Below are 71112 nucleotides of genomic sequence, written 5' to 3'. Positions count from 1 at the left end.
TTTTATTTTTATTTTATTTTAACTATAAGAAAGCAGTAAAGGATAATTGACTTGGAGGAGGAAACCTCCCCCAAGCTAGCTCTTGGTTTAGGGTCTAATGAGAAGGACCTTTCTCCATACCTGGTTAAGTTGAGGTCGACTCGTCCATACCTAGAGAAGTAGTGGTGGACAACGACGTCTTCTTCTTGCGCCACACTTTTTTGGTCTTCTTAGGTGTTGTAGGCGGTGCGGGAGAGAGATCTTGGGATGGTTGTCTGTAGGTCTCCCATTTTGACTCCGTTGGTGATTCGCGAATTTCTCCTTCCTCCCAGTCTGGTGCTGGAGGAGACTCACGGATCTCCCCTTCCTCCCATTCTGGATCGGTTGGAGGCTCATGAATTTCCCAATCTTCCCAAGCTGGTTCTGTTGGAGGCTCATGGACCTCCCAATTTTCCTAGCCGGGTTCAACATATAGCCCATCTCTCTTGTCATCCTCATGAATCAGGAACAGTTCTTGTTTCTTGTTTTGGAACCTTAATTTCACGTTCTTTCCCATGATGTAGAGGCTAATTCTTCCGTTTCCGACATCAATGATGGCTTTGGCGTCTCTCAAAAATGGCCGTCCAAGAATCAGAGATATACCCAGATCACCTTCCATATCAAGGACCACAAAATCCGTGATGATGAAAGTATTCTTCACTTCCACCAGAAGATTGTGAACAATACCCTCCAGGTATCGTATGGTAGAGTCAGTCAGTTGAACGCACATCATGGTAGTTGGTCTTTTACTGCCCCAAACGTTAACACACCATTTATTCTCTCTTTTCCTCTCCCTCACGAGCCCTCCCTCTCCCCTAAGCCCTAGACTCCAAAATCTTCCGTTTTAATTTGGTTCCAAGGCTAAAGGAGCTTCTGTCTGCGTGGAGAATCATCTTTCCCACTTGCTCCACCTTGGGGTGGCTTCATTTTCAAGTTTTCCTGCAAGAAAAGCTTGCTCAAGGTACTAAAAGCTAGGCTGGCCCGATCGATCGTTCTATGGTGTTTTAGGTGTTTTTCTTTTGGTCAATCTTCTCCATACGAGTCACTCGACTAGGGTCTAGAAGGGTTTCAGTTTTGGTGGGTTAGTTTTTCCTCGGTAAGAATTTCAGTTTTGGGGTTTAAAGCTGTAAGAAACCTGGAAACTCCGGGTCTTAACCTGGATACTCCGGGAAATCCGGAGATTCCGGACAGAAATCTGGATATTCCGGGTTTTGTCAGGACTATTGGGTGTAAGGTTGGGTAAATTCGTAGTGTTTATACTTGAGTATTATTAAGTTGATGTTGCATATCATATTTGCATACTCATGTCATATGCATACATGTAGAAACTGCAACCGGCGAAGTGGTGTGTGAGGCGATTGTGGAGCCACAAGCACAGGCGGAGCATGTTCAGGAGGCGAGCTAGGAGAACTTGGCCCAAGGCCCAGCTGATCCTAATATTGACCAACAGCCCGAAGGCAAGCCCCGGTGCATAACCCCTAATTTAAATTATGCAATGTATCTAATTAAGTAATTGTGCATTAAGTTCATTTGAGTTGAATGAAAACCTAGATGCACAATCCCTAGGTTTCATAAGTTTTATACTAGTATGTGTAGGTTGATAGCCTTGCCATGCTAAATAGGACTCGGTAGAAGTCGAGTAATCTCCTGTTACTCACGAGATTTAGGATGTCTCTATAATTTGAGTATATGGAATATTGGACTATGAAGGAAAGAAAGGGAAGTGGAGGCCGGGCGGGGAATGTTAACCCCGTCTGTGTTGATTAAGGACCGTTCGTTGTTGGCCCTGCTGATCGAGTTTGAACAGTACTAACCACATGCCGGGAGTAGGAGGTAGTCGAAACCGGTAAGCCTAGTACTGCCTCACTTCGAAAGTACAAAACTTCTACCTATCCCTTAGGGCAATCGAGTGGCCGCAGAGAATTGGGATGTATATGTTTACTTTTGGTGGTCTCTCGTAGGGCTCGGCTGACTATATGCAGGTGGGGCGGTTCTGTAGTTCGAGGCGGGGAGGGGAATGGTTGGTTCGTATAGTCCGACGGGGCAATTACGGGCCGTGTTGGTTAGGTCCAAGTTGCAAGGTTAAATCGGATCGATTCACCGTCAGTCGCTCTCAGACAGGAGCACCTCGATCACCGTGTCACATCGTAGTAAGAAAATGGAAGGAAAAGGGATGGTTAATATTGTTGTATCTCATCAATTGTTTTTCCACACTAGTTGTTGTAGATATGCAAACCATAGAGAAATAGTTACTCACTATTAATTTGGCTAAAATATTGAAAATAAGGATTTACTCTTAGATGCTTTTTGGCAAATAAAACCACCAGCCAAAAGCCTTGCATGTCTAGTTAAGGGCTAAATATACCCATAGTCGGGTAAGTCTTGCTGAGTATTAGTTGCTCAGGGTATTTTTGAAACATGATTCCAGGACCTGTATACGTAGACTTCTGTCCATGCTGTGTCAAGTTTGTTCATCAGGACGCGGATGGGTGGAACGTCGAGGACCCAGATGTCTAGCCTTGTTGATCTTTGAATTGCACATTCGTGAGCTGAATGTGCAATTCTTTGTCGCACTTATGTATCATAGTTGGCAGCTTTTATGTTTATCAAAATTTTGTATAAATGGCAGACAGACTTGTATAATATCTATGTATTCGAGCATGTTTTGTAAAAACTAATGTACTATACTATGTATTGTAAGAGTGGTTTCAAGTATTGTCATATTGTGCCATATGTGCCCACCTTCGCATTGGACTACCAGTGTTGTTTCGATCGGCTGTGGGTTGCGAAAGAACTGTCAAATTAAACCATTAAGCTAATGTGTCTGATGTGTTCAAATGATGGCCTTTACACTTAATTTAGAGTTTTAATTTGGCGATTCTGTCACAGCTGGTATCAGAGCCGAAACACTCTGGAGGTGGTGCGAGTATGACTAATTTTAAAGTTTTCAAAATTAAAAATGAATTTTTAACTTAGGAGGAAGATTGTTTCAGTTGTACGAAGGAATTATCGATAGTAGCCCTATATAGTACCTGGTTATGTTATAATAGGTGGCCCTATAAATATATCTCCTGACCTCCAGCATGTTATCTTCTGTTGAAAAACTTATCTTCTTGCTAACTATATTGGTCATGATGTTCTTATGAGTGCGAACATGAGGGGTTTGGATATATGAATTGTCATTTTCTGAAGGTACGCTAATAAACGATTGCGTGAGTTAGGACGAGTACAAAACGACTAGCTATATATTAGGGAGAGTGCGTATGTGCACCACTACAAGACCGCGTATATTGCCCTATATTGGATTGGCAGATTTTGTTGGAAGGGACGTAGGACGATCATGCATTATGTCATGCATCATTGTGAAACTGCATTCTAGAACGTGACTTAGGTTTGTTAACCAATGAGGAAGCGAGGGTTGTAAAATTTCATCCTGTGACGCATGTACACCCGGAGATTCCGGTTAAAAATCTGGAGTTTTCGGAAAGACCCGGACATTCCGGTTGAAACCCCGGAGTCTCCGGATTTGGAAGCCCAGACATTCCGGGATTGGGGCCAATTTAATTCAGTACTCTACATTCTGCATGGTTCCATGAGTTGAATATTAGTTGTTATCATGATTATTTTTTGTAAACGGGATACTACGACTAATTCAATCATGGTCAATTGCAGAATGGCAGACAACGGTTCAGAGGACCAGCCGCCGCCGCCTCCCGACTTGGTTCAGGCAATTGCAGCCATGCTGACTGGGCGTGATGAGCAGACGGCACTCCTCCGCCAACTCGTGCAGCAAGGCGCTGGGCAGCAGCAAGGAAATAACAATCACCACCAGCCGCCTGTTCATGGGTACCAGGAGTTCTTGGGTACTCAGCCACCGCTTTTCCATTAGGCAGATGAACCACTGGAGCCTGATAGCTGGCTCAAGACTATTGAGTCCAAGTTCACTTTGTACCCGTACCATGACAATGACAAGGCGTCATTTGTAGCCTAGCAACTTAGAGGTCCTGCACGCACGTGGTGGGATAATCATGTGGCTATGTTTCCTGTTGGCACTCGTTTTTCTTGGGAGGAGTTCAAAGCGGCTTTTAGGGCACATCATATCCCTGCAGGGGTTATTCCAAGGAAGCTTACTGAGTTTCTGGCCCTGAAACAGGGCAATAACAATGTGATGCAGTATGCCCAAGCCTTTAATACCCTATCATAGTATGCAGGGTATCACGTGGATACAGATGAGAAGAAGCAGGCTTGTTTCAGGCAAGGGCTTAATAGTAAGCTCCAGGATCGCTTGGCCATGTTCCAGTTTAACACTTTTAGTGAGCTAATCAATGGGGCTATCACTCAAGAGGACGCCCACCTAGCTCACAAGGCGGAAAAGAAAAGAAAGGCACCAGTAGTTGGGTCCTCTAGCAATGCCCCATAGATGTTTCGTCTTGTGCAGTCTTGGCCACAGCGAGCCCCCTATCAGCATCAACCTGTGTATAGGCCACTACAGCAGCAGTGAGGATATAGGCCACCTCAGTACACACAGCCACAGGGAGCAGCCAGACCTCCTGTTCCTCCACAAAATGTGCAGAAAGTACCACAACAGGGGGTGCACCCAAATTTATTTCCGCGCTACAACTGTGGGCAAATTGGTCATTTTGCACGTGACTGCCAGATGCCACCGAAGCAAGGCCAAAATTCCAACCAGCAGAATCAGAAGCCGAAAGTGGCTCATTTCAAGCCAAGACAGGTCCGCTACACCACACTTGAAAGTATTCCAGAGGTAGCTCAAGTAATGGCGGGTACGTTTTCAATAAATGATCACCCGGTTACGGTGTTATTTGATTCGGGTGCATCTCACGCCTTCGTTAGTAAGGAGTGTGCAATTAGACTTGGGTTGGAGGTGGAAAACATGCCAAGGCCGTATAGTATTCATCACCGGGGGACAATTAGTTACTAATCAAATTGTCAGGCAAGTGCCCCTCCAGTTACAAGGGAAGCATTTTACCACTCATCTTATAATGTTATCGACTTAGAAAGTAGATATTATACTTGGCATGAATTGGATGAAAATACATAGAGTTCTCTTGGACACTCTCTTACATTTGGTGCACATCAAATCTCCCATTCATTGTTCTATGACCTTGACTCTAATAGACCATGTATCACTGACACATACAGTGAATCACACCGAGGGTAAAAATTTGGTCAATATACCCGTGGTGTGTGAATATCCGGATATTTTTCCGGATGATTTACCAGGCATGCCACCGGACCGTAATGTGGAGTTTTCCATTGAATTGCAACCGGGAACGGCACCAATTTCTCGAAGACCTTATCGGATGCCACCCAATGAACTAGCAGAGTTAAAGAAGCAATTGCAGGAATTGCTTGATAACGGGTATATCCGTCCTAGCACTTCACCTTGGGGTTGTCCGGCACTCTTTGTTAAAAAGAAAGATCAAACCCTCAGTATGTGTGTGGACTATAGGCTTACAATCAAAAATAAGTACCCACTTCCCCGGATTGATATCCTATTTGATCAGTTAGTTGGGGCTAAGGTATTTTCAAAAATTGATCTGCGCTCGGGTTATCATCAAAGAAAAATCCAAGCCGAAGATATTCCCAAGACGGTTTTTTCCACCAGATATGGACATTATGAGTATATGGACATTTTATGTATCTTATGAACTCGGTGTTTATGCCGGAGTTGGATAAGTTCGTCGTAGGTTTCATTGACGACATTCTTGTATATTCCAAAAACGAAGAAGATCATGCCAAGCATCTCCGCATTGTTCTCCAACGACTTAGAGAGCACAAGTTGTACGCCAAATTCAATAAGTGTGAATTTTGGCTCAAGAAGGTTCAATTTCTTCGGCATGTCATATCTGAGGATGGCATTTCTGTTGATCCTGGTAAAGTCCAGGATGTCTTGAATTGGAAAGCCCCCACATCTGTTCCAGAAATTCGGAGTTTTCTTGGGCTAGCAGGATATTACTGGCGTTTTGTTTCGGAATTCTCAAAAATTACTAAGCCCATGACTGAATTGCTCAAGAAAGGAGTGAAGTTTATATGGGATAACAACTGTGAACAGGCTTTTCAAACTTTGCGAAAGCTTTTGACATCTACCCCTGTGTTGGCCCAACCTTATATTACTTGACCCTTTTAGGTATATTGTGATGCATCAGATACAGGTTTAGGTTGTGTCCTCATGCAAGACCGTCGAGTGATTGCATATGCCTCCAGAGCACTAAGACAACATGAGGAGAATTATGCCACTCGTGATTTGGAACTAGCAGCAGTGGTGCATGCCTTGAAGATCTGGTGTCATTATCTTTTGGGCAATCCTGTTCACATATACACGGACCACAAGAGTCTTGAGTTGAATCTACGCCAGAGGTAGTGGATGGAATTAACTAAGGATTATGACCTGGAAGTTTATTATCATCCAGTTAAAGCTAATGTGGTTGCAGACGCTTTGAGTAGAAAGGCGAATTGCAACTGCATCTCAGCCACGGTGAAGCATCAAACTCTATGCCAAGAAATGGAAAAGTTGAATTTGGAAATTGTAGCTAAGGGTACTCTTGCCAATATTACCCTCACACCTACACTTTGGGATCAAATTATCGCTGCTCAAAAGGATGATGTTGGTATGGGTAAAATTAGGCAAAGTCTTGGCGAAAATGATCCTAAGGTTGTATGTTTTCATCAAGATAGTGAGGGAGTACTTTGGTTCAAAGATCGGTTAGTGGTGCCTAAAAATTTGGAACTTCGGAAACAAATTCTTGATGAGGCTCATCTCTCTCGGTATTCTATCCACCCGGGTAGCAATAAAATGTATCAAGATCTGAAACAACAGTTTTGGTGGACGAGGATGGAAGTGAAATGTTCAGTTCACTAATTGTGCTAAACAAAGACTGATGGTGGACTATGAATTGTACAGGTCATTTATAAGAATAATGTTCATCATAATGATGTACAAAGACTGGAGTGTGCGTAATAACTGATGTACGTATTAATTTCTTCATCTCGTGCTACTCGTGTGTGCATGCGTGCGTGTTTTTCCTTCTAACTCGCAAACATGTACAACTAGGCCTTTGCCTCCTATGTTTGTGTCCAAACAGTTGGCATGCTTCATTCTACATTGAAACGCATACTTGTATTGTATGATCGCTGGTTGTTTTCTTCATCTCTGTACCATAATCAACAACCGTAGTGCGTTTTACCATGCCATCTCAGAAAAGGAAAATGCAGTAGCCATCGTATTGTCACCATTTTTTTCAGACCAAGAGCAACTCCTCTCTATGGATTGATTTAGAATACAATCTTTCACCTTGGGAATGAAAGAGCAAAACAAGGCCTGAACTAACTCCCATGTGATTTTGCTCGCCGCAAAAATATAATGCCCATTGTCTTCTGCTAGTAAAATGTTGCAGCTTCCCTACTACTTCCCCTGTCATCATGAACAAAAAACATGCCCATTGCAGGATGACACAGCGATCGGGCTCAGGCCGGCGGCAGAGTCCAATCGAATTGACCAAGCAGAGGATCTCGGATGCTCCACCCAAAGATGTTCACATTCGAATTGACAAGCAGAGGATCTCATGAGACGAGGCAGGCCTCTGCAGGAGCAGAATAACCAAACCCACTCGTTTTCCCCTGCCTGGCCATTTCACCTGACTTTTACCTTTTACCGGTGTATTCAATCACCACAACCACATCGCGGCAGAACCGCTGTTGAGCTTGTTCCGTTGTTGTTTAAGCAGCAGATAAGGTAGTGATTGCTGCTGTGAGTGACTTGCTTCCCTGAAACCTTTTTGTTTTCATCTGAAGTCGTTCTGTCGCTGATGAAACTGCAACCAATTCCTATCGATTATTATAGAGACGCGGATTATGTGTATTTCTTAAAATTCTATATGCTGGCTGGAAATCCAACGCATATATACCACAGCCTTGAAAACGCGTTCTTAGAAATGTCGACATAGCTAACCGGCTTTTTAGCCGAGTTTTCCTCTTCTTGCTAGTGGTACGTTGTTGCCTTCTGGATTATTCTACCGCTAGCTGTCAGGTTAGTTCTTAATTGAGTTCCTCGCAAACTTCGACACCGACAGTCACATGCATGCTTGATGCTTCACTGCGTCGAGGTGTCCTCACATGTGCTTCCACATGTCCTCACATGCTTCACTCGCGAACTTCCATCGAGGTGTCCTCACATGTGCTTCCACATGTCCTCACATGCTTCACTCGCGAACTTCCATCGAGGTGTCCTCACATGTGCTTCCACATGTCCTCACATGCTTCACTCGCAAACTTCCATCGAGGTGTCCTCACATGTGCCCTGCTCTCTCTCATTTATTACTAGACCCTTGTTTAAATGCATAAACTTTTGACTGTAAAACACTATAGTATTTTTTTATTTGGTAAACTGTAAAACACTATAGTATTTTTTTATTTGGTAATTATTGTCCGGCCATGGGTTATCTAGGCTCAAAAGATTCATCTCGTAAATTATAAATAAACTGTGTAATTAGTTATTTTATTTAGCTATATTTAATATTTCATATATGCGTTCAAAGATTACAATGTGATGAATAATCTTATAAAGTTTTGGAATTTTGAAGCCATCTAAACAAGGGCTATGTCGGTACTCTACTCCCTAGGTCAACTGGACAAGTTGCAAGGTGGTGGATTCTTCAGGCAATGAACCTCAACTGACACGATTCCCTCAGGTCCCAATGTGATGATGACATTATGACAAGATATGGATTTCATATTTATATCGTACCACATCTGATCAATCTAATTTAAATCATTTGACATAATAAATAATTACTCCGATCCAAACCTAAAAATAATATTTTTCCAAGAATTACTGGATTGCTTTTGTACTGCAGCCAAAGCGTGAAAGAGTTCTTGTATTAGACTCCTTGAATTGGTCAAAGAGTAGATACAAAGAATTTACAAACATCGTAGGATTGTGAGTGCACTTATTATCTTTCATATGTACATCATGCTTAATTCTCCATAAGTATACATATATAAACTAATTTCCTATTTCTTTCTTATTACAATAGGGCTTACCAGTTCTACGTTGCCAAAGGAGGGGCTCATCCCACCGACAGAACTTCTTGTGCCACAAGCAGCCTTTAAATTTCGTGTAATGTGGGTACTATATATGTGAGCATATGAGGGTGAAGAGAGATTTACACATGCGTAAGTATTTATATTTATCAAATGTATTCCATGTCTTAATCGCAAACTATTTTGATAGATTAAAATTGGCGGGAATCCAAATTTTAAAAAATAGTGAGAAACAGAATCGTATGGTGAATTTTTTGGCAGGCTAGGAACTCATTTCTTGAGGCGGGCCACCCCCGCACCCGCTCCTGGACATGCATTTTAAGGGGTGGGTCAACCCACCCATCAGTGGAAATGGGTTAACATTTTTAGGGGTGGGCGTGTTATCCACCTTAAAAATAACATTTAAAAATGCAAGAACTAGGAGCGGGAATCGCACCCGCCACTAAAAATATATTTTTACCCGCTCCTAAAACCGTTTTCCTAGTTGTGGGTGGCTCCATTTCACACTCCATTTTAACATTGGGAGAAGTCTAAATTACACCCTCCAACTATCACAGAAGTCTGATTTTCAACCTTCAACTATAAAACCGTATAACGTAGACCATCAAATTGTTTAAACCGGGCTAATTTGGCCCTTGGGGTGATTTCCAAGTTAGTTTTGTATTTTTTAAAAAAAATACAAAATTCTAATTAGATTTAAAAAATGAAAACTAATTCATTTTGAATCAAAAAATATGAAACTAGTACCAAATTTTTTCTATAAATGTAACCTATTTGTTATTGCTCTATTGGAATCTTAGTTATTTAACAACAATAGACATAATTACAAGCAACTAAATATTGTGAAAATAAAAAATTAGATCTGAATAACTGAAAAGTATCGGACCAATACATAGGTTACATTTTCAGAAAAAAATTTATACCCATTTTGTACTTTTTTATTTAAAATGAATTACTTATAAATTTTTTAGTTAAAATTTGAATAGTTTTAATTCTCACAAAATAGAAAACCACTTTCAAAACCACATAAAGGGCCAAATTTGCCCGGTTTCAACAGGTGGATGGTCTTTGTTATCCAATTTTGTAGTTAAAGGTTGAAAATCAGACTTTTGTGATAGTTTAAGGGTGTAAAGTGGACTTCTCCCTTTAAGTTTCAAAGAGAATAAGATAAAGGTTGCATTAAGAATCACAAGTTCAACTTTTTAAAAGGTAACTTGGCTAACTTGGAATTCCTCATAATTCCATATCAGAAGAAAAGCATCACCCATGGAATAATTTGTGGAGCTCACATGTTACCGACATCAATACTGCTATTTTGTTTGATCACACATTTAATTTCTAGATTTCTCGAGGCCAGGAGGTGGCTTCTTCGCGCGTTGACTCACATGCTTTAAAAAAAGTCACAGTAAACCTGCAATACGCTAGCGCTCTGCAAATAAAAAAAGTCCTCTGCAGCCTTGTTAGAGCCATAGAGGAATCACATGACATGCCATTATGACTGCCAGCTAAATTTGCTTCTCTATTGCAAGTCGCATGTAATGCGGACATCGTCGTATTCCGTATAAACAATATTGTCCTGCAGATCGCATGATTTATCAAAACGGAAATTGAAAGGGAAGCTGCTAAGTCTAACAAAATACAAGCTATGAGCTAGCCTTTCAAGCCATGAAGCGACCACATGGTTGGCCCAACAGCTCCCATGTGAACATGTATAGCAAAACGTTGTGGCCTTCATGATGAGGATTTGAATAATAAAGTTTAATTTTAGGACTTCATCAAGTAGGTCAAGTCTTCATGAAAAATGTCAGCTGCTTCATTTTGCAGCTAATGGGCTCCTCTTTTTAAAACCATGGTTACCTTCTGGATGAGCACTAAGCATTAGCAGCGTCAGCTCCATCCACACAGCTAGCAGACTCGAGAGGAGGGCCATGGAGGCGACGGCGCTGAGCGTGGGCAAGTCCGTGCTGAGCGCAGCACTTGGCTATGCCAAATCGGCCCTTGCCGAGGAGGTGGCCTTGACGTGTCCTTTTACATGCACCCGGAGCTTGATTGAATGCTCGAGCAGAAGATGCTCAGAGTGAACACGAGCACTGCCGAATGATCATGAATTTGTGATGGAATGAACAAGGCAATCGAGGCAGGACCAAACCTGCTCCATTTTGCCTTATATGAGTCGTAAATCGCGAGACGAATGTAATGAGCCTGCTAGAAGTGAGAATTGTGGAATGAAAAGATTGATTCTCATTGATGAGTTGTGTACAATATATACCCATCGAACAGACATCATGACCTCTTGGAGACACCCCTTCGGGGTGACCCCTTGGAGGCACTCTTTCGAGGTGGTTGGATTCCCTTGTTGTTTACATATAAGGACTTCATAATTGATCACCAATGTAACTGCTTGTTTCATAACAGAGCCTACTTAATTCATTATTTGCAACAATGGCATATATAGTACCAGTTGAAACATATTACTCGAGTAGCATATATAGTACAAGTACCTAGGCGATGAACTTGCATTCTTCGCTGAGGCCTCACGTGACTACTCCCCCGCTCTGTTCGCATCTCCGACAAGCTTTTATAAGAAACTGACAATTTGCTCGGCCTTGCAGCCGAGCTCCTGTTTTTAACCCATGGTTGGGCTCTGGACCGGCACCAAGCAATAGCACAATAGCAGCTCCTTCCACCCACACAGCACATCGGAGAGGAGAGCCATGGAGGCGACAGCGCTGAGCGTGGGCAAGTCCGTGCTGGATGGAGCGCTCGGCTATGCCAAATCCGCTGTCGCGGAGGAGGTGGCCTTGCAGCTCGGCATCCAGCGCGATCATGCTTTCATCAGGGAGGAGCTCGAGATGATGCAGGCTTTCCTAAGGGCCGCGCATGGCGAGCGAGACGACCACGAGGTGCTCATGACCTGGGTGAAGCAAGTCCGTGACGTGGCCTACGACGCCGAGGACTGCCTCCAAGATTTTTCCGTACATCTCCACAAGCCATCTTGGTGGCGCCTTCGCACGTTGCGGGAGCGGCGCCGCATCGCCAAGCAGATGAAGGAGCTGAGAGCCAGAGTTGAGGACGTGAGCCAGAGGAACCTTCGCTACCAGCTCATCAAGAGTGCCGGCTCCAAGCCTGAAACTGCCGCTGAGCTGTCCGGCATTACAGCTGCAGCGATATTCGGCATCGATGAAGCGCGGCGTGCTGCGAAGCATGACAAACCAAAAGCAGATCTTGTTGACCTGATCAACCAGGAGGGTGAGGATCTTAGAGTCATCTCTGTGTGGGGAACCAGTGGTGACCTTGGGCAGGCATCCATCATCAGGGAAGCCTACGAGAACCCAGATATCAAGAACAAATTTCCATGCCAGGCATGGGTAAGGGTCTTGCATCCGTTCAATCCGAATGACTTCATCCAGAGCTTAGTGAAGCAGTTTAGATCAGCTGTGGGGGTGTCAACTCTGCTGGAGGCCGAGAAGGCAGGGCAAGAGTTGGCCGAGGAGTTCACTGGATACGTAAACGAGAAGAGTTACCTGATTGTGCTTAGTGACCTGTCCACCTTTGAAGACTGGAATGGGATTAGAGCATGTCTCCCGAACCACAAGAAAGGGAGCCGAATCATAGTTTGCAGTTCACAAGTTGAAGTTGCAAGCCTATGTGCAGGGCAAGAAAGCCAAGCAATGGAGCTCAAGCAATTGTCCACTGATCAGACCATTTATGCTTTCCATGAGGTACAATTCTTCCTTCGATCAGAAATCGTCTAATTAAGTAACTAGTGCTAACTCTTTTTATTCTTTCATTATTACGATCTCAGCTTGTTGGATCTACTATTTTTTTTATGCCACATCTTTATAGGCACACCAAACAATGTATTGATTCACATTTCTAAGGACTACTCACTGTAGAGGATATTTTACCATAATTTAAAGTGAATGTGTGAACCGTACATTTACGTAGATCTAGATGTCTACTATTATATATTACATTTTAGGAAGTAATAGGATATATATATATATATATATATATATATATATATATATATATAATTTGGAAAACAGAAAAATTAGGCAAAATCTCTTGCAATTAGCCATAGCGTGATGGATCCCTAACCTAAAACGTGATCCCCAAACGGATTTTTTTAACGTGATAGATCCCATAGCAAACAATAGGTGCATAACGTGAGCTATATGTGCATATATACCTTTCTCTTGGCCGGAAACAAATTAAATGTAAAGGCCGATCTGGCAGTTTGGGTGCGTGTGCCCTTAGCATCACCAGTCTACCCTGCAGTGCCTCAAAGTCACATATTGGCTTTGGGAATGTTCCGCAGCAGCATTATCTTTTCCTTCTATAAATCCATTTTATTTTTCTTTTATGGATAAATTTGTGTGTTTTTCTACCTGAACTTATTACTATATATAGTCCGATTTTGGTCCCTCATCTAACTAGACATCTTACACATGCCAACTAACGAAACCGTACGAATTACCACCCAGCCGAAACAACCCTGGTTTCGGACCACGTCAGCCATCCAGCACGGCACTACTTGCCTTCAAAGGCCATCTCCCCGGCCCTCTCTCTCTCTCTCTCTCCACAAGCACACACCCGTTCCTCGTCGCCCCAGCCTCAGCGATTGATGGACGCAGGCCGGGCCCTGGCGAAGAGGTGCTGGCAGTGGTCGCGCACGCGAGGCTGGAGACCACGCTGCGAGAGCGCGCTTGGGACCCCGATGCACGCATCGCAGACTTCTTCGATACCGCGGCGGGGCCGGAACTGGGAGCGTGATGGTGGTGATGCCAGCCTCCAATATAATTATATTCTTGTTCTTATCTAAGTATTCGAGCCTTTTTAATACTCAAGCATCAACATTTGTCTGCAATGAATTATAGTTTTACGATAAAGACAGTTTATTTTCTAGAGAAAATATTATTTAATATCGAGATTACAATATTGTCATTGATTGTATGCTTATGTTTAGGGTCCTCAGTGTCCACAAAAGTTATCGATGCCAACATCTAGCTCAAATGCAGCCTCAACAAGTACAAATGAGATACTAGGAAATCAACCCGATGGAGGCGATCAGAGCAAGGTGGACACAAAAAGCCTTACTCGCCGTAAAACTATGGCAAGTGCTTTTGAGGAATCTCAACTTATTGGGCGAGAGAAAGAAAAGTCTGAGCTGGTCACACTTATTTGCAACCAATCTACTCAAGACATTTTAGTGATCTCAGTGTGGGGAATGGGTGGTCTTGGGAAAACTAGCCTAGTCAAAGATGTTTATGAAAGCCAGAAGTTGATTGCTATGTTTGAGAAGTGTGCTTGTATCACGGTGATGCGCCCTTTTATTCTCAAGGAGTTTCTTAGGAGCTTAATTGTACAGCTAAGTGTGCAGTCTTCCTCTGAAAAAAGGGAGCAATGGATTTTGGGCACGGAACAAGAAACACTGTAGCAATGATGGGAGTCGAAGCATTAATTAAAGAGTTAGCTAGGCTCCTTAAGGGGAAGAAGTGCTTGATTGTTCTTGATGATGTGTCATATAGGGCAGAATGGGACCACATAATACAGAGCTTCCCTAAATTGGATACGTCATTCTGCATTTTAGTGACCACAAGGGAAGAGAGTATAGCAAAACATTGTTCAAAGAAAGAAGAAAACATATACAAGCTCAAAGTTCTTAAATACAAGGATGCACAAGACCTCTTTGCAAGAAAGGTACTGTTACACTATAATCCTATAATTTGTGTGGAACTTTCATTATAGCATATATATATATAAGGACAACATAACTTGCAGGTCTATGCTTGGATAGCCGTAAAGCTAATATAGTTGTATCATAGACATTTTAATAAATAAGTAAAGACTACACACATACCATTCATAAGTATTTTCTAATCAAACAACTTAAATTCTACTGATTTCAGGTATTTAAAGAGGCCAAAGATTTGGGTAAACATCCTGAATTAATCGAAGAGGCCAAAATGATCTTGAAGAAGTGCAATGGACTTCCCCTTGCAATAGTCACCATTGGTGGCTTCTTGGCAAACCAACCAAAAGTAGCAGTTGAGTGGAGGAAATTGAATGAGCATATTAGTGCTGAATTGGAAATGAACCCGGAGCTTGAGGCCATAAAAACAATTCTTGGTAAAAGTTATGATGGTCTACCATATCATCTCAAATCTTGTTTCCTGTATATGTCCATCTTTCCTGAAGATCACAAGGTTAGTCGAAGACGTTTGATACGACGGTGGAGTGCAGAAGGTTACTCTAGGGAGATTCGAGATAAGTCCCCAGAAGAAGTAGCTGACCAGTACTTCATGGAACTAATAGAGAGGAGCATGATCCTACCATCTCAACTATCAGTTAATAGTCGAAAAGGAATCGACTCTTGCCAGGTCCATGATCTCATGCGTGAGATTAGCATATCAAAGTCAATTGAAGAAAATCTTGTTTTTAGAATGGAGGAAGGTTGCAGCTCAAACACCCAAGGCATAGTTCGCCACCTTGTCATAAGCACCAACTGGGAGGGAGATAAGAGTGAGTTTGAGAGCTCAGTTGATCTTTCCCGCATACGCTCGTTAACGGTGTTTGGGAAATGGAGGCCATTTTTCATTTCTGAGAAGATGAGGTTCTTGCGGGTGCTGGACTTGGAAGGCACGTCAAGTCTATTTGATCATCACCTTGAGAATATAGGGAGGCTCCGTCACCTTAGATACCTTTCTCTAAGAGGATGTCAACGTATTTTTCACTTGCCAGATTCGATAGGTAATCTTACTCAACTGCAGACATTAGATCTTGCATTTACACGGATATGGAAACTTCCAAAGACCATCACCAAACTTAGGAAGCTACAGTATCTTCGTGTTGCGGGCATTGGACAACATGAGATGGACCTACTCGAAGATTTGAGTGAAGATCTACCAAAAGTATTCAAGAACAAGTCATGCATTCTTACTGTATCTTTGCTGGTATGTTGTGTGGCTTGTTGTGGACCTCAAACTCTTAAAGGTAAAGACGGTTTGGATTTGGATCTGGACATGAAGAAGCGTGACATCTGCATGTGTTTTTGCTGCACGGTGTTCCCTTTATTGATGAGTGGAGAGGTTCCAACCCACATGCCAAGAGGGATCGGGAAACTAAAATCCCTGCGCACATTGGGTCTTGTGAATATTGCTGTCAACAGGACAATCTTACGGGACTTAAAAATGCTTGCCCATTTGCGCAAGTTAGCTGTGACCGGCATCAGCAAGGTAAATGGTCAGGAGTTCTGTTCTGTTGTTGCGAATCTCAGCTGCCTGGAATCTTTGCTAGTGCAGTCACTTGGGATGCCAGGTTTGCATGGCTGTTTGGATGGCTTGACCTCCCCTCCAAACAACCTCCAGAGCCTCAAGCTGTACGGCAATCTGGTCGAATTGCCAGGATGGGTCGGGGGGCTGCACAATCTTGTGAAGTTGACACTAAGGAGCTCTAGGATACTGGAGCACGAAACCGCACTCCAAGTCCTTGGGAAGCTACCGAACCTGGTCAGCTTACTTCTGTGGGCGAAGTCGTTTCAAGGTGAAGACCTCCGGCTCATTTTCCATCCAGAAGCATTCCCAAGTCTGATGGTGCTGGAACTGAATGACATAGACGGTCTCAAATCAGTGGAGTTTGAAGACAGGGCGATGCTTCAGCTTGAGCGGTTGGATTTTTGTGGTAGTGTTGAAGAAACCAACACAGGGCTGTTTTCTGGATTACCATTTCTCCCAAGCCTCAAGGAATTTATGATGGACAACAAGACTTACAAGGACGACTTCATGGTAGACCTGCAGGCCCAGCTTGCTAGGAATCCAAGTGGACCCACTTTGAAGAGGTGGTGAGGTGTTGCGGAGTCAGTCATCATTGATCGTGCCAGGTCATTTGCTTTTGCTGCATCCTTGTTACCCTTCTGTGGTGAACATTTGATGTGTGTGCTAATCTCCATCCCTACTGCCCCTGTATTTTCCAAGAATGCATATAGTTAAGATATGTTAGTAACTCAGTATCCTGCCTATGGCGTCTCTGTGTAATCAGTTTTACTTGATGCTTCGTTGTGTATTGTACTTCCATCGAGGCGTCCTCAGTCCTCACATGCGCCTTGCTCTCTCATCTATGCACGCATTTGACTTGACGTCGGTATTCTACTCCCTAAGTCTACTGGCGAAATTGCAAGGTGTCAGGTGCCCGTACGATTGATTATTCGTCAGGAAACGCAATGAACCTGAACTGAGACGATTCGCTCAGGTCCCAATGCCATCAACACGCAGGCATTTCGCACTCCATTTTAACTTTGAAGGAGGACAAGATCGAGGTTGCATTAAGGAGCACAGGTTCAACTTTTATATGGCAGCTTCTTCGCTAATCCTTGCCAGACTGCAGACGTCAAATTTATTGAGAATTCCATAGTTCCAGATCTGAAGAAAAACACCTCAACGAGGAATCACATGGCATGCCATTATGACTGCCACCTAAATAAGCTTTTCTATTGCAATTTGCATGTAATTCTCTAATAATATCGCAATATATAAATACGGATCACTGATTGGTTGCCAAACTTGTAACCAACATAAACATGCGTGCATGATTTATCAAAACGAAATTAAAAGGGAAGCTGCTATTGCTAAGTCTAACAAAATGTAAGCTATGAGCTAGCCTTGGAGCCATCAGAGGGAGCAATTAAAATGGCCGGCTCGGATGACTCCTTGATTGTGGAGCTATCACATGGGGTACTTGGATTTGTGAGCTCACGTGCTTTGCACAAGTTGGCCAGGCCACCAATAACCATCAACCCCCACGCTACAAGCTAGAAAGTTTCCGTTAAGAAACTTGCAGTTTGTCTCTATCTTATTGTGTTGGGGCTGCTCGTTCGGCCCGCCAAAAAATGATGGGGTATCGACTCCAGGAAGAACGTGCAGGAGGAGCTTGTCAAGAATCCCAAAAAAAAAAAAACTGTTTTGAAGGGAGGCTGTGCCGAGCTACGGTAGACAGTATTCCTTTTCTGCTTCCCTGTTTCCCTCCCTTTTGTATACTGACGATTTGCTGTAATCTAAACTTCCATTCGTAGTGCCCTGTTTCGTTCTAGTCCATTTAAGTTATTCTGCTGTCTGTGCGACCATTGCAAGTTCTTGTGATATGACACACTGCCATTCTGCAGTGCCATATCGATGTACAAATACAATATGTTTACTTCAATCAATTGTTCTAATACCGAAAAGACTCTTACTGTATGGATTTTTCTGTGTGAGAGATTAGTTTTCCGAAGTCCCAAACTGAGGTTCTTTGAACGAGTTTAAAGACCACAGTGGACCTTAAGCAGAGGACGGTGTGCGGTCGTGCGTTGGAGACGGGCAGGGAGCGCAAGCAGAGGTGGGGGTTGCACGGGCGCGGACTGGACGGAGCGGAGCAGCGGCTGGCTGTTGGGATCGTGGCTGTGCTGTGCTCCTCTGCTCCGGATTGCTCTGCTTCTTGCGCTCCTGTTCCATTCTGGTTCAAGGCGCCTGACGGAAATCCGACAATAACCCCGCGCGCGTGCCGTGAACATCAACACCGTCGCGCAACCCTGTTCTGTCCAACTGCATCGCCTCTCGGCCCCACCATGCCCTGAAATTGCAAAGCAGAGCTCCAATGGCGCCCTCTGCCTCTTCTCTTGCGTCTCTCTTCTTTTCTGAAACTGCGAGAAGGCACAGGCCAGACACTAGGCTTGGTTTTTTTCTGGGGAAAAGAAAAATAATGCACACAGCACACTTGGCTCGTGGTCCGTGGAGCCTTGCAGGTCCGGTCTGGAACTTGATGAAGCTTTTAATCCCTCAAGAAGCCAAAGCTGCGATCTGGATCTTGTTTAGCTAATTTCCACCTTTGTTTTTACCGAGTGGCACGTGGTGGGCACCGTGATCGGACGTTTCATCTCACGTGCAGTTCCTCGTTGCATGTGAGGTCCCGTTGAAGACGGGTGACACGATGATGCTATTAGCACTGAAAAAGCCCAATTGGTCACCCCGAACTTTTTTTTAGTTGCCCAAATAACAAGGATTAGAAAACTCTAAAAAAAATATATAAGGGTTAGGCGGTTTCGTCGTCCTTACGGGAGCTGTTGGGCCATCTGTAATCATTTGTTTTTCTCTTAATGAAATACGTGCTCAGGTATGTTCGCGAAAAAAGAATCTGTAATCACCCGTCCGTTAGGAGGAAAGAAGAACCCAGACGGACGCTTGATGCTATTGAAATTACATTTGTTTTTAGGGACTTGGATACCAGCTCAGTGGTCAAGTCTTCAAAAGTACTCCCTCCATTTTAAAAAGTCATTCCGAAAATTTTGGAGTATATATATTATCGCTTCAGTTTTTAACTAATGATTGGCATCTCGTTCAGAACCTAGCGTTGGCAGTACCTGCTCCATCGAGTTGAATACCGTTATCAGCACTTGCAGTCAGCCTTGCAAGGTTCTTCAATTTAATTCACACAGTTGACGAGTCACCGCCACCGTGTGTACAGTGCATTTTGCCTCTAGTCCAGCCATAGAAAGTGTACCATAATTGTAGTCTACTGGCCAAAATACTAGTATTTTTTTGGACTTGGTCACATCTGTAAGGAACATGACGTGAGGTCATTGTTTGTGATTTTGGTGATTGTGTGACAACATAATCAATGGGACTAACAAGTTTATGAGATCACATTTATAGGATTTTTAGGTCCCATAGATAAAATCAATTGTGACCAATTTGCCGTAGAGATGTGTCCAATTCACCGTCGAAACACTCAAACCATAGTGAAAAAAATATTTTGAGGTGTCCAAATGATCGCCGCGACGAGTTGGACAAGTGGATGAAGAAACAGTTGGTCTAACCGATAGTCATCAGATAAATCGACGCACATGCATCGGTACATTGGACAGAGCGCATGAAGACCAAGTCAAGAAATCTCAGTAGCACCGGTTGAACCGACGGTCAAGAAATAGGCGTCGATGCATTCACCGTACCGTTGTCCAGAGAGTATATCAAGCGGCCAGAAACCAGGTCTTCAGCACCAGTTAAACCGGTGGTGCATCGGAGCAAGGCGTCGGTGCAATGACGTCAGCGCTGCAGGAAAGTCAAGTCAGATCTCTTCAGCACCAGTTAAACCGATGATGCTGAGTCAGCAGCAGACAGCGCGTCAGAAGCGCAACAGCGAGCTTCAGTTTGTGAGAAACCGGTTAAACAGACGCCCCCCCACATCAGTTGAACCGATGGTACTCGCAGAAATGCCTCAACGGCTACAAACGGCTACTTCAAGTTTGTGGGCTACATATATGTCTTTTCCCCGGCCATTTTGGAGTTGCTGGAGTTCCAAAACATCATACCCACACCCAAGAACATCCCCAAACCATCCAAGTGCATATTGATCAAATTCTTAGATTTAGCACAAGCTTTGTGAGTGTTAGTGCTAGAATTAGCTATTGAGAGAGTGAGAGAGAAAGGTGTTGAGCCTTGTGAGCTGGTTCTTGAGTGAACCAAATTATATCTCAGTGTGCCGGCCATCCTTGGAGCCTTGGTGGCTCGCCGGCTAGTCTTCAACCCACCGATTTGATGTGGAGCGGCGTCGGCGAACATTGTGCGGGGGACGTGGGGACCCCACCCTTCTTGGTGAAGCTCTTTAGTGGAAATCGGAATCAAGGTGACCGTGGTGACTCAGTGTCCCTGGAAGAGACTTGATTGCCGAGAAGCAATACTCTTTGTGAGTGCTTTAACAACATGGAAGTAGGTGCGCCTTTGTGGCTAAACGAACCACGAGATAAATTCTCGTGTCAAAGAGTTTGCTTACTCTAATCCCTCCTTTAAGCTTGCTCATTTACTTATTGCAGTTTTTGTATGCCTTTACTTTCATAGAATAGTATCTTGATAGGATTGTCTATATGTTGCTAAACTCTTTTTGGGATGGGAGTTTCACACTAGAAGAACCATAGTTGCACATATAGATAGTTGCAATAGTTTAATTGTATGTGCAAACTAGTTAGAGCCTTAGGTTAAGTTTTTAAGTTGCCTAATTCACCCCTCTGTTGACAGCCAAATTTGGCAAGTTAGAGGCCGACCGGTCTGCCTAGTTTTAGTCCGAGTAGGAGTTATTTTTATTTGTGGAAACTTTGTATAATCCGACTTGGAGAAGGGGTACGACTTCTCCGGCCTATAAATATAAAGGCTAAGGCCGATTGAGGTATTCCCAATCGAATCAATACAAAATACATCTACTTTTTGTTCCTCTCAAACCCTAGCTTTTCCAAACCCTAATTTTGTTCTTTTTGCGTCTCGACGGCGTTCGAAGGCGTTCTGAGTAGCCTACCGACCTCAGAGCAACCCTAGCTGCGCGAGCTCTGACGAGGTCCCTCCCAAGCTCGCGTTTCTAGGTCATCGCAGTTCTCTGCTCCACACCGTCAGACTGGTCTGTGGAACCGGTCAGACCGGTTCGCAAGGGTTCTGCTGGTTCAGATCGTTTTGACGATCTCCTGCGTGTTCTAGCGCATTCGGGTGTGTTGGCGCGATTCTGTGTCAACACCCTCCCCTCTTAGACTAGAGTATCCGATCACTTTCAACATCATTCGGCCAAGTCAAGTCTTCGATACAAAAGTGGCTACTTGCTTGTCCTGATATTGAGATCCTCTTCTTTAACTTTTTTTAAGGTCGGCTTCTGCACATGTACCCCACGCAGCATTAGCCGTTCCACTTCCACCACCATTGCAAATTTGCAAAACCACCACAACAGGAGAGGGTGAGTAATGGAGGCGGCGGTGGCGAGCGTCGGCAAGGCGGTCCTCAACGGCCTGCTAAGCGGGGCCAAGGCCGCCATCGCCGAGGAGTCTGCGTTGACGCAGGTTGCAAAGCGTGATATGGTTTTCCTTGCAGACGAGCTGGAAGAGATGCAGTCTACCCTGAGGGATGCGGAAGAGGAGGAGAACTATCGCAAGGTACCTAGGAGCAGGGTGAGGCAACTCCGCAGCCTTGCTCACGATGTGGAGGATTGCCTCCAAGAATACAGTGTTCATTGGGAGAAACCATCTGGGTGGCGCCTCACACGCACCATGCTAGAGCGGCACCGTATTACGGCGGAGATGAAGGGGCTCAGAGCCAGGGTGGAGGACATGAACCAGAGAAACTTGCAGTACCAACTCATCCACAGCGCCGGCTTCAAGCCTACCACCACCACTGAGCAGTCTAATATTGCAGCGGCACCAATATTCGGCATCTACGAAGCAAGGGATACTGTGAAAGTGGATCTCAATCAACTCATCGACAAGGAGGACAAGAAGCTTCGAGTGATTGCAATATGGGGAACGAGTGGCTTTCTTGGGCAGATGTCCATCATCAGGGCAGCATACGAGAACCCATATATCCAAAGGAAATTCTCGTGCCGGGCATGGGTTAGGGTGACGCAGCCTTTCAATCCAAAAGGATTTCTACAGAGTTTGGTGAAACAGTTCCAGTCAGCCACAGGGATTGATGCTTTGTTGGATGGAGACAAGACATGGCAAGAGTTGGTCCATGAGTTCAATGGGTATGTTAATGAGAAGAGCTACCTGGTTGTGCTTAATGGGCTATCCACCATTGAAGAGTGGGATGAGATTAAAAAATCCTTCCCAAACAATATGAAAGGGAGCCGGATCATAGTGTGCACATCAGAAGTTGAAATTGCTAGCTTGTGTGCAGGGCAAGATAGTGTTGTGTCAGAGCTCAAGCAGCTATCTGCTGGTCATACTATTTATGCTTTCTACCAAAAGGTAATGTTCATTTCTTCAGAAATCATATATAACAAGTGACATAAAATATTGCTTCATGTACTACGTCTTTATGCCACGTTTTAGTAGACAGTTGCAATAAACGTATCATTTTTTGGGAACAATGTTGATGAATATCTATCTTGCTTATGTAGGAACCTTTGAACATATAGGACATGTAGTAAGAGCATTGAAAAGAAATGGGTGCTCTTAGTCTAAGAAGGGGAGGGGGTGAATTAGGCAACATAAAACCTAAACCTATGGCTCCAACTAAATTGCACAAAACTTAAATAGAACAAGTTATCTAGATGTGCAACTAAGCTTTAACTAGTGTGAAATTCTCATCCCAAAAGAATTTTGTAACCTATAGCCGATCCTAGCAAGATACTACACTAAGAATATAAAGACACACAAATTGCAAATATAAAATACGGAAACATAAAGGGGGGATGAGAGAAAGAGAACTCTTGACACAAGAATGTGTTCCGTGGTATTGGTAGGTAATAAGCTACCCCAAGTCCACGTTGTTGAAGCACGCAATCAAGAGTATCACTTCTCAGCCACCAAATCTCTTCAGGGAAACCTTGACTTGCCACAAAAGCTAGGCCACCAGGGCTCACACCAAGTTCCCGATCACCTTGATCCTGCTTTCCACTAAGGAGCTTCTCCATGAAGGATGGGGGTCTTCAGGTCCCAAGCACAAAGCCATCAACGCCACTCCACACCAAGCCAGAGGGTCGATGACTTGCCGGCGAGCCTTCAAACCTTCAAGGGGCCGGCGCACCAAGTACAAGTATGGTTCATCAAGAACCAATCCATAAGGTAGCACACATTTGTCTCACACTCTCTCAAGAATTAATCCTAGCACTAACACACATAGTTTGTGCTAATGCCTCTAGACAGTGGCGGATCCAGCGTCGGAGCAGGGGGCTGGACCCCTCCCTACCCCTATGCATCCCATGAAGCCCCTCCCCCCAACATTCTTTAGCCATGAATGAAGTAGAGGAAGAGGAGGAGGAGGAAGAAGAAGAAAAAGAGGGGAGGGAGGAAGAAGGAGAAATAAGCCCCCCCCCCCACCCCAATGTTCAATTCTTGGATCCGCCACTACTTATATGATCACTAAGCTCACGGGTGGCTTGAAGATGTTCTCCAGTGTGTATGGGGTTCCTCACGACTCCAATAATCTCAAATGATCTGGGGTGAGGCATATATATAGGCCACCAATTCATAATAGTCGTTGCTAACCGTTGGGCCAAAACTGCACGTAGCGTTGGTTCAACCGGTCGCGCACAGTCAAAAACTAGTCGTTGGACCGTCTAACAGCTGCTGATGCTGATGTGGATGTACCGATGCTTGCACTGACATGGCGTCGGTTTCACCGGTCACTATAGGTTTGCCTCATATATAGTTGTTGCACTTCGTCTTCTTCTGCTGACATCATTTCACCAACGCCTTGTGTCGACACACCGTTGGTTCAACCGGTGTTGAAGACTTTGCTCTTGGCCGCTTGACATGCTCTCTGGAAAATGGTAAGACCATTGCACCGACGACTCTGAGTCCAAGCGTTGGTTTAACCGGTCGCCGTGGATCTTCTTTACTTGACTCGGCATTGGTCCTACCAATGCATCGACCCAGTCAATTTTGATATTGTCGGTTTAACCTACAACCATGGGACCTAAAAATTCTGCAAAATTAAGCTCATAAACTTGTTAGTCCCATTAATTATGTTGCCACACAATCATCAAAATCACGAACTATGGCTTAATGGGGCTATTCCTTACAAGCATCTCTAACCCATTACTAGAAAAACCTTCATTTGTACCGGGCGGGAACCACCGGTTTGTACCGGTCGCCCGCCCGGTACCGCCTGGCCAGTACTAAGTGCGCCGTCACTTAGTACTGGTCAGGCCGCCCGGTACTAAAGTGCATGACACGTAGGCGCAACAGGTCAAGCCATTTAGTATTGGTCGGTGATACCGACCGGTACTAAATGTCTTTTTTTTTCTTTTCTATTTTTTCATTTTTTGGGTTTCAACTAATTCGTATACATTTGTGTATTCATATTCGTGTACGTCTACATATTCATATTCTTGTACATATGCGTATTCATATATATTCATATCTAGCATACAAGATAATACATTTATTATAATTACATACACTAAGTCGTCATGCACATAATATATTTACAAGTCGTCATGCACATAAGTTTTGTTCGACAAATTTGTACAAGATACTAAGTGTCAGCCGCCTCATCATCGCTGATGTCTTTATTCGGATCCACTAGACCCACACTTATCTTAGGATCCGCATAAAATTCTCCATTTGGGTTTATGACCTCATCTAGGAGGAATCCACAGATTGATTCTTGAATTGCTTTGATTCTTTCCAGTTGGATGTGCTCCTCCACCATATTAGTAATCTGTCAAGTGCAAACACCAATATTTTCAATTAATACCTAGATGGAACTAAATGCAAGTAATTGTTAGTAATGTTGTTCTACATATATTGATTTCATGTTGTGTCATCGAGCTGCAGTAGCAAAAATCCAACATGTACTCACATACGTAGTAGCCACATAGGTTGTTTCCTTGTTGCTGTCTCATACACTATATATACATATATAAAGATGGGTTATGAAATATTTATGTTGATTAAAGAAATGACAGTAGATGTGTGATATGCATTCGTACCGGAAAGTTAGTGTTGAATTGTAGATCGCATGGTGTTGACGCGATTCCTATATGTTTTTTGAGGAAGCGAGCCCATGCCCTTTGGATGATGTTTATGAGGTCTTGGTAATAATATGTTGGCTTCCTCAAGGAGTCGTACACCCGAACTCGGCATTTATCGATCTCGATAATAAGAAGGATCCAGTGGAATATGTTTCATACACATATATGTATAAGAAATGTTTGATATATATATATATATACACACACACATATATATACAATCAAGTTAAGAAAAAAGATAAAGAACTCACTCGAAGTTGTACGGAAACAGAATGTATTGACATGTATTCTGCTTATGCAAGGCCCTGAGTATATTGTTCTCGGTTTGATTAGGTCATTTCCTGACACTCTCCTCATGTATATTACATGGGTCAATGAAGCCGACGTGATAGTACCCTTTTTTTTGGCATTCTTGCACCTTTATCCTACACGATTAAAAAAGAAGGGAGAGGATGAGAAGACACATAATTAGTAGAGTTAGAGTACTATATACAAATGGTAGGAAGTACACTTACATACAAAATACATTGAGGAGAGACTTGTCTAAGGCGTCTTGATGGTACAGATCATATAGATTTTCAAATTCAATTCATATGTCATCCATCCCCCGATGGAAATGCCTATCTTGTACTCGAGCACGGAACATTACATCCATCATTGCACTTGCTTTCAGGTACCATGCATGCAACTCACGCATCCTAGTTGGTAGCCGCGGAATCAACTCTTCCCACATAAGAGGTTCCCCAATACAAATGGTTTTTTGTTTGCCCCTGGGTGAACCTCGATTTCTGCCCTTTGGAGCTGAGCTTTTGTGAGGCCGCTTTCCAGTACAAATTGAGCAGTAGCTGCATTATTTTCGAAAAGAACTTTCAGCGGGGTTATCGATTGCTTGGACTGTTGTCTGAGCTGGGGAACTTAGTTGCGCCGACAGTTACTTTTCTTCTCCCAGTACTTTGTGATCTGGCGGTCGTAGTCCAATAGGGGTGCCTTGTATTTCAGTTGGAGTAAAGATCTGATGTATTTCTTATCTTCCTCTGACCATTGATGCACCGGTGGAGGCTTTTTTGGCGCGAAATAATCTCTGACATGCTTGCGCACACTTTCGTCCAATTCCTCCTTAGTCATTTCGTATGCTAACTTCGGTGTTGGAGGCTTTTCTTTCATCTTCAGGGGGTTCCTCTTCTTAGGAGGCGGCGGGACTCTCTTATTCGCCTTCAGAGGCGGTGACAGTGGGACCCAAGCCTTCACACTCTCCTTCTTCGCCTTCGGAGGCGGTGACGGTGGGACCCAAGGCCCTGAGCTGGCACTTGAGTCCCTTGCATCATCGGGAGCCGGACTAGGACTCTTTTCTGCTGCCGGTGCTGATCTTGGAGTCAGACTGGGACACCTTTGTGGTGCCGGTGGTGATCTCGGAGCCGGACTGGGACTCCTTTGTGGTGCCGGTGGTGAACTCGGAGCCGGAGTGGGACTCCTTTCTGGTGCCGGAGTAGGAGTCCTTTCTGGAGCCGGAGTGGGACCTCTTTGAGCTACCGGTAAATTTGTGGGCTCAGAGCCGGGAGTTGGTGTATCGGCGAAATGTAATCTGGGCCTTTTCGATGACGCAAATCGTATGTACCGCTTGTTCCAACAGATCCATGTGTGGACAGCATGTCCGAGTTCCTCTTCTCCATCGCCACCAGGGATCTCGAGGTCGAGGTCTTCCCATCCTGGCTCGACTCGATCGACCATGACCCTAGCATATCCTTCCGAAATCGGCATGCCATGAATTGTCCCACCTTGGACAGGCACTTCATGCCATGCGCGACCAGTTTGATATTTTTCCTCTACTGATACAGAAGCTCGCAGGGGGTCCTCACGGTGATGTCATCCACCGGGTAATGTTCTGGCTCGTCCGCAACCACTGTGAGTTGACCTCCGGCTGGGTGCTCCTTGGAAGCAACGCTGCTACGGCGTTGCGAGCAGGGGCTGCTCTCCAAATTAGTGGCTGATCTGGCTTCTTGTTGGTGTGGCTGGCTGCTAGCTGCCATTACACCTTCAATCGATGCTATCCTTTGTTCCAGGGCATGCATCTTATCTTCCTGTTCAGCTTTCTTTTTGGATCGGCTTCGATAGGTCTCAATGCCAGCACTGAAGCCATGCTTCCATGGAACTACATCCATACCTCGCACACATCCAGTGTGTTCCGGTGTCCTGAGAGCGTACGTCAGCTCATCTTTCTCTCTGTCCGGCTTGAAACAGCCTTCGAACACGGCCTTAAGTGCCTCATCAAGCCTGTTGGCCGCTTCTCTTATGGCGTCGCTGGTGATAAGCGAGCCATCTTCCGGGTTTAGGGAGCCTCCATAAGCGTAGAAGAAATGCTTTGCTCGATGCGCCAGTCGAAAGTCGCCAGTATGATTCCCCTTGCAGTGAGGTCGCCTTCCATTTTCTGCCATTTCGGGATCGCCGTCGCATACCCTCTTTGGCTTGTGCTGTCCTTTTCTCACTGGTCTCGGACAATTTGTACTGCATGAATGCATCCCAAAAAGGATGTTGCTTCTTGAAGTTTTTCTCGAAGTCTAGCACGCGGCCCTTCTTTATGTAGTCTTTGTTCAAGTTCTTCTTGAACGTCTGGAAAGAAATAGCCATCTTCTTCATGACCCAATCCTTAAAGATTTCTTCTTTGTCCTCTGGGAAACTGAAGCGTTGTTTGACATCTGCCCATAGCATTTCCTTATCTGTTTCAGGGACGATGTCAGCATCATTATCAGTGCTTTTAGTTTTCTTCCAGAGCTTAAAGCTAATGGGGATGTTCTCCCTGACATAACATCCACACTGATTCACCACAGTCGTCTTAACCCCCTTGGGAGACTTGGGTTCCCCATCCGGGTGCAACGAGGTGATTATGGTACGCCCCTCCATCTTTTTCTTCGAGCCTCGTTTACTTTTCGAGCTCTTCGATCTGGAAGCCTGAAATTAGTACTAGATCGAAAGTTAACCGGTACAAACGTGCGTGATGAAATCTTATTATTCTATTTTTTCCGAAGGGACTGGATCCTGTGTATTAAAAGAACCAGGCTCTTACAACCAACACCCTGGAGGAAGAATAAATTACAAAGAAGTCCACAGCTATCATCCTCCAGGAATGTAAACTTACGTACAAGACCCTAAGGAAATCAAATTTGAAACTAAGATCCTCAGGTCTTGACGCAGAACCACCCAAGATGTCGACAGGGACCTCCAGCTTGTAGCTGCAAACCATCTCCCCTCTGGCGTCCATCGGCCGTCGCCATCGAGATCCTGGAAGAGAAAAGAACCGGTAGCACCAACTAAATGGATGCTCCGGACTGAATCCGCAGTCGCTGACAAAGTCACCAACCCAGAAAACAGCCCCATCAAAGGGGAAACCACTCCACCCTCTGCCTGAGCAAAGGAGAACACACAGCTTCCCAGCCGCCAGTATGGCTTGCCGAACTGCTTCATCGTGCGCCAGACCAACGATCCCCCATCTTCCACCTCCATCCGGACCAAGAAACCAACTCCACGCATTGGAAGACCGCAAGAAATCCGCGAGACGTGAACATCGGCCGTCAAGCTTCAAGATCCGGCCACCACTTCCCCATGGCCATCGAAGACCCAAAGCACGACCTCAACAGATTCGGCGAGAGCACCAGGAAACCAGAAAGCAAAGCAAAATCCACTCTGCCTCCACCAATAGTGGAAGGAAAAGGAGCCTCACCCAATTCATCGGAGCCACTTTCGATCGACCAAAGCCAAACAAAGGCATCACCAACAAACGGGCGGCAAACCAAAAGAGGAGTCCCACTGACCTCCAGGAACACCGTCAGAGCAGCACCCCTATCGCTGCCACTCCCGGATCCGCAGCACCGCCGTCGCCGACGACGAGCTGAGACATTATTCTTTGCATCCGCCAGAGCAGCGCCGTCGCCGCCACTCCCGAAAAACAAAGTGCCGCCGCCGAAACCGACGACGCGCACCCTAACTATGCCTAGATCTAAACCTATCCAGACTAGTATGCACACCGGTGGTCCAGGATCGGTGTTTGCTTTTATCACTAATTATTCTTATAACTTGTTGGCAGGGTGCAAACTATAGTGACATAATAGTAGGATACGCTCATAGTAGTAGGATACGCGTGCATGCATACACAGAAGTTCTCATATACTCGTGTTTCCAGCGCAAACATTATTAATTTAAAGTTTATTGTGATATATGTATTGACAAATATTTTTACTTGTTTTCAGGATTATAACTCAATAATGAAAGGCCACCTTACTCGGATCGAAACTGTGGTCATTCGGAGTACGTCTCTTATCAGTCGAGAGAATGAAACGTCGGACTTGGTCAAACTTATTTCAGATCCAAATAATCAAGGACTTCAGGTGATCTCAGTGTGGGGGATGGGAGGTGTTGGAAAAACTACTCTAGTCAAAGATGTTTACCAAAGCCCAGGCCTCATTAACATGTTTGATAAGCATGCTTATGTTACAGTAACGCGTCCCTTCAATCCAATGGAGCTCCTTAGGAGCTTAATTATGCAACTAAAGGAAGGAATTTATTTTGGGGTTGCCAGTAGACAACTAGCAATTATGGGATCTCATGAATTGAGGGAAGAGTTGGATATGCTTGTAGGAGGAAAGAGCTGCCTAATTGTCCTTGATGATTTGTCATCTACTGCAGAGTGGGACATGCTAATGAGTATAGTTCCTATAATTCAAAATAATAGCCGAATCATAATCACCACGCGCCACAAGTATATTGCAAGGCATTGTTCCCAGAAAGAAGAATACGTGTACGGACTCGGTGGTTTACAAGACTCTGATGCCCTTGTTCTCTTCACACTGAAGGTAATGAACTATACATTGGTTGTCTGTTTTATTCATCAACCGAAATTTCTTTAAATGATGTGGCATTCCGAAAACCACGAAATGAAACTCCCATTGAAATAACCACTTTAGACTTTTTCTTAATTAAGCTAGGAAAAAGATTGCATTGTAAGAACTTATTTTTTTTGGGAAAAGGGATGTAAGAACTTAAGAACTTAAATATGTACCGAACAGCCAAGTACAATCATCCTGAACTGTTTCCACTCAGGCGGGTGAGCAGTCAATGGCGGTAAAACGTTTTTATACCGTCAGGTTTTTTGAAATAGTTTTTAGTCAATTGTCGATACAATTGTCTATACAAATTGATTTAGAAGGAGATTTCGGAGGCTCCTTTAGGTTATTTAATTTAATAATGACAATGGTTTTTAATTTATAAGGTATTTTTAAGTTTGTTTCGTGATTTTTATAATGGCATACGTGGGTAATTCAAATGCATATATAGTAGGTTATTATATGTCCTTTTTTGTAATAGCTTGGGTGGTTAATTTATTACCAAATTTGACCCAATGGCTACCATTATGATTAAATATCAAGCCTATCAAATTGAGGACAAATAATTTTAATTGGGAACTTTTAGTTTTATTTTTTTTCATCTAGCGTGTCTCATGAGGATTAACATATATGCTCCAAAAGAAGTCTCTAATCAAGAATAACAAAATATGCACTGAATTTTGTACCTTCAAAGGTTTAATTGAAGAGTAAATTATGTACTATTACTAAAGAACACCTATCACTGGTTCATAATAATAAGAGAAAAAGTCATTTTGCCCCGATAAATTTGTCACCGAATCTGGATAACCTCCCCTAACTCAAAAATAGGATAACTACGCTCTACAACTTTAAAGTACCAGACAAATTACCCACATTGACCATTTCAATGTGGTTTGTAGATATGGGGCAGTGGGACTGTTCACACATGGAATATTTTAGAATAAGAAATAACACATGGTATGTACATTATCCTATTGTAACTACCCGATCAGGAGTAGAACTAGTTGAATAGAAGGTAACTACCCGATAGACATTGGGAAGGACTCCTTGTGTAGTATTCGGCTAAAATTTTCATGAATCATGTCCCCACACTATATAAGGACGGGCAGGGACCCCCTCAAAATATAACCTCATATAGCAATACAAACAACCAACAGGACGTATGGTATTACGCTCTTGGCGGTCCGAACATGTCTAAAGCTTTTTGTTTTTTTCACCATCGGTTTCAGGCCTCGGCGAAACCCTACCTACAAACTTACAACTTTAGGGTATCCCTAGATAGGCTTAGCGGCTAAATACCAACAACTGACGCGCCATGTAGGGGGCTTCAACAAAGGTCATCTGGCAAACTCGATGGCAGATTCCGGCGATTTTAGCTATCTAGAATCTTTTTAGGGCTTGATTTTTCACCCCGCCGAGTTCTGCCCACTACCTACTGCTTTGGCTGACAAGTGGGGTCCATTTCTTGGCTACACTACAACAGATTCAATGTACTCCTTTTGGGTACTTCGAAGAAGATGGGCCTGGATATCGCCAAAATGCTCACCCCGATGAAGTCTCCATTCAATGGGATAGTTTCAGGGAACTCGCGTCGGTGATACCTCTTGGCATAGTAGTACTGCCAGACACCTTGGGGACGCGAGTCAACTATAGGACCGAGTACATCAATTTTGAAGTTACAGACTTCGAAACTTCCTACTATACTATCCTAGGACGCTGAAACAAATCGGGTGCTCGTAACATAAAAAGAGCAGGGTGAATTAGGCAATTTAAAATCTTAATCTAAATCTCCAACTAGTTTGCACATAAATTAAACTAAAATATACTATCTAGATGTGCAACTATTGTTCTTCTAGTGTGAAAACCCTCATCCGAAAGAGTTATGCAACCTATAGCCAATCCTATTAAGATACTACTCTAGGAAAGTAAAAGCACACAAGTTGCAAGTATGAAATGCGGAAACGTAAAAGAGGGGATGATAGGAAGCAAACTCTCGACACGAAAATTTATCCCGTGGTATCGGTAAGCACTAAGCTACTCCTAGTCCACGTTGTCGAAGCACTCTATCGAGAGTATTGCTTCTCGGCCACCAAGTCTCTTCCGGGACTCTTCTTGCTTCTTCACGACAAGGCTTGCAAGTCACCACGGTCACCTTGGCCCTGTTTTCCACTAAGGAACTTCTCCATGAAGGATCGTCCCGTGCACAAAGATGTCAACGCCGCTCCACACCAAGACGGAGGGTCGTAGACGTTGCCGGCGAGCTACCAAGACTCCAAGGGGCCGGCACACTGGGTACAAATATTGGTTCACTCTAGAACCACAGCACAAGGTAGCAACACCTTGCTCTCTCACTCACTTAAGGGCTAACCTAGCACTAACACTCTCAAGGGTGTGCTAAGGATTTGATAACTAAGCACTTGGGTTAGCTTGGAGGTGTTCTTCAATGTGTATAGGGTCTCCCTGAACTCCACCAACTTAAAAATGGTCGGGGTGAGGCGCTTATATAGGCCACCAACTTGAAGTAGTTGTTTGTAGCCGTTATCCACTTTTTTGCATAGGGCATCAGAATTTCCGATGGGGCATCGAAACTTTCGGTCAGTCTAAAGTAAAATAGTAATTGTTGTAGTTCTAAAAAAGTAATGTGCTTGCGTCATTGCTCCGACGCATTACTCCGGTGAGGCATCGGAACTTCCGCTGCTGAATAGATTTTTAATTCCCAAAAACATGCTCTCTGAGTGATCCTCCGGTGCTTAATCCGATGGGCATCAGTGCTTCCGGTGCTGAAGGAAATGTTCGGACATCCGAACACTATCTCTAGATGATGCTCTAGTGCTTGCTCTGATGCCTATCTTTGGGACCATTGGAACTTCCGGTGGTACTTGATTTTTGCTTGACTCAGCAACGCACAGAGAATTGCCCTGGTACTAGTGTGTCGGAACTTTCGGTGATTGGTCGTCGGAACTTCCGACGGCCACGAGTTAAACTAGTGCCACTGATTTCTATAGAACTCATCCAATTCAGCATTTCTTTGAGTTCTTTCTTCGTGTTTTTCTTTGCTAGGGCCTTTTACTTAATCTTGGGGACCTAGAAAGATTCACTTGACAAAGTCGTTAGTCCCATTAATTGGTTGTCATTCGATCACCACAATCACTTGAAATGGCCTAAATGGGGCATGTTCGTTACAGACGTCCTGCCCTAGCCAAGTTCATGGAGGTCCTGCACTATGTGTACCTAGTACTCATGATGCTAGGGCCCAATGTCGCACTCTCCCTCCGTGGTGACTTGAGAAAATCATACAACTGCAACCAAGAAGCCATTGAGTATGCCTCTATATCATGAGTTCCAAACTCAATGATTGAAGTACTCGTAGCATCCAAGAAATTATCTCAATCAGAGATAGAAATTCTAAAAAAGAATTCGAGCCAGTCCAAGGTGAAACCCACCGATGATGTGGCCGTGAAAACTTTTGAGATAGAAGAAGGCAACTCCTCCAAGGCAGCCCTAATCGGCACATGACTAGATCCCAAATAGGAAAGCGTTCATCAGCTTCCTTCGGACCAATCATGACATCTTCACATGGAACGAGCAGATATGACAGGAGTGCCTAGGGAGTTGATCTAGCATGCTCTCAACATGGATCCCAAGGCTACATCGAAGAAGCAATAAATATGCTTATTTGCATAGAAGAAACACCATCAAAATAGGGCTCGCCAAACTACTCACGACAAGGTTCATCAAATAGGTGTTCCACCTAGAGTGGCTGACCAATCCTGTCTTGGTGAAGAAGAAGAAAAACAACAAGTGGAGGATGTGCATCGACTACACCAATATCAACAAGCACTGTCCAAAGAATGCTTCGGGCTCCTAAGAATAGATCAGGTCATCGACTCCATAGCTGGATGTGTACTACTCTACTTCCTTGATTGTTTTATGGTCTACCATCAGATCATCTTCAAGGAAGAAGTCCAGATCAAGACTGCCTTTATCACCCCATATGGAGCATATGCATATACAACCATGTCGTTCTAGTTGAAAATGCAGGAGTAACTTACCAGCATGCCATCCACCTCTGTTTCAAGGACCAGCTACACCACAAAGTCGAAGCATACATGGATGACATGGTCGATAAGACCTGAAATCCTGACGACTTCATCTCTGACCTCGAGGAGACCTTCAACAGCTTGCAACAATTCTGATGGAAGCTTAACCTGATGAAGTGCATCTTTGGCATGCCATCAGTTTTCCATCATAGAAAAAAAACAGTTATGTGACGTTTGTGACCATTTCGTCACTGGAAAACAAACTTGATACTCCATTTTTTACATGCTGAAATTCGTCACAAATTCATCACTGAACTGCCTTTTTGATGAATTTGACATTTACAGTGATGAAACTCATTTGTCACTGAAGCTATAATTTCTACTAGTGCTACTTGGTTTCATCATCAGCAACCAAGGAATTGAGGCCAACACAGAGAAGGTCACCTCTATCCCTGATATGATAGCTCTAGTCTGTATAAAGGATGTCGATAAGCTAACTGGATGCATGGAGGCTCTCAACAGGTTTAGCTCTAGGCTTGGTGAATGGGGCCTACCCTTCATTAAGCTACTCAAGCGGTAGGACAACTTCATGTGGACCAAGGAGGCGGACGAGGCTCTGGCTTATCTACAAGCGACAGGACAACTTCATGTAGTTCAGGCAAAAAATAAAACAGCTTGGTTCATGGGCCATCGGCTCAGATCAACTCAGCCTATGGCTCCGCATGCCGGCTCAAGCTTGGTGGGCTGGCTCGGCTTGCGATGTGCAGGTCAGCTAACAACGGCTTGGGCTGGTTTGGCTAAGGGGCCGGCTCCACGGTCCTTTCCGATTTGGGTCCTCTCCCTTGGATTACAAGATCACGTGTCCGACTTTCAACCTAAGGAAACCGGCGGGGAAGAGTGATGAAGTCATTGTTGAAGAGCTTGAATGAGCTGCTTCAGAGCTTATCCATGGAACAAGGACTATGATTCTTTTATTGTCGTCTGTTGTCACCAAGGGCGAGTGAATTGGTGCTTACATGAGATGGGGGTCATCTATGAGGTTCAGCCAATACCTTCACCCTGAAACGCTTTCGAGAGATTGGGAATGTTGGTTCAGGGGTCTTCAAGCTTTGTTTAAAGGTGGGTTAAAGGTGGTTTTGCTAATGTGGCAATAGACCCAACATGTCAGAATCCACCCCAGCTATCTAGATTCTTTTTAGGGCTTGTTTTTTCACCTAGCCGAGTCCTACCCACTTCCTACGTACTGCTTTGGCTGACAAGCAGGGTCTGCAGCATGGCTACACTAGCCATGGCCATGGATGAGGGGTAGAGCTCACCACCGGTGGGCCGGCTGACGATGATGTTTTGCCTCCCAGCTACATCTTGATCAGACAAACTAAAGCTAGGCATCACGGCCTTGCGGGGAATGGCTGGCTGGTAACGGAAGGTGGTTTGCGCGGCGACGGGCGGGTCGAGCCGTTTCTAGCATCAACACATGGGGAAAGAGTAGGGGAAGTGGCGAAGATGTTCAAGCTGCTCAAAGAGCTTAGTTTTAAAGGTCGGAGGGCATCGAGGGTGGCTGGAGGTGCTCGACAACGGGCAGCCAATGGAGGAACTTTGAGTGGCCAAAGTTCGGCTGATTCCGGTTAGGAAACCGTGCGTAATGGGTGGGGAATGGCGCGTGGATGTGGAGGAGGAGGTGGGGAGGCAGTAGGTGAGCATAATCAGGTGGATGTGGTGAGGAGCGGCCGGATTTTGGGTGGCGGTGAGGGGTTCAGCTCGGCCAAGATGGGAGCAATGGGAGGTGAATGGAAGGAGGAGGAGAACCCTTTGACACCTCATCGAGATTATTAGGAGCGGCGAGCACTCTGACGACCTCATGGGCGCTGGTGGCAGTGGTGCCAGAGGAGCAGACAGGACTCCCTCTATCTCCCTCCTCCGCCGAGCTGCCCTTGGTAACGCATGGCCACCACGTAAGCAAAACCACCATAGAAAACCGCTTTGAAATAGTCAGGGGTAGATAGTTTGTTTGGTTCTGATAGTTGAGCTGTGCAAAATTTCTAGTTTTTGAGTTCAGATTTTTTTTCAAATTTGGTGACAAGTTCAAGTGGTAAAATGGATTTTTCTCTAATAAAAATATATAATAATAATCAAACCAGCGGTGATAGGTGGGTTTCCATTGCCAGTATAGCCACGAACCAATAGTGACACTACTACATAAACAATTTATAGGGGCGGGTAAAATTGCATTTTTAGAGGCGGATGTCTCACCCACCTTTCCTTTTCGCAGCTAAAAATAGCTATTTGCAGGAGCGGGTACGTTACCCGCCCTTAAAAATGCATTTACAGGAGCGGGTCACATCCTCACTCGTCCCTAAAAATTCATTTCTAAAGGTGGATAATACCCTTGCCCGTTTCTAGAAATCGATTTATATAGGGGCGGGTGACAATTTCGTCCGCCCTACCAACGGAACTAAAAAACAAACAAAAGCCGGCCTACCGGCCGCCACGCCCGGATCGAGCTCTGCTCCGCCCGCTGGCCGCCGCTGGGCCGAGACACGCCGGCCGCCATGCGCCGCCCGTGCTGCTGTCGGAGCCGGCCACTGCGCCAGCCGGCCGTCGCTGGGCCGAGACACGCCAGCCGCCCCCGGACGCCGCGGGGACGCCGCGGGAGCCCGTGCCACGCCGGCCGCCGCGTGAGCCCCGCTCGCCCCGCCCGTGCTGCTGTCAGAGCCGGCCACCGCGCCCGCCGGAAGTGCTTCTTGATGCCCACCAGGTCGCCCAGCGCGTGGGCGGGGTCATGGTGGAGGCAGCTCGGCTCGGGGCACACGAACACGCGCTTACGCGCCGCGCCGCCGCCGCCGCCGCCGCCTCCGGTAGTAGCGCCGCCTCCGCCCCGTCCTCGCAGCCGTCTGGCGGCGCCCGCTTCACGAGCCGCCATGGCACCTCGCGGAAGGCCGCCGCGCGTGGTTCGGCCGCGCCCGCCACGCCGGAAGCCGCCGCCATGGCTCTGCGCTTGGCCGCAGGAGCCGCGCTGCCGCGCGTGGTCCGGCAGTGCGGCGAGGGCGAGGGAGCAGGGAGGTGTGGGAGCAGGGAACTGGATCTCGACGTGAGGGAGCAAGGAGCTGGATCCTGGCGCAGAGAGTCAACCGCCGCTCCAGTCGGCTCCAGGAAGCTCGCGGCCCTCCGGCCGCCGCGCTCGCCGCTCCCGCCGGCCGCCGCGTCCGCTCCCGCTGGCTGCCGGCTCAGAAGGCCGCCGCGTCCGCGCGCCACCCGCTCCTGCCGGCCGCAGGCCGTGGCTGGGCGTGGGAGCGCTATGGAAGAAAGAGGAAGGGGGAGTGTGTAGAGAGGAAAGAGATACCTTAAAAGATAAGGTAGGAGAGATAGAAAATATAAAGATGCGGCCGTCGGAGCTCGGCGCACTCGCCGAAATTTTTTAACCTACCTGCTCTATGCATTCAAACTCTTGGGAGTGGGGTGGGGTGGGGGGGGGGGGGGGGGTTGAATGGGTGACCCGCCCCTACAAATTATATTTTTAGGGGCGGGTCACTCGGGCATGGCTAGTTTACGGTCAACTGTACGGGAGGGCTCCGTACGGTCGATTTTCCGACAGCGATTTTTTTTCTGTTTTTAGAAATTTTTTTATCGTTTTTTGAGAAAAACAAATTCAAATATTTTTTTATGAGACAGATAATTTTTCAAGTGAAAATTTGGTGGGTAGGAAAAAATTCAAGAAACAAATTTGGTGAGATAAAAAAATTGACAGAGAGAAATTTATCAAATAAAAGAAACAAAAATGTACATCCAAAAAAACTCAGGTAACATTATAAAAAAAATTGTATGAAAAAAAGAAAAAAAACTGGATCTGGCCGGGGCCGGCGCGCTGGTGGCGAGCGCCGCCGGCCCAGCCACCGAGGAGGTCGCCGCCGCCGTCGGGGAGCGTGCTGTCGCGCCGCTCGCGGAGCTCCCCGCCTCCGCGCCGCGAGCGGAGCCGCCGCCGCCGCCACGAGCGGAGCTCCGCGGCCTCCGCGAACGGAGCTCCGCGGCCTCCGCGAACGGAGCTCAGGGAGCGCCGAGAGGGAACGGAGCTCAGGGAGCGCCGAGAGGGAACAGAGCTCACGGAGCTCAGGGAGCGCACGCGGTGTTCGCCCCGGGGAGCCCGCCGCTAGGCTGTCGCCGCCGCCGCCCGCGCGCGCGCCCCCGCCGCTGCTCCGCCCAGGCGCTGCGGGATTAGTAGATGCAGCAGCGAAGAGAGAGAGAGCGGGAGACATAAAGAGGAGAGAGGACGCAAGGAATCAGAGGAAAAGATTGAGCCTGCTACCTGCTTGAGGTGGGATCCACCACGTGAATCACTGGAATGGAAATTGACCGTGAGATTGTTTGCGAACGGTCAACCGTAAAACCAACACTGCGCGGGTCACCCCCTCATCCGCCCCTAAAAATGGTCTATTTTTAGGGGCGGGTGAGAGGGTAATCTGCCCATAAAAATGTATTTTTAGGGGCAGGTTGGCTGCTACAGTAACTCTGCTATATTTGTAGCAACGGGTCAAATTTTGATCTGCCCCTAAAAATCGGTAGTGTTCCTACAAATCATTTTTGTAGTAGTGTAGAAACAAGAGTTATTTTCATTGTCAAGTCGTAGTTAGACCTGGTGTTGAAAACACACCCATTTGCACAAAAGATTTATATGTTTTTCATGTGTTGATGAATGAAGATAAATTTTCTATCAAAATTATAGAGGTCAACTTGATAATTTTTTCATTTCAAATTGTTTAGATGCATAGGGCTGACCAAAAAACTCACAACTCGTTAGCTCACTTGGCTCAATGCTTGCTTGGCTCGGCTTGGCTCAGCTAACGACCTAACATGCCAGCTCAGTCGAGCTGACATTTTAGCTCGTTGCTGTAACGAGCGAGTTTGAGCTGGCTCGTGATCTTAACGAGTTGAAGCAAATCTTAACATGCTAACGAGTTAGAGAAAATCTTAAAACGCTAATACAGTGATAGCCGCCCCCCCCCCCCCCCCCCCGCCAATTCCCCAATGATTATTGTTTGGTATCTTTTATATCGTTTGGGCATATTTTTGTGTTCTCACTGGGAACAAATTACAAGCATATTCATTGCTTATGAATCATAATTGAGAGTTGAGGTGGAATAATTAGGTGCAAATCTTATTTGTAACTCGTGATTTGTTGGTATAGATTTTGCTTGTGTTCTTAACGGCCAAGTAGGCTTGTTTATTGCTTGTTGTTAACGGAAAAATTTGATGTGGCCAGCTCACGAGCGAGCTGGACTGAGCTAATCTGACTTTTCTGCTCTCGTTTTGTTAACGAGCCGAGCTAAGCCATCTCGTTTAGATAACAAGCTGCACCGAACCGAGCTGAGCTAGCTCACTGTGCACCACTATTGTAACGTCCCGCCTCCCCGAGGCCGGGCCTGCTTACATCTGGCTGCTTTCTAGGACATAGACTGTCCTCACATACCAACACCAGTCTTTTCTGCACACTTTGTCCTCACTCGTGCGCACCCGGGAAGAACTTCCCGGTCGGTCACCCATCCCCAAATTTCTTCGGGCCAAGCACGCTTAACCTCGGAGTTCTTTGGAGACCGGCTTTCGGAAAAGAAGTTGCAACTTGTTGGTATGAGTATCCTATTAATTCTATTAAGCCCTGGGCCGGGGTGTCACATGCTCACCCCCTTAAGAGACCGACGTCCTCGTCGGTCAATCCCAAGCCAGGAACGTACTCTCTTGGCCACGTCCCGTACGTCCAGTGCCAGCAGCCCATGTGCCACGTCCGTGTGTCCAGTGCCAACGGTCCCTGTGCCACGTCCGTGAGTCCAGTGCCAACGGCGCATCCCAGATGCCCGCACACTGACCCGCCACACGCCCGTGCACATGCCGGTGGCATCTGCGCCCCCACGCGCCCGTGCTCATGCCTCCGCACTTACGCCCGTACGTGCCCGTGAAACCGCGAGAGTCGGCTCTGATACCATTCTGTAACCTCCCGCCTCCCCGAGGCCGGGCCCACTTACATCTGGCTGCTTTCTAGGACATAGACTGTCCTCATAGACCAACACCAGTCTTTTCTGCACACTTTATCCTCACTCATGCGCACCCGGAATAACTTCCCGGTCGGTCACCCATCCCCAAATTTCTCCGGGCCAAGCACGCTTAACCTCGGAGTTCTTTGGAGACCGGCTTCCGGAAAAGAAGTTGCAACTTGTTGGTATGAGTATCCTATTAATCCTATTAAGCCCTAAGCCGGGGTGTCACAACTATAGATGCACAATATTCGATATAAGTTCTCAAAACTATATCAAACGACTTCAGATATATTACCGGACTCGAGCTGTTTGCCGAGTGCCTAATACACTCGGCAAAAGGGTTTGCCGAGTGCGGCACTTGGCAAACAAGACATGGCGAACCTTCTGACGGCAAAGAAGACTTTGTCGAGTGCCTTTTTTCGGCACTCGGCAAAGCCTTTGCCGTGCGCTAGAAGGCACTCGGCAAAATAAAGTAAGGGAGACGGCCGTTTGGCCGGTAACGGCGACTGTGCCGAGCACCAGACGGAAAGAAGTGAAACACCGTATGCTTGGTGTTTGCCAAGTGCAGGCCCTAAGGCACTCGGCAAAAGTTTGCTATGCCATGTGCCCAGTCTTTGCCGAGTGTCAGCACTCGGTAAAGAAGTGAAACACCGTGTGCTTGGTGTTTGCCGAGTGCTTTTTGGCTAGCACTCGGCAAACATCATCTTTGCCGAGTGCCCAATTTTAAGCCGCTTGCACACAGCATAGAGCGCGTTTCCGGTAGTGATAGAAATAAAGGCAACATCAAAGTTGTTGTAGTTGATGAGATCTATAACTTTGTAGTTGACAATATTTTTATTTAAGATAGCTTAAAGTGTTGAATATATAATATAAAAATCATACATATTCTGGATAGATGATATGGCAAGAATGTTCAAAACATATTTTTTTTTTCATGACTATCACCGCCTGTTCTAGCAGCATTTGTTATCATTGTCATCTGTCATCTAGCGGTTGTGAAAACCGGTGGTGATGGTCTGATGGGCAATGGCAATACTTATGTAGTAGTGTGGTACCAAATAATCACTGGCGGAGCTTAGTGTAATGTAAAGGGGGCCATGGCCCTCCTGGCTATTGCAAATCTCCACTATATAAATAGTAAATCTGCTACTGTTCATCGATTTTAAGAGAAAATTAACACAACTGGCCCCCCCTGATTAGTTGTTGAAGCTCCGCCACTGCAAATAATAATGTAGAAAGCTCAAATTTGAAGATACGTCAAAAGCAACATATGATGAATCCTTGTTGATACCGATTTGCACCTTTGATTTACTAAAAACATTGAATTAAACTATTTTCAGGTATTTGGGTGTATTTCAACATATGAGATTGACCGAAGCCCTGAATTCACTGATGAGGCAGCATTGATTCTGAGGAGGTGCTATGGACTTCCTCTAGCGATAGTCACCATAGGTAGCTTATTGGCATTTCGACCGAAAACTGGTATGGAGTGGAGGAAGTTGAACGAGTGCATTAGTGCTGAAGTGGAGATGAATCCAGAGATCAGTGCTATAAGAACAGTCCTAGATAAAAGTTATGATGGTCTACCTTATCATATGAGGACTTGCTTCTTGTATTTGTCCATCTTCCCTGAGGACCACAAGGTCAGACGAAACGTTTGGTTCAACGGTGGGTTGCAGAAGGTTACTCAACGGAGATTCATGGCTGGTCCACAGAAGAAATAGCTGACAGCTACTTCATGTCACTGATCGAGAGGAGCATGATCCTACCGTGTAAACAATCAGTACATAGTAGAGAAGGAATAGACTCTTGTGAAATCCATGATCTCATGCGTGAGATTGGCATATCAAAGTCAGCAGCAAAAAATCTTGTTTTTAGACTGGAGGAAGGTTCCAGCTCATACAACAAGAGCACAGCAGTGCATCACCTTGCCATAGGCAGCAACTGGAACGGAAATAGGAGAGAGTTTGAGAACGCAGTGAACCTTTCCCGCATACGGTCATTATCAGTGTTTGGGAAATGGAAAGATTTTTTCATTTCTGACAAGATGAGATTGTTGCGTGTACTGGACTTGGAAGGAACATCAGGTCTGGCTGATCATCACCTTGAGCACATCGGCAAGTTCCTTCACTTGAAATACCTTTCTCTAAGAGGGTGTCATGGTATTTATCACCTGCCAGCTTCGGTGGGTAATTTGGTGCGCATGGAGACACTAGATATTAAACATACAAGCATAATCAAATTGCCAAAGGCCATCACCAGGCTTAGGAAGCTACGGTACCTTCGTTGTGGGCGCCTTGGAGTTTTTGGTGCTGGCTCATATGAAGCTGGTGAAGATATGCTAAAGCTAGCACGGGACAGGCTATCCCTTTTGATGTTCAGCTCGGTGAGATTTTGTGTGGCTTGTTGGGCACCTCAGATTATGGATGACGACATGAACAGGCGTGACGTGTGCACTGTGTGTTGCTGCAACGTGTTCCCTCTGGTGGCGAGAGGCCTAGATCCATGCAGTGTTGTAATTCCGAGTGGGGTCAACAAACTATCAGAACTGCACACACTGGGTACTGTGAACATCGGACGGGGCAAGGCCATCATACAAGGCATAGGAAGTCTCAAATGGTTGAAGAAGCTTAGAGTTGCTGGTGTCACCAGGAAGAACAGGCGAGAGTTCTTCTCAGCTCTTGCTAATCTCAGCAATCTTGAGTCACTACTAGTGCGGTCAGTCGGGATGACAGGTTTGGATGGCTGTTTGGATGACTACTTGACCTCCGCCCCGGCGAAAAGCCTCCAGAGCCTCAAGCTTTATGGCAATCTGGTCAAATTGCCAGAATCGGTCAGGGAGCTGTGGGATCTTAGTAAGTTGGTTCTAAGGAGCACTAGGATACTGGAGCACGAAGCTGCAATCGAAGTTCTTGGGAAGCTACCACAGCTGTTCAGCTTACGTCTATTGGAGAAGTCATTCCACGGTGAAGACGAGCTCCGTTTCACTTTCCATCGAGGAACATTCCCAAGTCTGAAGGTGCTGGAACTGAATGGCATACAGGGCCTCAGATCTGTGGAGTTCGAAGAAGGGGCAATGGATCAGCTTGAGCGGCTGGATTTCCATGGCAATCGTAACGAAGCCAACGCTGGGACGATGTTTTCTGGGCTAGCATCTCTCCCAAGACTCAGGGAATTCGTGCTGGGCAATGATAACTACAAGGAGGGCTTTGTGGAAGACGTGCGGGCCCAGCTTGCACAGAATACAAGTACACCCGTTTTGAAGAGGTAGGCTGCTGCCCAACCGGCTTATTCTGATCCTGAGTTAGTGCCAGTATCCTAAGTTCCCACCTCTGTACCATCAGAAACCTTTTCTTTTCTTGTGATGATGTATGTATGAAGAATAATTTTCGTGCCCCATCCAGCATTGCCAGATGTAATTTAAATGTTCAGTTGAGTGATTGTACTACAAAGACGGGTGCTGATGTATGTATTACGAATTATATACTGTCTGGTTGCGTGTTAATATGCAAAGTCAGTCGCTCTGCTGACTCGTTACCGTCCTTGTTATGAGCATATGACTATATAGGGTTTGGATGTTTTATTTTTCCTTTCGTTTGCATATTTCCATTTCTGTCTTATGTGTTTCATGTCTACCCTCGCAGTGTGGTGGCAAGTGATGAGTGCTGACAGTGCTTATTTCTGACAAAATTTGTGCAAAACACCATTCAGAAAAGGGGGTTTCGCTGGTTCGCCGCAGTGCGTGTCCTTCGGTTGAGGCTGTGTTGTCTGCTCTATCTGGCCTGCAACGAGCGCGATCGCAAATTTAGCACATGGCTGTGGGATGTGGCTGCCTACCCCAACTTGCTTGGGACAAAATGCTATGTTGTTGTTGGTTGTGGGATGTGGCTCGAGACAGAGAGTGAGGCGGCTTGACCTTGACCCGCGATGCCTGCACAGCGAGGTTTTCACACAAATAAAGGTTACAACGAAGCTCAAAAACGTAGAAGCACGGGGAGTGTAGCAAGTCAACTTACGTATGTGAAATGCACACAGGAATAAGGTAAGTCTGCAAATTCTCTCATCAACAGCATCACATCTTACTTCGATCATCTTAAGGTGTTCCAAAATCGCAGCAGATCCCTCCATTGGTCTGAGACAGCCTTTCCTTTCTCTTTGTTGTCTATCCTTCTGTAATGAACAGAAGAGGTTCATCATGATCAGTCAACACTATAACAATCTACAACAACAAAGCCTTTTATCCCAAGTGAGTTGGGGTAGGCAACACTATAACAATCTACAAAGCAGAAATTGCCTATTTATGAAGTATGTACCTCAGAAGAAAGTTCAAGAGTGAGCCGCAAGCAGCCGCCAAAGGCGCCCCTCTCCCGCCCTCGCTTGGAGGCATTCCGTCGAACATGTGGCCAGCGTCGATGCTGTGGAACAAGCAATGTCCAGGACTGTCAGATGGCAATTGGTCCACGAGCTGACTAGAGCAGATTTTTTTTTTTTTTTTTGAGATTCAACACGAGCATCAAGCTCTATGCAACGGCAAATCACCAGATACAATATCCATTACATACCAGGGCACATCGCTCATGTAAACACATAAACCACCTTCTAAAACATAAGCTCCGTGCGTAACTAAAGAGTCAGCAACCTTATTACAATTTCTATTACACACTGAGATAGTACACGAAGAAAACTCCGATTGCATTATGTCTCGAATTTGAACCACCAAAGCCCCAATGCAGCTCCGATCAACATCTGTTGACCTAAGGGTCGTAGCTAGAACGGTGGCATCCATTTCCAAAATAATTCGTGACATACCTAGCTGAGCTGCATGAAAAATACTCTTATATGCCGCAATGGCCTCAGCATGTAATGCCGATGAGGCATGCTGAATATTCCCAGCCCCAGCAGCTAGGACCTCTCCATTCATATTTCTCACCACAAAGCCCCATCCTCCAGTTCGTTTATCAGAGTCAAAAGAGCCATCCGAGTTGATTTTGTAAATGTTCTCCGGTGGAGGTTTCCATGACTCTTGAGTTTTGGAAGTTAACTTCTTTTGGGTCTCATATAGCTTGAGGAAAAACATGACAGAACCACATACATCAGTTGTTGTTGGCATCTTCTCACCAGCATTAGTCTTATTCCTTACTGACCACCATCTCCATAGGAAAACAAGCACTTTCAATTGCATATTCATTTGTAACTCCCAGATCCTAGCCAAAACTTCTAAACCGGATTGGCAGCTCACCAGATTAGCTCTGATATCTTTCATGTCCAGTAACCGCCAACATATTTTTGCAAATTTACATTTGAAGAAGATATGCCCACAATCCTCATCCAATCTTCTACAAACATATAGTATCTAATTCCACCCCACGTCTAGCCACATTTCTTCTAACAGGAAGGCTGTTATGTGCAAATCGCCATACAAACATTTTAACTTTATTAGGGACTTTAAGTTGTCAAATCTTGATCCATTGAAAATTCCTCTCAGATCCATTGCCACATGTAGAACTAGAAGCATCATGTCCTGTCTGAGCTTATCTTCTCAATACAACAAGCTTATAAGCTGATTTGACTGAAAATTGCACTTTTGTATCAAAATGCCAGGCAGGCCAATCCTCCATTTGATCATTAATAGGAATTCGTAAAATTTCATCAGCATCTTGTGGCCAAAATATATCACGAATTAATTGTTCATCCCATTCACCTGTTAGTGGATCTATAAGCTCACTGACTTTAGTCAACAAACAGGACCTTCTAGGTGTTGCTGGTTTTCTTGTTGAGCCTTTGGGCAGCCAATGGTCTTTCCATATCTTCACTTTCTCTCCGTTCCCAATTCGCCAAATAACTCCTTTTAGAAGTTCAACTCCTCTCAAAATGCTTCTCTAGGAATATGAAATTCCATCTCTAGGAGCACAATGGAGAATATCAGAGTTTGGAAAATATCTTGCCTTTAGCACTTGGCCACAGAGAGTGTTAGGGCTGGTCAGCAATCTCCAAGCTTGCCTACTTAACATTGCTAAATTGAAAAGATGCAAATCGCGGAAACCTAGACCGACATTCTTCTTGGATCTGGTTAATTTATCCCAACTCAACCAATGAATTTTATGTGTTTTGTCCAGCTGGCTCCACCAATATCTCCCATTAATCATGCTGAGATCATCAAAAAACCTTTTGTAAGGTCAAAACATGACATAGCATAAGTGGGAATGGATTGTGCAACAGCCTTAATAAGGATTTCCTTACCAGCTTTTGATAGGAGTTTTTCCTGCCAACCCTGAATCCTGCTCCAAACCTTCTTTTTGATGTATTCGAAAACTGCTTTCTTTGATTTCCCAATAGAGATTGGTAACCCTAAATAGCGTTCACTCCTTGCTTCAGATACAATACAAAGGTAAGATTTGATCTCACTTCTAATCTCTTGACTTGTATTTGGGCTGAACATAATTGATGATTTATCTCTGTTGACTTTCTGTCCAGCCGCCTGTTCATACAATTCCAAAAATATATTTAAGTTCCTTTGCGTCATTCTCCCTTGCTCTCATCAGTATCAAGGAATCATCAGCAAAGAATAGATGGTTTATTCTTGGTGCTCATCGACAAATCTTAATGCCTTCAATTGTACCCCTTTGTTCAGCTTTCTGTAACATAGCCGATAGACCTTCTGCACACAAAATAAATAAATAAGGGGACAGCGGATCACCCTGTCTTAAGCCTCTTTGGGGGAAATACGATAGGTATACCCTCCATTAACTTTGATTTTGTAAGTGACAGAAGTAACACAGTTCATAATAAGCTGAACCCATCTAGTATTAAAGCCCATACGGATCAAGATTTTCTCTAAAAACAGCCATTCCACTCTGTCATATGCTTTGCTCATATCTAATTTAATTGCAGCTAGCCCCTCCTTGTCTTTTCTTTTAGCATTTAAATAGTGCGTTAACTCATAAGACAAAAGAACATTGTCGGTGATTAATCTTCCAGGCACAAACGCACTCTGTGTGGGGGAAATTATATCAGGCAATATATATTTTAACCTGTTTGCAAGCACCTTAGAAACAATTTTGTATAACACATTACAAAGACTGATCGGCCGAAAATCTTTTAACAGTTGCGGCGAACTTATTTTAGGAATCAACACAATTGTAGTATCATTCCAGCCTACAGGCATTGGCCCCCCATTTAGAACATCCAGAATTTCAATTTTAACTTGATCACCAATTAAAAACCAGAACTTCTTATAAAAAATAGAAGGCATACCATCAGCACCTGGAGCTTTGAGATCACCTATACTTTGCAGAGCATTCCATACTTCCTCCCCTGAAAATGGCTTAATTAAAGCTTCATTCATTTCGCGTGTGACTCTAGGGTCAACACAGCTCAACACTTCTTCAAAATGTGTACTTGTAGAAGATGTGAAAAGTTGTTGATATTGGTTAGCAATAAAAGATTTCAGCTGGTCCCCCTCAACCACACTTCCATTGTCATCCTTCAATTTTCTGATCCAATTTTTAATTCTCCTTTTTTAGGCAAATGCATGAAAGAAAGCGGTATTCCGGTCTCCCTTTGTTAACCATGCATTATGAGCTCTTTGCTTCCAGTAAATATTATGTTGGTCTAATAATCTTTCCAGCTTAAAACGCAAAATATGTTCCCGGTTTATAGATTTTTGTGAAATATTCATTCTCCTACATCTCTCCAAGTCACCTCTGATTTTTTTAATTATCTCTTCTAACTCCCCAAGAATGTTCCTGTCCCATTCCCACAGCTCTCCTAAAATTTTCCTCTGAATCTCCATCATACCTCTACAGCCTTCCTCTATAGCTTTACCCCATGATTCCATCACTCGTGCCTGGCAGTCTTCTTCCTCAAGCCATTTTGCCTCAAACTTACGAGCTGGTTGCACATGTTCAAAACATTTATACATATTATTTCCCACATCAATGATAACTGGCCTGTGGTCTGAGTGCCTAGGATCCCCATTTACAACCCTCACCATCGGGAACATACATCTCCAGGTGCTGTTCGCAACAGCACGATCAAGTCGCTCTTTTGTAAAGGAAGAAGCCACATGATGGTTATTACGCCAAGTGTATGGGTCCCCCACAAATCCCAAATCCTGGAGATCACAATCTTCCAGTGCTAATCTGAATTTACACATATTTGATTCGGTCTTTGGCTGTCCACCCTCTTTTTCAAAGCCAAATAATATCTCATTGAAATCTCCACTGCAAAGCCATGGCATTTGAAACTGATCCTTCAGATTGCGCATCATCCCCCATGTCTTATCCTTCTCCTCATTTTTTATTCCCCATAGATACCTGTGAATCTCCACTCAATGCCATTCTCCCCTTTTATCACACTATCAATGTGGTATTTCGAAAAGCTTTTAAGAGTGATGTCAACTTCTCTACTCCAAAACAAAGCTAAACCCCCACTAGCACCTTCACTATCAACTGTCACTAGGTTAGGTAGATGCAACTTCCACCTCAACCAGTCCATCCATTTCCCATCATGCTTAGTTTCTGACAGGAAAAGAATGTCAGGGGCCTCTCGCTTCTGGACATCCAGAAGTCCTCGAATTGCCGGGCCATTCCCCAATCCCCGGCAATTCCAAGTTATTAGCCTCATTTTTCCATGTGAGGTTGCTTCAGCAGCCCCGCGTTCTCATTTTTAGTCTTTTTCAAATACTCCAATGTCCCACTCTCACTCCTACCCTCTAGATGAAAATTTCCTTCAAAGGGCGGCACTAGGGCCGTTGAGCAACCAGCAAGGACTGCCATAGAATCACCTTCCTGACCTGCAATATTATTCAACAAACTGTCATCAGACTTTCATTTTTTTGTGTAAGTAGATAGCTTCATATCATCTCCTAGGCCATCATACAAAATTAAGTCCTTTGAGAGCCTAATATCATTATTGGAAATTATATTTCTAGCTCTTGAATAAGCTTCAGTATCATTATCATCATCATCAAGTACTCCAATTTCTTTCTCCTGACCACTGCCATCATCATCAGTTCTCTTTGTAGAAGACTTTCTTGAATCTGAACTCCCCCAAGTACGTGAGGAGTTATTCTTTTTTTGAAGAGCTTCCACCCAGAGGATACCATTCACCTTGATTTTTGAATCTTCTCTCCTCGGGTGCACGTAGTTTTTCACTATATGGCAAACATCCTTTCTCATCACAAGTAGCTGGGGTGGGACATTCAATCTCTGAGTGGCCAATAATACCACATGAAAAGCAAAAGAAGGGAAGCCTCTCATATACCACATCATACCATTCCTTTCTTTGTCTCCTAGATGAAAAAACAGAAACACCTCGTGGCAAAGGGTCTTTTAAAGAGATCAATACCCTTGCCCTTAAATCCTTCCCCAGAGTCCTTTTCTGACTATCCACATCAATTTTCAGCACTTTTTTCCCAATTTTTCCTGCAAGCTTTAAGCCCCATCTTTCATCACGAAGTGCTAAAGGTAGGTTCAAAATGTTCACCCAAATAGCTAAATCATCAAAAGAAACCTCACTTGGGCGTAAATCATAATTAAACTCCTTTAGAATAACAACCTGCCTTCCCACGGCTTGTCGTCCAATATACCACGGAGAGCCGTCTAAGATTCTCTTCTTATCCATTTCAGATTCAAACTCAGCAATGAACAGATTATCACCCACCATTCTTGCCAATAATCCCTTTGGATTACCCCATGCCGGTCGCATAGCAGCCATAATAGTTTGCAACGGTAAAGAATTAGGCGCAAGAACTTTACCAATAACTACATGATTTACCACATCTGAACTTGAATCCTCACCATCTTCCAACACCAAGACTTCTTTCTCCTTTGCGGTAAGATTGAGCTTGCCAAACTCTGAAACTTGTTCCTCAACTCCATGGTGTTGCATTGTCACTGTGTTCCTTGTAGCTGTTCTAGGAACATACGAAGAATCCTTCCCTAACTCCAAACCTATACCCTCCCCCTTACTCTGATTCTGCTCCATTAGCTCCCACCACCTAGACACACGGATCCGACCAAGGACGGGCAGCGATGCTAAAGATCACCCCTTAATCATCCCGAATAGAGAACCAAGAGAATAGGGAGAGAACAACCACTAATCTTCTTCGGAGACACTTACTAGGCAAGCAGCACACTCCCCTTGGGTGCCCGCACAGCTTCCTCCGATCTCCAGGCACCAATCGCACAAGTAGAAGGGCTGGAGATGAGGAAATCGCCTCTCTCTACTGTTCACTACAGAACACTCGAGAAGGCACGGCCAATATTTCTTAACTAGGGCAGATTAGTAGGGACGAACCGGAGGTTTGAACGGCGCCGGGGAGCGGGCATGGGAGCGTCGTAACTGGCGAGCGTCCCGGAGGATGAGACAGGCGGCGATCGAAACAGAGCTGGGCCTGGGCACCATATTTTGTCAAAAAAAGAAGAAGAAGAGAGTGATAGGCCACATTGGGCCAGAACTCCGTAACAGGCCTGCACTGCACGTTCCATGACGAACTGCCTCATACTATCCAAAAAAAATGACGAACTGCCTCGTCTCACTTTCTGTCCTGAGGCATTCCTGAATCTGGTGGTGCTGGAGCTGGACTATGTAGATGAAAGTTATCGGGTGCTCTAACCTAAGAGGGGGAGGGGGTGAATTAGGCACTAATAAAAACTTAGACCTATGGCTCCAACTAGTTTGCACAAAACTTAAACTAAAACATGCTATCTAGATGTGCAACTAGGTTGTTCTAGTGTGAAACCCCTATCCCAAAAGAGTTTAGCAACCTATAGTCTTTCCTATCAATAAACTATTCTATGAAAGTAAAGACACACAAATTGCTAGTAGGAAATGCGGAAGCTTAAAGAGAGAGATATGAAATAGCAAACTCTTGACGCGGGTGTTTATCCCGTGGTTCGGTTAGCCACAAAGGCACACCTACATCCACGTTGTTGTAGCACTCACTAAGAGTATTGCTACTCGGCCACCAAGTCTCTTCCGTGAACACAATCACGGTCACCTTGGCCCCGGGTTCCACTAAGGAGCTTCTCCACAAAGGATGGGGGTCTCCACGTCCCCCGCATAAAGTGTCGTCGCCGCTCCACACCAAGTCGGAGGGTCGATGACGTTGCCGGCGAGCTTCACGCTCCAAGGTGCCGGCGCACCAAGCTCTTGTTTTGGTTCACTAGAGAACCACAGCACAAATGCTCAAGGCCTTGCAATCACACTCACTAAGAGCTAATCTAGCACTCACACTTTACAAAGCTAGTGCTATAAGCTAAGGATATGATCTATGAGCTCTTGTATGGCTTGGAGATGTTCTTGGATGTGTATGAGGTGTCTTGGGACTCCAGCAAACTTCAAATGGCCGGGGTGAGGCGTATATATAGGCCACCAAGTCTTGTAGCCGTTGCTCCAACGGTCAGCAGAATTCTGCGTATCACCGGTTGAACCGATGCCTCTGGTAGGGGCAGCGTCGGTTCATCCGGTCACTCACAACCCAAAGTAGCCGTTGAGCTTCTGACAGCTGACGCAGTGATCACCGGTTGAACCGATGCTTTGTACCGATGCATCACCGGTTCATCCGGTGCTTAAGAATCTTCTCCTGGGCGCTGACGTCATTGCACCGATGTCATACTCCGATGCACCGTCGGTTAAACCGGTGCTGAAGAAACTTCTCCTGGGCACTTGACATCGTCTCTGGAACATAGGACGCCCAATGCACCGATGCCCTTTCTTGGACCGTCGGTTCAACCGGTGCCTATAGGCTGACTTGGCTTCGACTCCCTTCTGCACCAAAGTACCATGGCGTCGGTTCTTCCGACTACCATCGGATGCTCCGATGCCCATGGCGTCGGTTCTTCCGGTGCTCCTGACCGAAGAGCTTTCAGGGCGCTGCCCTGAGACCCACGAGGGGCAGTCCCCCTCGACCCCCATCCGCTAACCGGGTAGCGGAACCCCCGTAGGGGCGGCCATTCGGGCCTTGTTACGCCTATCTTCTCTTTCTCTTTGTCATCACTTGAACCTAAAAGCCTGAGAATGATCATCTTAACAATCATATTAGTCCAAGTGTTGTGTTGTCATTTGATCACCAAAATCACTCGAAATGGCATAAATGGTGCCATGTTCGTTACAGTAGATAAAAAAGTCAGGTTGGTAGAGTTTGAAGAAGGAGCAATGCCTAAGCTTGAGCTGTTGCTTTTGAAAGAAGAATCACATTGGGTGCGTGGGTTATCATCTCTCCCGAGCCTCAAGCAAGCAGGGTTCAACTTACCGACCGCTAACCGGTAACCGCCGGGCTCCGGTTCCGGTATACCAGACCGGTTTGGCCGGTTACCGGTCGGAACCGGACAAATTCAAATTTAAATTCAAACTTCCCCGTTCAACCGGTTCGTACCGGTATACCGGCCGGTTAGACCGGTTTACCGGCCGGTTTGACCGGTATACCGGCCGGTTTGACGGGTAACCGGCCGGTTTGACTGGTAACCAGTCAAATTTAATTTTTTTTCTTTTTTGGTTTAAATTCAAATGCCCGCAAAGTATACTAAATAAATGTTTGTATAACATATTTTAGTCTAAATGAACCCTCCAACCCTCTTTTGTACTACTTTTACATTGTATTTGTATACTTTTGTATGCACGTTTTTTTTGTTTAACTTTAAATCCCCGCAAACTATACTAAATGAACGAATTTTTGAGAAAATTTGACACCATTAAATTTGTCGCATCTTGAAGTATTTTTAGGAATTTTTGAGAATTTTTCATTTTTTTTGAATTCAAATTTAAATTTTGAATTTGGACCGGTTTATACCGGATCAAACCGGAACCGGTCCGGACCGGTTTGACCGGTAACCGGTCAAACCGGACCGGTTACCGACGGTTAGGGGAACCATGCAAGCAAGTTCAGCTCCAGGGTCATGAAGAGCCCTTCGTGGATGCTATGCGGGCCCAGCTCTCCATGCACCCAAATAAACCCGTATTGAAGAGGCTCTGAGAGGTTAGAGGTATTCCCTTTGCTGCTTCTCTGTTCCCCTTCCCCTTTTCTGCTTCTGAAGTATGTTTCGATTATCAAGCCCCATTTGTATTCAGTACTGCTCCCGTCTTTCTTTTTTATGAAGTTTTATTGGGAGCCCTTTTTTATGAAGTTGGACATCTTAGTGGTGTCCTGATCGGGATGTCGATCCCAAGTTTTCCGTTTGTTTAAGTGTCAATCAGAGTAAGTGCATAACTAGCTTACGTGCTTCATCTTGCACTGCCAGATGGAAATACAATATGATTCAGTTCAATGGTTCTACTGCTACTAACTCATGGCACGTACTGTTGCCCATGTTCAATGGAAATACAATATGATTCAGTTCAATCAATAAAGGTTCCGAAAAATATCATTAGAGATGGGGAATTAATGGAAAAGCCGGCACGAGCTCAAGGTGCTCGACCAGGAAGATGCGTTTGTTCGTAGCCGCATCTAGGGCGTGCAAAAGGCAGAATACGACATGTTCACGCTGTTGGCTGCAAGATTTTTCTTATGATGCGCGTACCTGCTCAAGCACCTAGCTAGGCGCATTTTGTGAACTTTGACAGAGCCAACCAACATCGTGCTGAATTTTTGTGTGTCCTGTATATTATTAGAGCAAGTATAATCTATATCTCTATCTCTACTGCTAAAAAAAACTGTAAATAAGTCGGCACTGCGCTTTCGATGTCGCCCTCGCGCCCCTCTTTCCTTCGTCCGTCCGTCGGCCCCCCTCCTCCCTCCCCACCACTCTCCCTCGACGGTTCCTCCTCGGGCTGGGCAAAAAAGCCCGAGAATCGATAACCGAACCGAAGTTACCGAAAACCGATACTGAAGGAACCAGAACCGAAGAAGTTCGGTTCTTGTTCGGTTCCATGATCTAAGGAACCGAAGTTCCTCGGGATATTTGGTTCTTGGGCTCGGTTCTCCCGAAGAACGGAAATTCATATACTCATCATCAATTCTATTTTTTCTTACTCGTTTCAGTTTGCAAATAATATTTCAGCTTGTGATTGTGAAGGACTGAACTACTGAAGTCTGAAGGTGCTGGTGCTTGGTGCTTGGTGCTTGGTGTTTGTTGTTGCCTGTTGGTCTTGGTGCTGACTGCTGAGCTACTGAGTTGGAGACTTGAATTCTATGTAATGCTTGATTGCTTGCTATTGAGTTGGTCTTGGTCTTGGTGCTTGCTGAGCTACTGAGTTGGTGCTGTACTGAATTCTATGTAATGCTTGCTGAGTTGCTGTAATGTGTGCTGCTACTATGTGTTGTGGTGACTTGAAGTTGGTCATTTGAATTTGAGACAACAAAAACATCTATGTGTTGTACTGTAATGCTTGCTGCTACTATAATGCTACCGTTGCTTGTTTGAATTGATGTAATGCTGCTACTATAATGCTACTGTTGCTTGTTTGAATTGATGTTTGGATTGGTGCTAAAATTAGAGGAGGTGCTGTCAAAATTTGCTATTGAATGAGCTGTTTTTATGCATCTTGAAACTTCGGTTCTTTCGGTAAGTACCGGAACCGAACCGAACTACCCGAAACCGAAATTGCTTAGTTGCTGCCTCTAAAATATCTAGGAACCGAAGTAGTTCTGTAGGAAGGTTCGGTTTCTCCCGAATGCCCAGCCCGAGTTCCTCCTCCGCGCCTCCTCCCCGACCTGTCGACGGTTCCGTCCGTCTCCCCATCGCCCTCGCAGACGGCCGCGGTCGCCGCACAACGTCTCGCGAGCGGTTCCAGCTCGTGCGCCGCCCTCGCCTTCGCCATCCCGTCTCGCTCGCCCATGCCGCCGCTCTGCCTTCCCCCTCGCGCCGCCCTCTAGCCTCACTGGAAGCGAGCGGCCACCTCTCTGCCGCGCCGCCGCGCTCCCTCACCCCCGTGCCTACGACGGATCCCCGCCCTGGCACTCGGCCGCTGGCTCCCCTAGCGCCCGGCCTACTCTCCATCGGGCCTCCACCTCTCCGTCAATCCACCCCATCCGCTGGCCGTGGGTTCGCACACGCCGCCGATCCGCTTGGGCTCGCGCCTTCCCTGCTGTCGTCGATCCGAGCGGACCCCGCTGCCCTGCATCGGCGGATCGGCCGCCGCTCCGCTCGGGCTGCTGCACAACCGCGCCGCCGCCGCCGCCGAACCGAGCCCTCCCTCTCTCATGCGCTGCATCTTGCAGGACTCGTGGCCGTTGAGGTCCCGTTCAGCCCAGGGTGGTAGACGGTGGAAAAGGTGCAGGTGGCGCCGGTGGCACGGGAGCCGGCCCCTTCGACGATGAGAGGCTGGTCGCGAAGCTCAACGAGTATTCAGAGTATCCTTTTTTTTCCATTGTTACTTTCTTGCATGCTCGCAAATTCCGAAGCCTAGGTGTTTCTGTCCGTTTCATATTCAAGCAGCCCTAACTTTTGAAAGATTTTACTATTTAATTATTTATGTGCAGCACTTTTGAAAGATTTTAGTATTTATGCGCAGCGTGATTTTTGAAAGAGTTCTTCAACTCGTAAACAGTGTCCCCCTGATCTTGGCTAACCCTGAAACAATTTGTCTTCTCCACGGAGTGGCCACAATCCTTCGTCAGGCTGCTTCAATTTCAGTCGGATCCGGTGGTGTGCAACTTTGCTTGATAAACTAGAAATTTCGTAGAGATGCAGAATATGACATGAGCCCTGGTTCTGATTTTTCAATTTTTTGGCAGCCCTCGCCCTCACAGCCTCCACCCATTACCTCAAAGGTCAATGAGCTCTCCCTCCAACTATTGGTCTGTCATGGAATTTCATTTAGATAATTTTAGCTGATGGTTTGGTGATTACACTTGGTTCGTTGAGGAATTATAATTCATACAATTTTAGCTGATGGTTAAGAGATGATCAAGTCAATCTTAAAAGTGTCGTATATTGTTTTGTCTACTGTCTTTGCTTTGGATGATTTAGATGGAAGGCCCGTCACTTTAATAGGATAATGATAGAGCATCAACCTGTTATGGCCTCCAATTTATTTACTGTGTCAAGCATGCATACTGATAGGGCTTCAACATATTAGTATGTGGCAATGCTTAAGACACTTGCTAACCTGTGAAGCAACCTCTTAGTGCTTTACTGTTTTAATAGGAAGGCTGATTTCAATTTAAAAAGTGAAACAGGCATGGGAAGAAAAAATTCCAAGTCGCAATGAAAAAGAAAAGTAATTCCCAAAAGTAACCCAACTAAAGTTTATCTTCAATTCATGCTGCTGAAATTAGTCAGGAATCCTTCTTCAGTTGCCATAAAGTAGTGTAGCTTTTGGGACCCATCTCATGCCTGGATTTCGATGCCTTCTAAAAATATTTGCCTACACAGTCTAAAGATAATCCATAAAGGGTATTCTTGCTTGGTGATACAAGGCATTCTTTGAGTACCTCCATCTTGTCTGAATTAATGTATTGAGATACATCTCTCAGTAAATATTTGTGGGCTTACTCTGATCACAACATGCATATGATGGACACTTTTAATATTGAATTGTCTGAACCACATCAAGTCAAGGGAGTTTCCTTTGTATGATATTTTTGTTAGTTTTAAGATGGGTTTGTTAAAAAAACTAATGTTTGTGGAAAACGTTGTCTGGTTGTTAAATCCCTCTGACACTCTTTTCAGTGGCATGCTCAACAAAGTATGTTCTTTTTCTTACATCAGTTCTCTTATTTTCATGTACAGTATGGTCCTCCTTTTAAATATATCTGTTAGCCATAATGTGCATTGACACTGATTGCAACATGCCACGAGATTAAACATTTTTTACATATGCATTACCTTCCCTGGGTACTGCTATTCTTGATTGAATGTGTTCTTGCAAGTACTGCTCAGCTTCACACTACTCACTTTGCCTACTGATATTTTTCCTCTTACAGAATATTTCTATGCTTTGTAAAGTTTTGTTTTAACATCATATTCTTCAATGGATTTCTTGACCTGTGACTTGTGGAGGTTGAGCAAACGTCACTTTGCCTTTTATCTGATCTGAGCCATTTCATTGTCATGTGAACGTTGCAATGCCCAGAAGAATGCAAAGTATGGCTGGCTCACGCCTTGTACTCAGATTTATGCATTGTGGATGAAAGTGATTTCTGATGCATTTAGTGAGGTAATATTGTTTTCTTTTAATTAATCTACTAGACATGCTGGAATGGGATAATCTTGGTCTGGTGTTTAGAGAACATTGTAATCTCATCTTCAGGTATATCTTGTACCGAAAATTTTTGTGTTTGTCTTCTTCGCAATTTGGGCCGATGGATGATCAGGCTGCCAAGGCATTCCGTCTCTTCTCCATTTAGTAGGCCAAGGTACTAGCATTGCTCCATTTAAATGATGAATCACCCTGAAATATCAAGCTGTGGAGACTAACATAACACTGGAAATTTTTATTGGTTGAGTTCAGCATTTATCACATTGCTAAACACTTTCAAAGTGCTGGACCACACTATGTAAGTTTGGATTAGTCGAGGTACTTGTGGTATTCTCCAAAATTGCAATGTCGGTTCTGTTTATTTTCACATAATTTCTGAACTTGAAAAGTTCTCAAGTGAATTTACTTACTATAAGAAACCAGTGAATTAAGTTACTATAAGAAACCAGTGCTTCCATACAATAAATAATTCAAACTGTGTTCGAATTTATGTAATGGCTGTTCGTATAATATAATATTAACATGTTGACATTTATATGTGCATGATAAAATGACAATTTATTCCCTATATACTAGACTAGGTTTTCTGATACTCTATTTGGCAATGAAGTCTTCATTTACCTTATTGCAGTGAACAAGGGTTACACAATGTGCCAGATTTGATTTATACTTTTCCGATGCTAGCACTGAGAGAATATATATATATACTTGAAGATTGATGCTTGTGGAGGTAATTTATATGCCTGAGTTGCTACGTTTCATATAAATGAAGATTGATGCTTCACTTTTTCTCAAAAAAAATGATGCTTCACTTGTGTATGGGAGCAAATTCAATATCCACATAAGGCTTCAGAAGATTTCTGACAAGGTAGTCAAGTACTATATTCACTTCATTCCATCTCGTGCGTGCGGGTGTGCTCGACTGATGCTCTTTGTTTCAGGTTGGAGAGGCACAAGATGCAGATTGTAGAGGCTAGGCGGCAGGCTGTGTTCGAGGTGGAGGTGCGGGTGTTTGCGGCAAGGAGGCGGCTGGTGGAGCTGGAGTCGATGCATGCAGAGGGTGAGAGGATGAAAACCGCCACATAGGAGCTGGACAACCTTAAGAGGGTCCACTCGTGTGTCTGATGAAGATAACTAGAGTATGAGCTGCTAATTTGCTCACAGATAACTAGCTATTTAAGCAGATCTGTAATTTAGTTATCAGTGCACAACAAGAAAATATTGATAGAGGTGCTTGTTAAGCATAAGAGACAGACCACATAGATGGCTGGTTATATCTTGTCATTATTGATGCTATTTGTTCTATACTTATGTCCTTACAAATTAGAAGCCTCCTGCTGTCCTCCATGTACCATGTAGCAATGTTCAGCAGCTGCGTTTTGTAAAACTGTATGATCTGTTCTGCATGAGATTGTTCAGGGCCCGTTTGGTTCCTAGGGAACCGTTGCATGGAACGATTCTAGCCAGATTGCTTGCGTAACTTATATAACCTTTGATTAGGTGTGCTAGAGAGAATTGATTCCATCTATTCCTCCAAACCCTAGAAGGGTGGGCTATGTAGTTAGTCTATACATGGGCCTAGATGGGCTGGAATCTATACACACCAACACCCCCCGCAGTCTGAACTACCGGCGCAGCGGAGTTCGAGACTGGAGAACAAAGAAAGCAAGCACACACAGGGACAACCCTCCCCGCAGCCACAACTAGCCACATGCTACGTTGAGGCTGGAGCGGAACTTCGAGAAAATCGAGGAGGGCAGACCCTTGGTGAAGATGTCGGCAAACTGGGAGGTGGTCGAGACATGGAGGATCTGAACATCACTGATGGCGACCCTGTCGCGCACGAAATGCAAGTCGATCTCCACATGCTTCGTCCGCTGATGCTGAACGGGGTTGGTGGAGAGATACACGGCGCCGATGTTGTCGCAGTAGACGAGTGTGCTCTTGGCGAGCGGGCTGTGGAGCTCCGCCAAGAGCTGTCGTAGCCAAGACGCCTCCGCCACGCTGTTAGCGACAGCCCGATACTCCGCCTCGGCACTGGAGCGGGAGACAACCGGCTGCCGCTTGGACGACCAGGAGACCAGGTTGCCGCCCAGGAAGACGGCGTAGCCGGAAGTGGAGCGGCGAGTGTCTGGACAGCCAGCCCAGTCAGTGTCGATGTAGACAACCAGCTCAGCAGAGGACGAGCGGTGAAGGACCAGGCCGAGGTCCACAGTGCCACGGACGTAGCGGAGGAGACGCTTCAGCGCAGCAAGGTGTGACTCCCGGGGATCATGCATATGGAGACAGACCTGCTGAACAGCGTAGGTGAGATCCAACCTGGTGAAGGTGAGGTACTGCAAGGCACCGGCCAAACTCCGGTAGGCAGTAGGATCAGCCACATGATCACCCAGATCAGCAGACAGCTTCGCCTGAGTGTCGACAGGAGTGGAGCAGGGCTTGCAATCAGTCATCCCAGCCTGCTCCAGAATATCGAGGGCATACTGCCGCTGGTGAAGAAGGAGGCCAGACGGGCGAGGCTCAACAGTAACGCCCAAGAAGTGGTGGAGCTGACCAAGATCCTTCATAGCAAACTCCTGCTGCAGAGAGGAAATGACGCGCTGAAGCAACTGCTGACTGGAAGCTGTGAGCACAATATCATCGACATAGAGCAGCAGATAGACAGTCTCATCCCCACGGCGGTAGATGAAGAGAGACGTGTTAGACTTGGCCTTGGTGAACCCCAATGTCAACAAGAATGTGGCGAACCGAGAATATCAAGCACGATGAGCCTGCTTCAGACCATAGAGAGACTTGTTGAGCTGGCAGACCATGTCCGGACGACTGGAGTCCACAAATCCTGCTGGCTGAGAGCAGTAGACTGTCTCTGACAGAGTGCCATGAAGAAATGCATTTTTCACGTCCAGCCGGTGCACAGGCCAAGAGCGAGAGAGCGCAAGCGAGAGAACCGTGCGTACAGTAGTAGGCTTTACCACAGGACTGAAGGTCTCATCATAGTCCACACCAGACCGCTGGATGAAACCCCGGAGAATCCAGCGAGCCTTGTAGCGCTCCAGTGTGCCGTCAGCCCGACGCTTGTGCGTCCAGATCCACTTGCCGGTGACTGCATTGCAACCAGACGGACGTGGCACGAGGTCCCATGTCTGGTTGGCAAGAAGAGTTGCGTACTCCTCTTCCATCGCGCGACGCCAGTGAGGATCCGCCAAGGCATCGCGGACAGAGGAGGGTACCGGAGAGACCCGCGGCTCCCCCTTGGTGGCGGAGAGAGTCGCGGCCTGAGACGCCATCCGCCGAGTCACCATGGGATGGATATGTCGAGGATCCCGATGGACGACTGGCGGGTGGTATACCGCCGGCTCGACTCGAGAGCAAACCGGCGGCGGCGGCGGCGGCGGCTCCGGTGTAGGCGTCGCAGGAGCCTCCGGAGCCGGAGGCGGCGCCGGTACACCTACACCGGCTGAGCGTAACGCACAGGTGCAGGCGGAGGCACCGGGGCCGCGCGTGGCACAGCAGGAGACCCCGGGGCCGCGCACGGCACGACAGGAGGTCCTGGGGCCACGCGTGGCGCGATAGCTGGTACCGGGGCCGCGCGTGGCACGACAGCGGTCACCGGGGCCGCACGTGGCGCAGCAGGGATCACCGGAAGCGGTGCCGGTGTGCTGGGAAAACCTGCAGGGAAAGGGCAGACAAGTAAAGGTGGCTGAACCACCGGGTCAGTCGGAAACAGGGACTCCAGCTCGGGGTCAGGAGAAGGTGTGGAGGAGGTGGAGTAGGGGAAATCCGACTCGTCAAACACGACGTGTCGGGAGATCAGGACGCAACGAGAGGTGAGGTCAAAGCATCGGTACCCCTTGTGGTCAGGGGAGTAACCAAGGAATACACAACGAGTCAAGCGGGGCGCCAGCTTGTGAGGAGCAGTGGCGGAGATGTTAGGGTAACATGCACACCCGAAGACCCGAATGTGGTCGTAGCGAGGAGGGGTACCGAAGAGAGTGTGGTGTGGAGTGGGAGCAGGAGAAGCTATGGAAGGAAGGCGGTTGAGCAAGTAGGTGGCGGTGTGGAGACTCTCAACCCAGAAGCGGAGAGGCAGAGAGGCTTGGATCAGAAGGGTACGCATGACATCGTTCGTCGTGCGAATCATCCGCTCAGCCTTGTCGTTCTGAGGAGAGGTATACGGATAAGACATGTGTAGCTGAACACCCCGAGAGAGGAAGAAAGAGCGGGAGGTGGAGTTGTCGAACTCACGCCCATTGTCACACTGGACGGCCCTAATGGTGAGGCCGAACTGAGTGGACACCCAAGCGAAGAAGTGGAGGAGGGTTGGAAAGGTCTTAGAATTGGCGCGCAAAGAAAAAGTCCAAGAGTAATGAGAAAAATCATCAACCACCACCAGATAGTATTTATATCCAGAAATGCTAGGTATAGGGGAAGTCCACAAGTCACAATGAATAAGATCAAAAGCATGTGTCGCATGCGATGATGAAGAAGAAAAAGGAAGTCTAACATGACGACCAAGCTGGCACACATGACAAAGATGCTCAGCCGGAGCCCTAGTACAAGAAACATCAGTACTACGACTAAGTCGAGCCAAAACGTCGCGGCCGTGGTGACCAAGCCGGCGGTGCCAGGTGGTGGAAGACGGCGTCGTGGCAAAAGCAGCAGATGAAGAGGAAGTCGAAGGCGAGGTAGCGAAAGCAGGAAGGCAAAGGGTGTAAAGGGGCCCCGAGCTGTCACATCGGAGGAGCGGATGCCGGGAAGCCGAATCCTTCATAGTAAGACCAGAGGAGTCAAATTCGATGGAACAAAAAATGCCAGAAGTAAACTGACGAATGGAAAAAAGATTATGAATCATCTGAGGAGCAACAAGAACATTAGAAATGCGGAAAGAACCAGCAGCAGAACCCACGGCGGTGGCGGGAAGACAGGACCCGTCACCCACCATGATGGAAGAAGGACAATAGGGGTGTGGGAGTCGGATAGAAGAGATGATACCGGCATCTGGGGTGGTGTGGAAGGAGGCACCCGAGTTGGCGATCCACTCAGTGCTGAGCGGTGGAGTCAGCCCCATGGTGCTGAAGGACAGCGCCAGCGCGGCCTGGTCCCACCCCCTAGGCCAGGTGGGTGGCTGGCTGGGCTGAGCCGGTGGAGTCCAGGACAGCGCGAATAGGGGAGCAGCACCGGTGAACATGGCCGCCGGCTGCTGTGGACGAGAAACCCCTCCCTGACCCTAGAACGGCCACATCGAGATGCGCCCTGACAATGGGTTGCTAAAGGATGGTCAAGGCGTACCTCCAGGGGCAGGGGCAGGAGCGGGAGCGGGGCCCCTAGCAGAGCCACCACCAGTACTAGGAGCACTAGAAGCAGGGCCACCAGTACCGCCACCACCACATCCCTCCCGCCGATGACATCCAGCACGGCCCCACCGACCCCCGGTCTGGCCGGTGGGAGGTGCACCAAGGAGGGAGGTGGCTGGCGAGGCGGAGGAAGCTGGTGGAGTAGCCACAAGCGCGGAGGAAGACGAGCCGGTCGTGGGACCCCTGGTGATCTCCTCGTGAACGAGGTCATCCTGGACCTGCAGGAAGGAGGGGAAGGGCTTCTGGCGCTTGATCCATGTCCGTAGGTAGTCGTAGGTGGGGTTGAGACCCTGCAGGACATTGAGCACCAAGATTCGATCGGGCACCGGGCACCCGAGGTCGTGAAGAGCATCGGCCATGCCCTTCATCCTCCTGCAGAACTCCCCAATGGAGAGGTCCCCTGCTCGAAGGTGCGGAAGGTGGCGTCGAGCTGGAGAGCGCGGGACTCGGCGTTGCCGAGGAACTACCCCGCGAGCGCCAGCCAGGCCTCTCGCACGGTGCCGCCGTGAGCAGTGGCGGAGCCTGGGGGTGCTGGGGGTGCTCCAGCCTCCCTAGTGCCCAAAACGCTATGGAGCCCACCCCACAGCCCCCCCCTAAAATTTTGGAGGCCATTGATGAAGGAATGGGAGGATCAAGGAAGAAGAAGGGTCACCAGCCCCCCTGCCTTCCATTCCTGGCTTTGCCCCTGGCCGTGAGTCCTGACGATGTCCTGCAGATCTAGGGAGATGGTCCCAAAGATCCAGGACAGGGCGACGCTATCAAGGCGCAGCCACACCACGTCCCGCGCCTTGACCGGCGTGTCGAGGAGGACGTGGTCGTCGAGGGCGTAGCAGCGGAGGGAGAGGAGGACCTGGTCCCGCTAGTGCCCGTAGGAGGAGGACGTGGGGTCGAGGAGGACGGTGACCAGGGCCCTGATGTTCTGGACGCCGGCGGCCTGGAGGTGGAGGTGGGCGACCATGGGGTCGGTCGTGTCGTGCCGGGGTCCAGATCCAGAGGCGGGGCCTGGTGGGAAGAGGAGGCACCGTGCTCGGGGACGACTGGCTGCTGGCCGGAGGAGACACGGAAGTAGTGCTCCGTCTCGGCGACCCGGAGAGCGAGAGCATCGGCCGTGGCGCGCTCGCGCTCCCAAGCGAGGGCAGCCACGCGGACCTGCTCCTGAGCCGCTGAAGCCTCAGACTTGGCGGTAAGGACGGCCGAGGCGAGAGCAGCGTCGCCCTGCTGCCCACGGAATGCGGAGGCGGCAAGCGGCGCATCCGCGGGGGGCATCCCGAGGCTAGGCCACGCGGGCGTGAGCACGACCGGTGCGGGGAAGCCCTCAAGAAGGGCGGCGTCGGGGGCGGGCTGCTTGCCCGCAGTGACCGCGGTGCAGTGGGCCGTAGTGGCGGCGGCCGGGTCAGGCTGGGGCGGGGTGCTGGGGGCAGCAGCGGTGGTGCCAGAGGCCCCCGCGCCCCCCGCGCCCCCTGCGGTCACGGCTACCGCGCCCGCGCCGGGTTCCTGCGCTTGCATGGGAGGCAGGGGGCCCTGCGGAGGCAGCACGGGAGGCAGGGGTCCCTGCGGAGGCAGCTTTAGGGGCCTGCCCCCGCGGCGCCAGCGCCAGCGCCCACGGCTCCCACGGCGGCGGCGCCTGCAAGGGCTGGCGCAAGGACGGCGGCGAATCCAGTCGCGCCGACTGCGGATCGAGGCAGGGCGGCGGCGGATCCAGGCGGGGTGGCTGTGGATCCGGCCGGCCATGGCCATGCGGGCGGCGCGCCGGGCGTAGGGGAGGAGGAGAAAGAAGAGAGGGGAGGGAAGGAGGAGAGGGGAGGTTGGCCGGCCGGCCATGACGCCGGCGGCGGCGCCGGCAGCAGGAAGGGCCGGCGACGGCGGCTAGAGGGAGGGAGAGGGAGAAGAAGGCTAGATACCATGCTAGAGAGAATTGATTCCATCTATTCCTCCAAACCCTAGAAGGATGGGCTATGTAGTTAGTCTATACATGGGCCTAGATGGGCCGGAATCTATACACACCAACAAGGTGGAACGATTCTTGGGTGGATTCCTAAGGAGACGAACGGGCCCTCAATTGGCTCACATCTTCAGCAAAAAATAGCTGCTCTCCCATTTGTGGTGCATTATGGTAGAATTTGGTTATCTCCTATGTTTGATCCATGGTCAATTGTCCTATCTACCAAACAAAAGATTTTGTTGGAGTAGGGCAACACTATTTATCCTGTTACAGGGAAGCATTTGAATGGTGCACAATAAAAATCATAGCTTGTATTCAGCATTCAGATTGTTATTGGTGCACATCAACAGGAAAGCAATTAGGAATGCCTCTATTGCTCTATGTTGTTACAGTTCGAGACATTCTGTATGATGAAGATCAATGCTTATAAAATGAATTTGTTTTACCCGTAGCAACGCACGAGCATACACCTAGTGAAATGATATAGCCAGACTGAATGAAGTGTCATACTATATTTATGCTGAGTTGGTGGGGAGAAGGGGGACAGGGGGAGAGACAAGAGAAGCGAAATGCAACTTTACACCCTGCTCTTAGAGCTGACTATTAGATTGGCTTAGGATGGTATGACAATGAGAAACAATCAACAGCTAGGTAAATTATTAGCCTTGTTCTTAGGTAAACCTCTTCGTCGTGCAAACAAAATGCATCATTTTATCTTGGCAAAGATGTGAAGCTTATCGATTCAATGAATTTCCTACAAAGTACAACTCAGGCACTCACAACGCACACATACTCACTCTCTATGAACACACGTACGTAAAACATACCCCTATGAGCATCTTCAAAGATTGAGCCGGCTAATCCTCGAGATTGACGAAGTCACCATAGGCGTCTCGCTGTCGACGGGAACCTCACCTACTACTGAAAGCACAACACCGTTAAATCCTGAAAAATTCGCTCCTATTGAGAGTCGAACCCAGGATCTTAAATGCTACTGAGGCTCGTGTAACCACCAGACTACAGGCCCTTTCACAACTGCCACGTAGTTCTCACCGTATTCTCTTTGAATATTCAAAGAGATCGGAACTTTCGAAAAATGTTATAATTTTAATGCTTATGTTATATACTCCCTCCTGCACATATGGAATCTATACTATAAGGATCCAAAGAAATTAAAACACTTTTTACCAAGGTTAAGAGATATATACCCCTCACGTTGACCCCACCTGACAGCTCTCATAACTTGAGGACCCATGGTGAACCTATAAAAATTGAAAGATGCAAAATGAATCTGTCAAAAACCAATATCTTTTGTTACTCCCGTTCCCCTTACCCGCCTAGCGTACCCACATTTTGAATCGTATCACCCAAATCAGCAGTTCCCTTGATTGATGCAGTTTCCTTGATTGATGCAGTTTCCTTCTACACACGTATCACCCAAATCAGCAGTTCCCTTGATTGATGCAGTTTCCTTCTACACACGTTCGTCCTGCGATAGGCATCGTATCACCCAAATCAGCAGTTCCCTTGATTGATGCAGTTTCCTTCTACACACATATCACCCAAATCAGCAGTTCCCTTGATTGATGCAGTTTCCTTCTACACACGTTCTTGCTACGATAGGCATCTCCACACGCCATACGTCTGGCCCTGCAACAGGAGGTCGCCACCGTCCTCCTGGTACCCCTGCGACACGAGGTGGCCGCCGATATGGACGGTTCTTTTTTAAAAATATATCATTGCCTCATGTAAACGTTCTTATTTTGGATTTTTTAAAATATGTGCGTGCCGCACATGGGCATCTGCTAGTGCTTATTAATATTCCAATTTATCAAAACAGTATTTTAATGACCAGTATATTGTTATCCAGAGCGACCCTTATTAAAAACCGGAGGAAGTATTTCTTAAAAAATGTCGACTCCATTTGGAGAATCATTTGATAGGAGAGTTTGAATTTAATTGAAGAACAAAAGGAAATTGTCAAATTGAAACCCGAGTGGGGACAGGTCTATGGATTATTTCATGGGCACACAGCCAATCACACATATCCATATTTTCATTTCCTATGACACTCTGGCCCCACTCTGAATCCGTCCTTGTACATGTAAACATACCATCTGCTGTTGTTTCCCACCCGTGAGGCTGCGGCTGGGCCCTCCCAGCCGACGCGTCTACATCTCACTGGCCCGTTGACCATGGCCCCGCGATTCCTTCGACCTATATAACTCCCCCCAACTCTTCAAGCCGGCGTGCGCCCCCGTCCACCCCTCCTCCCCAGCGCCGCTCTCGCATCGAGACGACCCGCGTCCACCGCGCCCGTGCGCCGCACCCCCGCACCCACGGAAGGTTAGGGTTAGAGCTCTCCTCCCCCCGATTATTCTTTTTAATGCTCATGTTCCTCCCGTTTGATCCCGCTGTACTGCTGCGTGAGGGATGCGAGCAGCGACGGGCCGTTCCCCCTGTTTTTTCGTTTGAATTTTCCGGGCGCGGTTAGGAGACGCGCGCGCCCAGATCTGCTTGTCGCTGGTGCTGCTGGGCGTTCTCGCTCGGCTTCGGTCCGCGGGATCTGAGACCCCGAGCGCGTGGGGCGCGTAGATCCGCTCGATTTGGCTGGCATTGTCGTGCGAGAAGTGAGGAATTTTTTTTGTGTAGCCTTTTTTTTTCCCTTGTGTTTTGCGGCGTTCGGTTGTGTTTGGGGGAGATTGGGGATAATTTATGGACTAGTAAAATGCAGGCGAGCTCGTCGATCCGGTCGGATTTGGCAGCGCATGTACCCGGGATCTGGTGCGCGCTTACGCCTGTACTGTGATTGCTGGATCTAAGCCTAGCTCGTCCTGTTGCTGCACGATGATTGGGGACCTTGTTAATCTGCTACGGGAGGACGGAGTAGTAAGCTTTTGCGGGTAGTGGACTTGTTTGGATTAGCCTCTTGCAGAGGTATAACTGCCTGTTTCAGTGATTAGTTATGCTGTAATGTATGTAGTATCAGATTATAATATTTAATGTCGCCTTGGATCATATGGATGGAGGTTAAAGCTCTGGAGGAATGATGTTACCCCACATTCTGTGGTTTTATTTTGTTTTGTGAAATTTAGGCCTCACCAAATTGCTGTGTTATAATTTTCACTATTCTTTTTGTGGGAAATCTACAGTGTTCTGGCTGTTTGCTCACAAACTCTGTAGGCGTCGTGTGTAGGTTTTCTGCTGTTAGCTATTGTGAATGAACTGGAAGTCTTGGCTGATCTCAGTTAGCTACTCATTTGCCCTTCTGCGTGTTGTCATTTTGTTCAGATGATAGTTTCAGCTGGCTTTTGAAATTGCCTCATCAGTGTTTTCTTTTAATTATTGCAGTAACTTAATTTCTTGACCAACATGTCTCGGGAGGAGAATGTTTACATGGCCAAGCTCGCTGAGCAGGCAGAACGGTACGAGGAGATGGTTGAGTACATGGAGAAGGTGGCTAAGACTGTGGATGTAGAAGAGCTCACCGTTGAGGAGCGTAACCTTCTCTCTGTTGCCTACAAGAATGTCATTGGGGCTCGCCGTGCCTCATGGCGCATTGTCTCCTCCATTGAGCAGAAGGAGGAGTCCCGTAAGAATGAGGAACATGTTGCTCAGATCAAGGAATACCGTGGCAAGATTGAGGCCGAATTGAGCAATATCTGTGATGGTATCCTGAAGCTGCTTGACTTGCACCTTGTGCCTTCCTCCACTGCTGCAGAGTCAAAGGTGTTTTACCTCAAGATGAAGGGTGATTATCACAGGTTAGGAAGTGGAATGCTGCGTTGTTTTGTGTAGTTGAATCCATATAGTTTGTAACAACTACTCTAACTGTGCACTTTCTAATTTTTGTAAAAGGTACCTGGCTGAGTTTAAGACTGGCGTTGAGAGGAAGGAATCTGCGGACAGCACAATGGTGGCTTATAAGGCAGCTCAGGTTGGTCCATGTTGTCACTTCCATAACCTCCTCCTTGTATCTGATTGTTATTTTTTTATGGTAGTAGATATATTCTTCCCTCATTTCTGAGTGACCATTGCTTCTCTCGCTGACTACTGGCCTGACATCTTCTCATTGTGTCTTTGTTCTGCAACTGTATAGGATATTGCACTGGCTGAATTGGCACCTACTCATCCAATCAGGCTTGGACTTGCACTTAACTTCTCAGTGTTCTATTATGAGATTCTGAACTCTCCAGACAGAGCTTGCAACCTTGCAAAGCAGGTAGGTATCACATGTATCTTTCTATTTGCTGCAGAGAAGGTTTCTGAGTTATCTTGTGTCATTTGTTTGAATCTGGTCTGGAAAAAAACATGCATAGTTGCACATTTTGTCTTCCGAAGCTCAGATATGTTTCATTTTACATTCTCATTCAAGACACTGTTAGACCCTTCAGTCGCTTGCTCGTCAGAACAGCTGGATGAGTATTCTGCTGGTCATATGTCATGATGACTAATGTAGGGGCTTTACGCTTTAGTTTCAGTTCAATTGCGATTTCTTTCAGTTTCAGTTTAGAGTATCTTGTCTCTTGTGACATTTACATATGTTGGGTACAATGCCTGATTCACCATACTTTGGTATGATGTGCATTTGCCCCTTGTTTGGTACCCGTACTAATCAAGGAAGCAGTAAAAACCTTTCTACCAGTAGTAGTAATTCTTCATCGTGCATTTCTTATTTTTATTGTTACTTTGATATGATGACCTATTGAGATAGAAGAGTTGCATGATATTTGACTGGTTGAGAAGACTGATATATTCTTGATGGAATTAGGAGAGAGCTGTAACTATTTTCTAGGTGTTAGAAATGCATGATGTGTGCAACGTGAGTGCTTGGTGCACATGTGAATTTATCCCTGATCTACTGTTCTTTGCAGGCTTTTGATGAGGCTATCTCAGAGTTGGACACCCTTGGAGAGGAGTCATACAAAGATAGCACCTTGATCATGCAGCTCCTGAGAGACAACTTGACCCTCTGGACCTCCGACCTCACGGTATCTCGTCGCCGCCAAACTTACCCTGTCTGAACGAATGATTGATACCCTATATATCTGGAGGTATATAATATGAAATTCTTGGTGGCAGGAGGATGGTGCTGAGGAGGGCAAAGAAGCCTCGAAGGGTGATGCAGGCGAGGGTCAGTAGCCTGGTAAACATTGATGGATGGTTCGGCATGTTTTTCAAGCCCATTGTGTTGGACGCCCCATGCTCCTCCATGGATTCCCCGATTCCGAGCGTCGAGCCTTGTTCCCCTCACCCCTGCTCCATTTCATGTACTAGGCTGGTAGTGGTCGGATTAGTCCCATTGCATTAGTTGTCACTGGGTCCATTTGGACTGATGGTATTGAAGTCGTCTTCTCTGGCTTTTCTGTTGCAATTAGTTGCCATTTTGTTCTGTTTTGCGTTCCTTCGGTCTGGAGCCGGGACAGGAGCTCGGGCCGGGCGGCAGCTGTGGCGTCCACTCCTAGATCGAGGGCGCAAGCACCGGTGGATGGCGGGTTTCTTGTTTGTGCCACAAAACCAAGTTGGCGGACGGCAGTTGAAGACGCCAAGTCGTGAAGGCACGGGCGTCGGTCTCGGGACTAGCGGATGAACGGGCATCGACGGCGTCTAGTGCCTCGCTGCGGGCGAGGAGGTGACGGGCGTCGGGCGGCATCTAGGCCCGTCAGAAGGCCGAGGCGGGTACGGCGTCCAGGGCCACGGCGTGGAGGCTGGAATCTTCCCGCGCGTGGAGTTTTGGCGGTTTTCTCAAAACCGGCCACCTACCCGGGTTTCGCGGACCTTCCAAAAACCGCGGACTGGATCCTCATTCCCACGGCGGCATCGCGAAGAAGACTTCGACTCGAAGAAAGAACCTTGGCTGTCGGATGAGTCCTTATATCTTTTTCCGGTTTTGCCCCTACGGGCCTTCTAGTTTAATTTCAGCTCTTAGGGGTAGTTTAGTCTTTAGCCAGGGGGTTAGGAGATTAAAAGGGAGATGAGGGTAGCGCGCTTTTCTTTTCTGGAGACCTCTCCTCCGTGTGCCTCCTCCCTCTCTCTGTTCTTCCTCCCTCTCTTCTCTAGGGTAGGATTTGAACCATGGATTATTGAGACCTTGTGTTGAATTTGATTGGGAAAGGAGGCCCTATCCTCCTTGTGCCCTCCGGGGTTTCGATCTTGTGTCAAATTCAATGGGTC

The 71112-nt window shown here is 46.5% G+C and overlaps 3 protein-coding genes, 1 long non-coding RNA gene and 2 pseudogenes across 13 annotated transcripts; 5 read left to right on the top strand and 1 right to left on the bottom strand.

The window, feature by feature from the left end:
• Positions 1-11614: 11614 nt before the first annotated feature.
• LOC120680163 lies at positions 11615-17145 on the top strand (annotated as a pseudogene).
• A 4687-nt stretch (positions 17146-21832) lies between these two features.
• LOC120678295 (disease resistance protein RPP13-like) lies at positions 21833-23001 on the top strand. The gene is made up of 2 exons (XM_039959423.1): positions 21833-22831; positions 22984-23001. The coding sequence occupies exons 1-2, from the start codon at positions 21833-21835 to the stop codon at positions 22999-23001; spliced, it is 1017 nt and encodes a 338-aa protein (XP_039815357.1).
• An 18596-nt stretch (positions 23002-41597) lies between these two features.
• On the top strand, positions 41598-43771 carry LOC120678294 (annotated as a pseudogene).
• An 11337-nt stretch (positions 43772-55108) lies between these two features.
• Positions 55109-59048, top strand: LOC120679057. 9 transcript variants are annotated; one of them, XR_005676957.1, is made up of 5 exons: positions 55109-55792; positions 55990-56087; positions 56177-57600; positions 57694-58510; positions 58584-59048. It is a non-coding gene; the product is annotated as an uncharacterized LOC120679057 (long non-coding RNA). The 9 variants fall into 9 exon arrangements; XR_005676956.1 differs by having other exon boundaries at positions 55109-57600; positions 57694-57799; positions 57895-57960; positions 58274-58510; XR_005676955.1 differs by having other exon boundaries at positions 55990-57600.
• A 3435-nt stretch (positions 59049-62483) lies between these two features.
• Positions 62484-64502, bottom strand: LOC120678293 (translation initiation factor IF-2-like). Its single transcript, XM_039959422.1, has 5 exons — positions 64146-64502; positions 63070-63286; positions 62932-62966; positions 62635-62869; positions 62484-62494 (listed from the first exon to the last, which is right to left on the bottom strand). Exons 1-5 carry the CDS (start codon positions 64500-64502, stop codon positions 62484-62486), a joined length of 855 nt encoding a protein of 284 aa, XP_039815356.1.
• A 2638-nt stretch (positions 64503-67140) lies between these two features.
• Positions 67141-70330, top strand: LOC120679044 (14-3-3-like protein GF14-C). 2 transcript variants are annotated; one of them, XM_039960529.1, is made up of 6 exons: positions 67141-67284; positions 68290-68702; positions 68797-68875; positions 69038-69160; positions 69813-69929; positions 70021-70330. In XM_039960529.1, exons 2-6 carry the CDS (start codon positions 68311-68313, stop codon positions 70078-70080), a joined length of 771 nt encoding a protein of 256 aa, XP_039816463.1. In that variant the 5' UTR covers positions 67141-67284; positions 68290-68310; the 3' UTR covers positions 70081-70330. The 2 variants fall into 2 exon arrangements, with proteins under 2 accessions (XP_039816463.1, XP_039816464.1); XM_039960530.1 differs by having other exon boundaries at positions 67184-67290.
• Positions 70331-71112: the final 782 nt, after the last annotated feature.

This window comes from Panicum virgatum, chromosome 6N (assembly GCF_016808335.1).
Source record: "Panicum virgatum strain AP13 chromosome 6N, P.virgatum_v5, whole genome shotgun sequence".
Classification (NCBI taxonomy): domain Eukaryota; kingdom Viridiplantae; phylum Streptophyta; class Magnoliopsida; order Poales; family Poaceae; genus Panicum; species Panicum virgatum.
The sequence above is the reverse complement of the archived record's forward strand: the minus strand, read 5'-3'. Positions and strand labels throughout refer to the sequence as shown.

Coding starts and splice junctions, on each gene's coding strand:
- LOC120678295 (XM_039959423.1), top strand. CDS start 21,833: ATGGAGGCGGCGGTGGCGAGCGTCGGCAAGGCGGTCCTCAACGGCCTG.
- LOC120678293 (XM_039959422.1), bottom strand. CDS start 64,502: ATGCAAGCGCAGGAACCCGGCGCGGGCGCGGTAGCCGTGACCGCAGGG. Junction 63,287..64,145: donor CTTCAGCGGCTCAGGAGCAG/GTCCGCGTGGCT, acceptor AATGTCCTGCAG/GGTCTCAACCCCACCTACGA. Junction 62,870..62,931: donor TCCTGCCCCTGCCCCTGGAG/GTACGCCTTGAC, acceptor TGGCCGTTCTAG/GGTCAGGGAGGGGTTTCTCG.
- LOC120679044 (XM_039960529.1), top strand. CDS start 68,311: ATGTCTCGGGAGGAGAATGTTTACATGGCCAAGCTCGCTGAGCAGGCA. Junction 68,703..68,796: donor ATGAAGGGTGATTATCACAG/GTTAGGAAGTGG, acceptor TTTTTGTAAAAG/GTACCTGGCTGAGTTTAAGA. Junction 69,161..69,812: donor CTTGCAACCTTGCAAAGCAG/GTAGGTATCACA, acceptor TGTTCTTTGCAG/GCTTTTGATGAGGCTATCTC.